This window comes from Pristiophorus japonicus, chromosome 9, assembly GCF_044704955.1.
Source record: "Pristiophorus japonicus isolate sPriJap1 chromosome 9, sPriJap1.hap1, whole genome shotgun sequence".
NCBI lineage: Eukaryota > Metazoa > Chordata > Chondrichthyes > Pristiophoridae > Pristiophorus > Pristiophorus japonicus.
In genome coordinates this window covers 200106296-200178384 of record NC_091985.1, presented here as the reverse complement: position 1 = coordinate 200178384, position 72089 = coordinate 200106296, and positions in this window count along the sequence as shown.

Below are 72089 nucleotides of genomic sequence, written 5' to 3'. Positions count from 1 at the left end.
GGGGACCCGCCTCTAGATGTTTCTCCTTCTTCCGCGCCTTCTTTCCGCTCGGACGCTCTCCCTCCCCCCCGCCGGAGGCCCTGAAAACAAAGGCCTCCGACGATGCCCGCGCACCCATGGCTCCCGGCACGCGGACGCAACTAGGGGGAGGGGTGGCGGCAGCGCCAGCCTTGGCCGCCTTCGGTGGTTTGGCGGCCTTGGAGGCGGGGCAGTTCTTACGAACATGCCCCACCTCCCTGCAGGCATGGCACCGCACGCCGTCCGACGTCCAGAAGACGCGGTAGGCAGTCCCCTCGTGCACCACATTAAAGTGCCCTTCTGTCACGTCCTCCCGCGCCAGCCGGACAAAGAGCTGGCGGCGGAAGGAGAACACGTGGCGCAGGCTGTTCTCCCTGAGGCCGAGCGGTATGGGGTTGATCCCTGACCTTACCTCCCCCAGTTGTTGTAGGTGAGGGAGGAGGAGCTCAGCGGGAACAAAGGGCGGGACGTTCGACACGATGACCCTCTGCGCGGTGGCCTCGAGAGGATCCACCGGCAGGAACGTCCCGCCCACCGTGAGCCCCTTTTCGAGGGCCAGGGACACCGCCCGCTCCGACCCCAGGAAGAAAACAGCCTTCCCAGACATCTTGGAGGCTGCGACAATGGCCGAGGGGCCGACTACCCCAGCCATCGCCCGCACGCACTCCTCAATGCTCATTGTGGGGTGAGTGTAGCTCTTGACCCCGTGTTTTCTAGTAATTAATCTAAATGGTGGCAGGGCAGCGGGTGGCGCAGGAGGTGCTGTGGAAGCGGTTGCCACCTGCGCATACGTCCTTGCTGGCCCTGCCACCGGCGTGGATGGGGTCGCCATCACGGGGTCCCTTTAAGGGCTACACCCACCCCAAAGTCACAGGCCTTAATGGTCTTTAATGGCCTCTTATGTTCACTGAGCAGAGGAGCCCTTAACGAGGCACCTCTCCCCTCGTTGACAATTGGGGAGAGGCCTTGCTCCCTCTGCTCAGTTGTCTTAATTGGTTTTTTTTTTGCAAATTTGGAAGGAAGAGGCCTCAGAGAGAGAGGGGAGAAACAGAGTAGCAGAGAAAGAGAGAGGGGGGTGGGAAGGGGGGGGGGGGACTGCGAGGGCAGGTCTCCCCTCGCAGCTGTGGGTGGGTGCACTCCCCAGATGGCAAAAACACAAAAGTCCTTGGGGTGGTCTTCAGGTGGGGGGAGAAGATGTCTTCACCTGGGGTAGCTGGAGCCACCAGGCACTCCTAACGATCCTCAATAGGGTGATTAATGACTCTTCAGCCTGGTAGCTCCAGCTATCCCAGGCTAGGCAAATGTGGGGGGGGTGGGGGGGGTTCCAATTGTGGGGGGGGCCCAGTTGTAAGCACAGCCCCCACGCACACTACCACACACACACACACACCCCCCGCGATGTTCCGGCCCTCAGTGGTCTTCTTTCCTCCCCCCACCGATACAACAAAGTCTGTTTGGGAAATGCACCCACACCCACCTGTAGAAAGTGTAGAGTCTCCCTCCTTCCACACTGGATGTTGTTGGTTGTTCCCCCTCTCTCCAACTCCTTTCAGAATGGTAAAAAGTTGAAAAGTTTTCTTCTGTTCTCCTCCTCTCCCTCTGGTTAAAGTTGAAGTGAAGCCCCTTCCTTCCTTCTGTTCCTGGGCTGGTCTCAGGGCTCCCCAGGCAGGAGCTCAAGTTGCTAGCTGCTCCTCTCACTGCTCACAGCTCCAACTGAGCAGGACACGCCTCTACTGCTCCACGATTGGTCCTTGTGCATGAAACTCTTTTAGAGTCTACCTGTGAAAACATAAAACAATAACGGTGCCACCCAACCTGGGTGACACTCCAGACATTTACAAGGCCCTTTTTTTCCCCCCCTTTTTTTTTTTTTTGTGTTTTTCTTTTTTTGGTTTTTTTTTTTGGGCACTAAAATCACAATTTTTCCCCAGTGCCCCCTATAAAAGGGAAGGGGACACTAAAAGCACCGGCAATTAAAACAAATTAACTTTAAAACGTAAAATCAAATTAAAATTTGGTTGCCGGGCGTGATGATGCACTCCAGTCCCTCCGGTGCCCACCTCTCGCGGAAGGCCGCGAGCGTACCGGTGGACACCGCGTGCTCCATCTCCAAGGACACCCTGGACCGGATGTAAGAGCGGAAGAGAGGCAGGCAGTCAGGTTGAACGACCCCCTCGACCGCCCGCTGCCTGGACCGGCTGATGGCACCCTTGGCCGTGCCCAGGAGCAGTCCTACGAGGAGGCCTTCGGACCTACCCGCTCCCCTCCGCACAGGGTGCCCAAAGATCAGGAGGGTGGGACTGAAGTGCAGCCAGAATTTCAGGAGCAGCCCCTTCAAATAATGGAACAGGGGCTGCAACCTCGTGCACTCAATAAAAACATGGAACACGGACTCCTCCAGACCGCAGAAATTGCAGGCGGCCTGGGAGTCCGTGAACCGGCTTAAAAATTTGTTGCACGGCACTGCTCCGTGCACCACCCTCCAGGCCAAGTCCCCGATGAATAGTGGGAGGACCCCTGCGTAGAGTGCCCTCCATCGGGGACCCCCGCCTCCTCCGGACGGCAAGATGGTACGCCATGGCGTGTCCGGACGGCCGGCGAGGATGGCAAAGTTGAGGGTGTGCAGGAGCAGCCCGTACAGGAAACCCCTCCGCGCGGAACTGAAAGGCACGGAGGGGATTTCCCCGAGGCGGCTCAAGTTGTGAGGCGCCGGCCCCCGAGGGAGGTTCCGGGGTTTGGCGCCGATGAGGAATTCCGTCCGGACGGGGGTCAGTTCGGACGGGATCTCCCCACGTGCTTGAGCCTCCTCGATACACCTAACGGAGTCAGGGCCCAGAGCTGTTTTTAGCGACTCGATGGCATCGGCCGCGCGGCGGACGTTGGCAGAATTTAGGCGCCGCGCCAGCGTGACTGGCGCCATCCAGCCCGCTCCTCCGCCATCGAGCAGGTCCCTGACCCTGGTCACCTCACCAGCCACAGCCCTCTCTTCCGACCGCCACATGAAGCCTCGGCCGTGGAGGTACGGATTCCCGAGCAGCGGTTCCTGCAGGACGGCCGCCACTCCAGCCGGCGGAGAGCTGCGCTTGGTGGAGACTTTGTTCCAGACCCTGATGAGTTCCCTGTAAAAGACAGGCAGCTCCCGGAGGGCGGTCCTGGCACCCCCCAAGTTCACAAACAGGAGCTGCGTGTCATAATTGAGGTCGAGCTGCTGGCGGAAGAAATACCTCGCCAGAGCACACCACCTAGGAGGGGGCTCGACGTAAAGGTATCTCTGCAGGGTCTGAAGACGGAAAGTCGCGAGCTGGGCGCTGACGCACACCAACGACTGACCGCCCTCCTCAAGCGGGAGACTCAAGACCGCGACAGAGACCCAGTGCTTCCTGTTGTTCCAGAAGAAGTCCACCAGCTTCTTCTGTATCTTGGCGACAAACGCAGGGGGAGGGGTCAAAGTGACCAGCCGGTACCACAGCATTGCGGCCACCAGCTGGTTTATGACTAGCGCTCGACCCCTGTAGGACAGCACTCGGAGCAGTCCTGTCCAGCGCCCTAGGCGAGCGGCGACCTTGGCCTCCAGCTCCTGCCAGTTCGCCGGCCAGGCTTCCTCGTCGGGGCTAAGGTAGACTCCCAGATAGAGGAGATGGGTCGTGCTCCAGGCAAAAGGCCTGAGCTCCTCCGGCAGGGAGTCCACCCGCCACTGACCCACCAGGAGTCCGGAACATTTCTCCCAGTTGATCCTGGCGGAGGACGCGGCCGAGTAAATCTCCTGGCACTCACGCATCCTCCGCAGGTCAGCGGGATCCTCTACCGCGAGGAGCACGTCATCGGCGTAAGCCGAGAGGACGACCTCCACGCCCGGCCCTTGCAGAGCCAGTCCCGTCAACCTCGTCCGCAAGAGGCGCAGGAAAGGCTCCACGCAAACGGCGTATAACTGGCCGGACATGGGGCATCCCTGGCGCACCCCTCTCCTAAAGCGAAGGGGCGCCGTCAAGGACCCGTTAACCTTAATCAGACACTCCGCGGCGGCGTACAAAAGTCGGATCCGGGCGACGAAATGCGTCCCGAACCCGAAAGCGCGCAGAGTTCCGAGCAGATAGTCGTGATCCACCCTGTCGAACGCCTTCTCTTGGTCGAGGGATAGGAAGGCGACCGACAGACCAGCCTCCTGGGAGCAATGGATGAGGTCCCGGACCAGATGGATGTTGTCGTGGATCGTCCGGCCCGGGACCGTGTATGACTGGTCGGGGTGGATCATGTGGTCCAGCACGGCACCAAGGCGAGCAGACATCGCCCTGGCGAAGATTTTGTAGTCCGTGCTGAGGAGGGAGACCGGGCGCCAGTTCTTAAGGAGGCGGAGATCGCCCTTCTTAGGCAGCAGGACGATGACTGCCCTGCGCCAAGAGAGGGGCATCTCCCCGGTCGCCAGACTTTCCCCCAGGACCCGCGCGTAGTCGCCCCCCAGGACGTCCCAGAACGCCCTGTGGAACTCCACGGTCAGCCCGTCCAGCCCTGGGGATTTTCCCCTCGAGAGCCGGGCGAGGGCACCGGTCAGCTCCGCCAGGCTTAGCGGAGCTTCTAGATTTTCAGCGCCCTCCGGGCTGACCTTCGGCAGGTCCTCCCACAAAACTCTACGCGCTTCCTCGCTGGACGGATCCGGAGAGAACAGAGCCCCGTAATATTCACGGACCCTGTTGTTGACGCCCTCCGGATCCGAGACGAGAGAGCCGTCGTCGGCCAGCAGCGTCAAGAGCTGCTTACGGACACTCTGCCTTTTTTCCAGCGAGTAGAAGAAGGGGGAGCCGCGGTCCAGATCCCGCAGGAACCGGATCCGCGACCTCACGAACGCGCCTCGGGACCCGACGAGCTGCAGGTCCTTCAGCGCGGCCTTCTTCGCTTCGTACACCGTCCGCAGGGCCGGGTCCTGGACGACTTGACCGAGACGGGCTTCCAGGTCGAGCACCTCTTTTTCTAGGCGCCCGACTCTGGCCGCCCGCCTCTTGGTCGACCCCCTCGCGTACTCTTGACAGAAGACGCGGACGTGAGCCTTGCCCACGTCCCACCATAGCCTCAAGGAGGGGAAGCCCCCCTGCTTCCTTCTCCAGTCGGACCAGAATCGACGGAACGAGTCCTGGAACCGCACGTCCTCCAGCAGCCGGTTGTTAAAGTGCCAGTACGCGGACCCCGTCCTCGCGCGGAGCGAAGCGAGCTCCGCCCACACCAGGTGGTGGTCCGAACACGGCACCGGCCGCATGGAGGCCGCCGGGACGCAGGAAACGTACGCCCGAGACACGTAAAGGCGGTCGACTCTAGACCATCCAACTCCAGGCCTCACCCAAGTAAAGGCGCTGGAGTCGGGGTGGAGATTTCGCCAGACGTCCACCAAGTCGAAGGACCCGACCAGGTCCCTCAACTTCTCCATCGCCGTCATGCACTGCGGGGCACCGGAGCGGTCCCTCGCCTCGAGGGTGCAGTTAAAATCCCCCCCGAGGACAATGCAGTCGCCGACGTCGACGGAGCCAAGAAGAGCGGACACCTCTTCAAAGAAGCGCGTTTGCTGCGGGCCGGGATGAGGGGCGTACACGTTCACGAGATGGAGCGGCACGTCCCCCAGGCGAACCGTTACGTGCAGCAAGCGGCCTGGCACGGGCTCCTCGACCCCCAAGATCTCCGGCTGAAAATGCGGGCCCAGCAAGATGGCCACCCCACTAGAAATGGCGGTGAGGTGGCTCATGCGGACCTCTCCTTGCCATTCCAGGAGCCACGTGGCTTCGTCTCCCGGAACGGTGTGGGTTTCTTGCAGGAAGCACACCGCATATTTCCCCTCCCGCAGGAGCGAAAAATTGTCAAATCTACGGCGTGCCCCTCTGCCGCCGTTGATGTTGAGGCTGGCTATGGTTATCTTCATGGCAAAAGCATAGTGCAACCTCTACCTTAACCTATTGTGGGGGAGGGAGCGGAGTCTTTTGTTGAACTCCGCTCCCTCCGCAGCCCAGCGAGGAGTCCCTCGAGCTCGCGCAGCTCAAGGTGCTGCTCCTTTGTCAAGGGCCCGCCCGCGGCCAAGGTTTTAACGGCGGCGCGGACGGACCCCTTGATCAGCTCCGGCTCGGACCATTTTTCCAGGGCCAGTCGGGCTTGGTCGCGGCGACCCCGGCTCTGGGCCAAAAAGTCCCGGAGTTCCTTTGCAGGAACGAGGAGGGCCTCAGCGGCGGCCGCGAGCAGATCCACCGCCTCCCTGGCGGTGGTCTCTAGGTCTTCACCCGCGTCCCCCACCGAGTCCCCGTCCTCCTCCGGGAGGTGGCCGCCAGCAGCCGGCCCATCGACCGCACAAGGTACGGCAAATGAACCGGCCGCTCCAACCGGCCCTGGCACTGCCCCGATCCCACCCCCAGGATCGTCGGCAGAGGAGTCCCCACTGGGCTCTTTTAAAAATGGTGCTGGGTCGGGAAATGACAGCGGAAGGGGTTCCCCCTCCGCCCCAGGAACCGGAGAACAAGGAGAGACCCGGCCATAGGAAATCCCCAGGCCCTCCAAGTGCTCCAGCTCCAAAGTAAGGGGCGAGGGTGGGTGTTCCTCCCCCTCCCCGCTGCCACCCCCCGGCCCAGCATCTACAGTATCATTAAAATCAATTGTTTCATTCTCTGCCGGGTCGAGCAAATCCCGGGGGAAGTTGGGTAATAGCTGGGCGGGCTCAGGTTCGGCCTTTTCGGCCTCGCCCGCCTCAGTCCCCGGGACGCCCGGCCCGGCGGCTACGCATTCCTCCGCGGTCCCCACGCCCCCCACGACAGGCAGATCTTCCACTCCATCCCCGGGAGGCAGAGGCTGGGCAGCCTCAACTGTCTCACCCTCCCCGGGGAAAGACTCCTCGCGCCTGCAGCGCAATTTGGGGGCGCTGGTGGGGGACGCGGGACACGCGGCGGGCACCGACTCCTCCGCGGAGGGATGTTGTTCCCCCTCCGCCTCATTGGGGCGGTGCCTCTTTTTGTTCCTGGGGGCGCGCGGAGTCAGGGAGACCTCCATGTCTGCCGAGGCCTCCCGCTCCGCCCCCCCCTTTTCCTTTTCTTGCCCGCGCCTGGGCCCCTCTGTGGTGGTATTCAAGGGCCCGGGCACGGGCTCGGGGCACCCCGCGCTCGCCGGTGACTGGGTTGGGCTGAGCGCGGTGGTCAGACTTTCCGGCGCACCGAGGGGACCCGCCTCTAGATGTTTCTCCTTCTTCCGCGCCTTCTTTCCGCTCGGACGCTCTCCCTCCCCCCCGCCGGAGGCCCTGAAAACAAAGGCCTCCGACGATGCCCGCGCACCCATGGCTCCCGGCACGCGGACGCAACTAGGGGGAGGGGTGGCGGCAGCGCCAGCCTTGGCCGCCTTCGGTGGTTTGGCGGCCTTGGAGGCGGGGCAGTTCTTACGAACATGCCCCACCTCCCTGCAGGCATGGCACCGCACGCCGTCCGACGTCCAGAAGACGCGGTAGGCAGTCCCCTCGTGCACCACATTAAAGTGCCCTTCTGTCACGTCCTCCCGCGCCAGCCGGACAAAGAGCTGGCGGCGGAAGGAGAACACGTGGCGCAGGCTGTTCTCCCTGAGGCCGAGCGGTATGGGGTTGATCCCTGACCTTACCTCCCCCAGTTGTTGTAGGTGAGGGAGGAGGAGCTCAGCGGGAACAAAGGGCGGGACGTTCGACACGATGACCCTCTGCGCGGTGGCCTCGAGAGGATCCACCGGCAGGAACGTCCCGCCCACCGTGAGCCCCTTTTCGAGGGCCAGGGACACCGCCCGCTCCGACCCCAGGAAGAAAACAGCCTTCCCAGACATCTTGGAGGCTGCGACAATGGCCGAGGGGCCGACTACCCCAGCCATCGCCCGCACGCACTCCTCAATGCTCATTGTGGGGTGAGTGTAGCTCTTGACCCCGTGTTTTCTAGTAATTAATCTAAATGGTGGCAGGGCAGCGGGTGGCGCAGGAGGTGCTGTGGAAGCGGTTGCCACCTGCGCATACGTCCTTGCTGGCCCTGCCACCGGCGTGGATGGGGTCGCCATCACGGGGTCCCTTTAAGGGCTACACCCACCCCAAAGTCACAGGCCTTAATGGTCTTTAATGGCCTCTTATGTTCACTGAGCAGAGGAGCCCTTAACGAGGCACCTCTCCCCTCGTTGACAATTGGGGAGAGGCCTTGCTCCCTCTGCTCAGTTGTCTTAATTGGTTTTTTTTTTTTAAATTTGGAAGGAAAGGGTTCTCAGAGAGAGAGGGGAGAAACAGAGTAGCAGAGAAAAGAGAGAGGGGGGTGGGAAGGGGGGGGGCTGCGAGGGCAGGTCTCTCCTCGCAGCTGTGGGTGGGTGCACTCCCCAGATGGCAAAACACAAAAGTCTTTGAGGTGGTCTTCAGGTGGGGGGAGAAGATGTCTTCACCTGGGGTAGCTGGAGCCACCAGGCACTCCTAACGATCTTTAATTGGGTGATTAATAACAATCTTCAGCCTGGTAGCTCCAGCTATCCCAGGCTAGGCAAATGTGGGGGGTGGGGGGGGTTCCAATTGTGGGGGGGGGCCTAGTTGTAAGCACGGCCCCCACGCACACTACCACACACACACACACCCCCCGCGATGTTCCGGCCCTCAGTGGTCTTCTTTCCTCCCCCCACCGATACAACAAAGTCTGTTTGGGGAAATGCACCCACACCCACCTGTAGAATGTAGAGTCTCCCTCCTTCCACACTGGATGGTTGTTGTGGTTTTTCCCCCTCTCTCCAACTCCTTGCAGAAATGATGAAGTTGTTGCAAAGTTTTCTGTTCTCCTCCTCTCCCTCTGGGTAAAGTTGGTGGTGAAACCCCTTCCTTCCTTCTGTTCCTGGGCTGGTCTCAGGGCTCTCCAGGCAGGAGCTCAAGTTGCTTGCTGCTCCTCTCACTGCTCACAGCTCCAACTGAGCAGGACACGCCTCTACTGCTTCACGATTGGTCCCTTGTGCATGAAACTCTTTTGAGTTCACCTGTGAAAACATAAAAACAATAAACGGTGCCACCCGACCTGGGTGACACTCCAGACATTTTCAAGGCCCTTTTTTTTCCCCCCTTTTTTTTTTTTGGTTTTTTTTTGTGTTTTTCTCTTTTTTTTTTGGTTTTTTTTTTGGGCACTAAAATAACAATTTTCCCCAGTGCCCCCTATAAAAGGGAAGGGGGACACTAAAAGCACCGGCAATTAAAACAAATTAAACTTTAAAACGTAAAATCAAATTAAAATTTGGTTGCCGGGCGTGATGATGCACTCCAGTCCCTCCGGTGCCCACCTCTCGCGGAAGGCCGCGAGCGTACCGGTGGACACCGCGTGCTCCATCTCCAAGGACACCCTGGATCGGATGTAAGAGCGGAAGAGAGGCAGGCAGTCAGGTTGAACGACCCCCTCGACCGCCCGCTGCCTGGACCGGCTGATGGCACCCTTGGCCGTGCCCAGGAGCAGTCCTACGAGGAGGCCCTCGGACCTACCCGCTCCCCTCCGCACAGGGTGCCCAAAGATCAGGAGAGTGGGACTGAAGTGCAGCCAGAATTTCAGGAGCAGCCCCTTCAAATAGTGGAACAGGGGCTGCAACCTTGTGCACTCTATAAAAACATGGAACACGGACTCCTCCAGACCGCAGAAATTGCAGGCGGCCTGGGAGTCCGTGAACCGGCTTAAAAATTTGTTGCACGGCACTGCTCCGTGCACCACCCTCCAGGCCAAGTCCCCGATGAATAGTGGGAGGACCCCTGCGTAGAGTGCCCTCCATCGGGGACCCCCGCCTCCTCCGGACGGCAAGATGGTACGCCATGGCGTGTCCGGACGGCCGGCGAGGATGGCAAAGTTGAGGGTGTGCAGGAGCAGCCCGTACAGGAAACCCCTCCGCGCGGAACTGAAAGGCACGGAGGGGATTTCCCCGAGGCGGCTCAAGTTGTGAGGCGCCGGTCCCCGAGGGAGGTTCCGGGGTTTGGCGCCGATGAGGAATTCCGTCCGGACGGGGGTCAGTTCGGACGGGATCTCCCCACGTGCTTGAGCCTCCTCGATACACCTAACGGAGTCAGGGCCCAGAGCTGTTTTTAGCGACTCGATGGCATCGGCCGCGCGGCGGACGTTGGCAGAATTTAGGCGCCGCGCCAGCGTGACTGGCGCCATCCAGCCCGCTCCTCCGCCATCGAGCAGGTCCCTGACCCTGGTCACCTCACCAGCCACAGCCCTCTCTTCCGACCGCCACATGAAGCCTCGGCCGTGGAGGTACGGATTCCCGAGCAGCGGTTCCTGCAGGACGGCCGCCACTCCAGCCGGCGGAGAGCTGCGCTTGGTGGAGACTTTGTTCCAGACCCTGATGAGTTCCCTGTAAAAGACAGGCAGCTCCCGGAGGGCGGTCCTGGCACCCCCCAAGTTTCCCTTGTGCATGAATGACAGAAGGATAGTTTGCAGGTGCAGCAGGTAATCAGCAAGGCTAATGGAATGTTGGCCTTCATTGTGAGAGGGATGGAGTACAAAAGCCGGGAGGTCTTGCTGCAACTGTATAGGATGTTGGTAAGGCCGCACCTGGAGTACTGCGTGCAGTTTTGATCACCTTACTTAAGGAAGGATATACTGGCTTTGGAGGGGTACAGAGACGATTCACTAGGCTGATTCCGGAGATGAGGGGGTTACCTTATGATGATAGATTGAGTAGACTGGGTCTTTACTCGTTGGAGTTCAGAAGGATGAGGGGGGACCTTATAGAAACATTTAAAATCATGAAAGGGATAGACAAGATAGAGGCAGAGAGGTTGTTTCCACTGGTCGGGGAGACTAGAACTAGGGGGCACAGCCTCAAAATACGGGGGAGCCAATTTAAAACCGAGTTGAGAAGGTATTTCATCTCCCAGAGGGTTGTGAATCTGTGGAATTATCTGCCCAAGGAAACAGTTGAGGCTAGCTCATTGAATGTGTTCAAGTCACAGATAGATTTTTAACCAATAAGGGAATTAAGGGTAACGGGGAGCGGGCGGGTAAGTGAAGCTGAATCAACGGCCAGATCAGCCATGATCTTATTGAATGGCGGAGCTGGCTCGAGGGGCTAGATGGCCTACTCCAGTTCCTAATTCTTATGTTCTTATGCAGCGACACCCTGGGTAAAGGCACCACTTACTGCAATAATTCCTGTTCAATTATTTGCAAAACGATCGGAGATGAATACCTTGGTCTGGACCTCTGTTGCTTCCGATCGCTTCATTTTCACTATACTTGGAGTGTTGGACCATTGGGTGTAATCGATATCCATATTCCCTTTGGGGGATTTGTCATGGCTCCAGTTGTGTCAGCACCACCGACTTGTGTTGCTGGTCTGGCGAATCTGAGGCACTCGCTCCTGGTAGCTGCTGCCCATTGCGTGAGGCTCAAACCCAAGCAGGTCAAATATGTAACGAGAAACTAGCGACCTTCCAGTAAGGCTGGGTTTGGGGAGTAGAAGTCGGACTAGAAGTGATTGAGATAACACACCTGGTGCTTTTAAAGATCAGAACCAAATTAGTTGTCGCAGCCTCACTAATGGGTAACATGAGCTCGGCAAGTCTACAGCACTCCGAGCTGGTCTCACTCAATCTGATGGTTTGAGGCTTAACTCGATGCTGGAGGACTTCTTTCCCTCTAACACGGAACGTAAGTGGCCCGATAGGGGATGATAACCCGAGGTGTATTCTATAAAACACCAAATAGTGGCAAATATATGGACGAGCAAAATTAGAGGTGCAGGACGTAGTAGGAATATTGAGTGATTGAAACTATCCTAATATAAATTAGTCCATAGTATTTTATAAAGGGCAGAGAAGGGGATGCATTTTTGAAGTGTGCAGGAGAATGATTGTTTCCGGTCTGATGGAGGCTGATGCTGGATCTCGTTCTGGGGAATGAGCTGGGTCAAGTGGGTGAAGGTTTCGGGAACAGCGATCATCATATAGTTTAGATTACCTATTGAAAAGAACAGGAAGCAATCGAGTGTAAAAATGTTTAACTGGGGGAAGAATTATTTCAGTGGGACGAGAACTGAAATTGGAATCAATAGATTGGCAGACAAAAATAACAATGTGTTGCTGTTAAGGAAATAGTTCAGCTACAGTTGAGACATTCCCACGAGCTGGGGCGGGGGGTGGTGGGGGGGGGGGGGTGAGGCGGGGTGGTAGTAAACGGTAGGGTAAGTCAGCTCTCTGGGATGACCAAACTGAGTGATGAATCAGCACATGACTGATGTCAAGTTATAAATACATCTGAGAAGCAGGTTGTAATCCGATTTGAAAAATAAAATAAGAGGGCATGAGAACATGGCAGCCAACGTAAAAGTTAATCCAAAAGTCGTTAAGCATCCAGTAATATGTTGGGATTGCGGACGATTAGTTACCAAAAAGGAAACGTGCATGAAGGCAGAGGGTATGGCTGAGGTATTGAATTAGTACTTTGCAACCGTCTTCACCAAGGAAGAGGATGCTGCCATAAAGCTAATGAATAGGATAGTGGAGACACTTGATATGAGGTATTAGGAAGGCTGGCAGAGGACTGGAGAATTGCAAATATTAATCCATTGTTCAAAACCCAACAGATACAGGCCAGTCAGTTTAACCTTGGTGGTGATGGTCGGGAAGCTTTTAGCAAGTAATCGAGGACAATTAACAGGGGTGGATTATTTAATGAAAGCCAGCACGGACTTGTTAAAGACATATTGTGTCTAACCAATTTGATCAAGTTTGTGGATGTGGTTAATGTACTGTACGTAGATTTCCAAAAGGCGTTCGACAAACTGCCAAATAATAGGCTTGCCAGCAAAGTTGAAGCCCATTGAATAAAAGGCACAGTGGGAGTATGGAGATGGCAAAGTGGCGGGAAACTGTAGTGGTGAATCGTTGTTTTAATACTATCAGAAGTCAGTAGTATGGTATACCTCAGGGGACGGTCCGAGGCGCAATGCTTTTCTTGATGTACACCAATGACTTGGACGTGGGTGTACAAGTGTACAATTTCAAATTTGCAGGTGACGACAACTTGGAAGTAAAATGAACAGTGTGGAGGATAGTGATCCACTTCAAGACAGTCAGGCTGGTGAAATGGGCCGACACGTGGCTGATGAAATTTAACTCCATTGTGAAATGATATATTTTGGTAGAATGAGTAAAACGCACCTAAAGTAAATTGTACAATCCTAAACGGGGTGCATGCAGAGCCTTGGGGTATGTATGCACCCATAGTTGAAGGGGGCATGTTGAGAAAGCAGTTAAAATGCTTATGGGATACTGGCTTCCTAAATAGAGTACCCAAGTGTGGACATTATGAATCTGTATAAACTGGTTCGATCCCAACTGGAGTATTGTCAAATTCTGGGCACAACACTTGAGGAAGGATGTGAAGGCCTTGGAAGGTGCAGAAGATTTGTGAATGATTCCAGGAATGAGACTTCCGTTACGTGGATAGACTGGAGAAGCTGGCATTGTTCTGAGTAGAGGAGATTTGATAAGTGTTCAAAATCTTGAGGGGTCTGGACAGAGTAGATGGAGAAACTGTTCACATTAGCAGAAGGGGCGAGAACCAAAGGACACAGATGAAAGAGATTGGCAAAAGAACCAAAGGTGACTTAACCACTTTCTGCGTAAAAATGTTTTAAGAGCCGGAAATGCACTGCGTGAAAGGGTGACTAAGACACTCTATTTTCTCTTTCACAAGAGTTAGATAAGTATCTGAAGGCAAAATATTGCAGGGTGATGCGGAAAGGGCTGGGGAGTGGGATTAGCAGAGTTGGCATGGTCTCCACGGAACGAATGGCCGCATTCTGTGCTGTAACCATTAAATAATTCAATGATACGAGCTGGGAACTGAATCCATGATCTGAAGTGATGCAGCCTATAGTTCAAGTCCTGGAACCTGACCGAATTCCTGGGGTTTGGGTGCATCAAGCAAACCAGGTTTTCCTTAATCCACCACTTTTTGTAGCGGGAGGGCGTGGTGGAAAGGGTCCTCTGCGGCTATTTTGAAGAGCAGGGTGTTATCGCCGGTGTCCTGGTAAATATGTATCCCCAATCAACGTGACAGATTATCTGGCCACTATCACATCGTTGTTTGTGGGAGCATGCTGTGTGCAAATTGGCTGCCACACTTCGAACATTGCGACTGTAACTAGGCTCAAATGACTTAATTGATTGTAAAGCACTTTGGGACATCCGGTGGTCATGAGAAGCTATAAACAATCTTGCTTTCTCACGTTGGGAGAGCTTGATTTGTATAGAAGTACTGGCAGTCCAACTTTGTTTTCTGGACTGGATGAACAAACGGCCATCTCTGCTTGCCTTTACTCCCCAGGAGGCGCAGGCGCAATGAATACCAGAGGCCAATGAGCTTCGAGGAACGAGAAATGTCCACAATCGCTTGATTACAAAGGGAGACAGCGGAGCACAGGCAGCTCAACGAAGCAATGATGCATCTCACGATTGCTGGCAAAGGTAAACTGGCTGATTGCACCCGCCCACTCTGGAATAGATTCCACGTGTAACTTTCTGTAGGCAGGTGTCTATATCCAGTGTTGGAGAGGGAATGCAAGGTTCATGCTATTTCGTGAGGATGGCTTCATAGTCCAATGGCTCGTTGTAAAACCTTGAACTATGGGGGAGATGTGGTATTGCCTTATCTAAGTAACTCAATCTGTTACTACGACACTAACTGGCCGTCTCCCTGCTTCGTGCATGTACATCAGCAGCAGATTAGAGCTCAATTTAATTCTCAACTTGTCAATTTCAAGGCTCCTCTTTCATTATCCTTGTTGGCAGTTTTACCGGTGACCTGTTCTACGAGTGTGAATGCCGTACATGAGCCTGATCCATCAGTTTTGTGATCTGAGGATGGTAAACAATATTTAACACGGACAGAAGTTAGCAATTGGTTCAGCTTGGAGATGACTTCCTTTGCTGACCTTGGTGCTACCGAGTATTCTGCATCTGTATTTGTTCCTCGAGGGAAGAATCTGCACAGCATGAAGTCCTGGCACAACATGCTTTCTGAGCATCCTGGGGTTGGATAGCTCTTATCTGTAAGTCCACCTTCTCGATAGTGGTAACCTATTTGCTTTCTGCAGAAGATTTGGGCCATTGGATCACGTGAAATTCATCTACCTATTAGTATAAATTATTTTCCACGATAAAACATGGGGTTGGGGCTCCCACTGCATTAAAAGCCTCTTGGCTTTTGCCTCCAAGTGGTTATATCGGAGACGGCAGTGTGAAAAAGAGGCGACAGCACTGAAGCTGATCACGGCCATATTTCAATATACTGGCGTTGCCATTTGTGTTCCTGGATGTTTCCTAACATCGAGATGGATGTTGGCGAGTGAATTGCTATTGTGCTCTGCCGCATTCCAGCAATTCTGTACCAAGGCATGAGCGTGTCCGTCCCTGCTCCGCACCGCAATAGCACACGCTTTTCTCCATTTTTGGACAACCTGAACATTGACCTTTGCCATTGAGCTGTCCCTGCTGGTAATACTAAAACGATTACCCTTGCTCTGCTGATATATCCAGTTTCCTGTTGCTCGTCTCCATTTGTACTGCAGAAACATTTTCAGCCCCTGTTGTGGACTTGCAGTTAAGATGAATTCAGAAAGTGATGATGTTGCAGCTTAGATTTTGCAGCTGACGGGAGAATTGACGATGTACTCGGATTTCCAATAGGAATTGAAGATTCCACGAACTATTCAGTGACAATCTAAATAATGCGAGGTTGAGTAAAGGATACAGTGGGCACTTGCTGGTTAGTGTGCAGGTCAAAGGTAAGCATTGGGTCTTGTGGGCGGACTGAACGATTCGATGCATTTTCAAACTTCCACTCAGGTCGGCACTTGAAGAGGAATTCAATTCAGTTAACTAGACCCGCCAACGTCCAACTCTCCACAAGCAGGCCGGTCAAAGGTCGATCAGACCTGGAGTACAAAGAGTTCAACTTAATTAAGGATCTCTGCATGTACCCGCCCTCAGTGAGTGATGTACACCCTGGGAACCACGGTAACATTTAACCAGCTATTGAATGCTGTGAGGAATTCTAAGATTCCATCAGCCATTTTTCTGTAAAAGCTGTGACCTACATTAAAACAGTTAGCCCCTCGAGCCTTTCTGCCATGCGAGATCAAGGCTGATCTTGTGACCTAATTCAATAGAATAGCTTTTGCCATATAGCCCTTTATATCATTGGTTAACCAAAATCTATCCAACTCTGAAATGTAATTCATCTAGTAACAATTGCTGTTTGTGGAAGCTCCCAAATCCGACCATAATAGACGTGTTTCCTGACCACTTCTGAAAAGTATGGTTGTTTTTTTCAGGTTATGTTCCTTCGTTCTAGACTCTCCCACAAGCGGGAGTAGTTTATCTCTATCTACCCTTCTTTGCTTCAACATCATAAACTTCGATCAAATCGGACCTTAATCATCTCTCCAGTTAATACAGCCCTAATGTGTGTAATGTCCTCGTAATTTAACCGTTCACATCCAGTTTCATTCTGGTAACCCTGGACTGCACTGGCTCGAAGGCCAGGTTAATGTGTGGTGCCCAGAACTGCTCAGAGTAATCCAGATGTGATAGAACGAGGGATTTGTATAGCTGTAGCATAACTTCTACCCCGTTGTATTCAAGACTTCTAGATGTAAAAGCCAGCATTCTATTAGCCTTTTTGATTTATCTGTCCATGACATTTTAATCTAATATACATAGCCTCTAAATCTCTTTAGACCTCCACTGTTATTGGCTTCTCTCCAGTTTGGAAGCACACTGATCTATACTTGCGTCCAAAGTGGATGACCCCTCATTTGCTTGCAGTTGCCACTTGCCAATTTTGCCCACTCGCTTAATCTATTAATATCTAGTAACGTTATGCTTTCATTTACATTGCTACCTATATTTGTCATCGTCAAACTTCGATATGTGCTTTTCTATCCCCTATCCTAATTCGTTAATAATGAATAGTTGAGGCCCCAACGTAGATTCCTGAGGGACACTAGTCAAATCTTCCCAATTATCTCTACTGTCTCCTGACACTCAGCCAAATTCCTAACTAGGTCAATGATTTGCCTTCAACTGAGGCCAAACATCTTTGCGGGGAATCGGGTAAATTAAATGAAGTATAGGAGGAAATATTAAGAGGAACAGATTCATAAATGAAAATAGCATCAACACAAGTTAACAATAAACCTTGTGCCGTGTTGTCTAGCCTTTTGTGGTCTCAAATATATCGCTGGCACAAAGATAAATGGATTACATGGATAAAATGATAGAATTCTAAAAAAGGAAGCAATTGCGGCCCATGGTGTCCATGCCGGCTGATAAAGCTATCCAGCCTAATCCCACTTTCCAGCTCTTGGTCTGTATCCCTGTAGGTTATGGCACTTCAAGTGCACATCCAAGTAATTGTTAAAAGTGGTGAGGGTTTCTGCCGCCAGCACCCTTTCAGACAATGAGTTCCAGACCCCCACCACCCTCGGGGTGAACACATTCCCTTCGTATCTCTTCTAAATCTCCCACCAATTACTTTAAATCTATGCCTCCTGATTGTTGGCCCCGCTACGGGAAATCGTTCCTTCCTTTGCACTCTATATAGGCCCCATATAATTTTATACATCTGTCTTTGCATAGATGATCCATTACCGGGGTGGTGCACTGAAGCGTCCTGTTGGAAGTCTTTTTAAAAACTTAGGAAGGAAATATGTCGGCTTGTGAGGAATCATAATCGATGGCCAATAATTAAAACCAATAAGGATTGAAGAGAAACTACTTGTTGGATATGACGTGGTAGTTGCGGAAAGTAGGAATTAACACGGGGGCGAAAGGAATATAAAGTTCTACCGGTGGGGTTGGGTGAACTAGGGTGGAAGGTCGCTCTTTTTTGCATAGCATCGAGTGGCCCCTTATGTGGATTCTACATCGCAGAATCATGGGTATTCGATAACTTTTCACGAAATAGGCCCTTGGCCTAAATGTCGATAGTGATAAGAATAATGGTTTGGGGAAGGAGACATTAGGGATACGGGGCATCTACTGCAATTGGTACGATATGACTTGTGATCCCCCTGGGGATCTCTACTGGGGCCTCGGCCTTTTACGTTCAATGACTTGGATGCAGCAATAGAGCCATATATCCAAGTTTGCCGACGCCAGCTTTGGATGGCACATTAAGTAACATGTATATCGGAGCAGCAAGTTTCAAAAGGCCTCGTTAAATTGAGTGAGCAAAACTCTCAAGGTGGCGTTTAATGCGTACAAGTGTGAGGTCCTCTTTAAATCCCAAGAACGTTGGATCACTATTTCTGTTTAAGTGGTTAGAAGCTAGGAACTGAAGCATTAGAGGTGGAGGGTCCCCAAGCAGATATCATTAAACCAGAGGAAGATACAAATTTAAAAGGCTAGTGGAATGTTGGCCATCCTCGGTGAAGGCCATCAGTGGAACTTACTGGTTGGACCTCCTCTGGAGCACTCAGTTCATTTCTGGGCAACGCGCCTCAGATGGATGCATTGACCCTGGAGGAGGTGCTAGGCTTTGTGTGCATTGATATCAATCCAGGGATTGAGAATAGAGTAGGATGGGAGATTGAAATTCTGCACTAATGCTACTGTCATTCCAGACACATGTAATCCGAGAATGCACGGTGCCCAAACCATTCAACCTATGTTCCCCCAGGAAAAGGGAATGCAAGGGCGTGGCTGTCGGGCAGTATATCTCGATGGTCGAGTGCAATGATGCGCTTCGCACAGGACCGAAAGGTCCCAAGCGGGCCAGACACCAGGTACTACAATCGGTGCTTCTCCTGACCCTTGGAGGCCCCATCTCTGCCCCCACACCACGGCCCTTCTCCGGCTCTCTGCCCGTAGTTTTACATTCATAAAAAAATTGAAATGAGCCATTTTAAGCATTCATTTACCCTGTCCCCCCGCCTCTCCCAATTTGTACATACCTTTCCCCAAGCACTGGGCTGATGTCGTATCTCCAGACACGCCCAACTCACTCACTGCACGACCCCCAATAACGCTGGAATCTGAACCTGAGCTCTGGGACCAAGGCCCACGGCGGGGCTCTGCCTACTGAGAATTGGTTTGAGGCCCAAAGCTGTTCAGGTGATTTTGTAGCCGGGTAGCTCTGAGCTGGATTTGAATTTGACCCCCAGAGCAAACGTACAGCGTCTGACCTGTCGGTCTCTTCAAACTAATGGCTCCCGGTTCTGGACACCGAGACCCAGGAAACTTCAGTCTGTTTCTCATCAGGATCCTTTGAATTGTAGTCTTGTTCCTGACGGACTATTGGAGGGGGTCGAGATGAAGGGGCCCGCACTGGTCCTCATTGTCAGAATGCTGATTGGGCTGCATTCACCAATTAATGTAGAAATTATAGTTTATATCCTCACGGGTGGGGTGGAGTACAGGCTGATTAAATTGGACTGATAACTGGAGGGCACGGTTTATGATCAAACCCTGGATTTATGCAACTTCTCCCAGCGGGTGAGATACAACCGTTGGGCCATATGAACGGGAAGATCCCAGGTCCTGTTGACTGATTCACGGCTGTCGTCAGGGGACCGGGTGAGGTGTCCGGGGCACACTATTAGAAGGGGGCGGGAATCTAACTGGACACAAATCACTGCCAGACTGAAATCTGCCTTTGTCTTTCCTTCTGAACTTCACTGGTGAACAAGGTGGGTTCAGGCTGAGTGGCTATTGTGAAAATCGGGATTGGTAAAAAGTGGACATCCGTGTATGTTTGTCGTTGCTCAGTTTTGTCTATTCCAAGGTCCTCTCTGAAATGTTTGTTCCATGGGTCAGTTTTACGTCTGCTGCCAGGGCTGCAGTCGGTGTAACCCTCCAACTTGTGTTATTTGAGTGATTCCAGTCCACTTTATTGCCTCTCCAAAGCCCAACCAGGCAGCCAAACTGTTTCCTCAGGCGGAGTTTTGAAACCAGACCAGCGCCTGAGGTATCAGATTATGCCCGAAGTTTAATTCTCCGATCCGGGGCCAAGCTGGATTTCCACAGGTCAGTGTGTCGCTTCACTCATTCTTCAGACAGCTCCAGCCGATATCTGCAGTCGCTGAGTTTATTGGATCAGAAATGTTTAACGTTGTTTAGTGATGCACAGTCTTTCGAATCCCAAGATTTGATGCTCTTGACTGACAGGGAACCTCCTCAACCCAAAGCTCCTTCTCTCCTTTCCCTGTATCTGGTTTCAGTTCCAGGGTAGCCAGGCAGTAAGTGGCCAAGGATGGTGAAATGTGATCATCGCGTTAATGTTTTTATTTGTAAAACTTATACTTAATAAAGATCTCTAATCTATAAAGTTCTGGTCCTTGTGTTTGGATTCAAGCACAGCTGAGCTTATTCCAGGTGAAGTGAGTAATTCATTGCCAGAGGAATAGCAAATGCGCCTGGGCAGGAGTCGGCTGAACTCGGGTTTGGATCGTGTTGCCAGCGGTGGTGTAGCAACAGATTTTGGCACTGTCCACTCCTGCTATAATGTGAATGTTTGTGCGATTTCTCTCCCCCCACCCCCCATTCCCTCCTGCTTTGGACCAGTTAGACCACTCCTATTCACGAGCTTGCCCCACAGTCCAATGGAAGCACAGACACTTCAGCAGTTTCATGTGCAGACTAAACTCCTCTCGGTGACATCATCCAAAAGACAACTGGCTGTATTTTACCAGTTCTATGACGGCCTACGCACAGTGTACGCTGTCGCATGTGCCCTTTCGGGATTATGGCATATGGATGTGCAAAAAAAAAACAGCACACAAATGTCCAATTTCTCCTTGACTGATCGCACCAATCTGTTGTAAATTCCCTTTCGCTGGTGCAGGATTGGGCTATTTGCCCAACTACTGCCCAGTGAATACCCAGCAAACACTTTTGTCTGGTCAAAACAGTAAGGTCATTTACTAGCATAATGGTTTATATAAATATTTTAATAAGTGCTTGCATTTAAAAATATTTCAGGTCAAGTATGTCCTTTTTAAATATGCATAGATTTATTTAAATTCTGTTTTTCAACTTTGAACCTGTAACTATTTCTATTTGTGTGAATAGTTTTTTTAGGTGATTTCCAATGCTTGATGTAGATTTTTTTTTAAATCCTCCTTTCTCATTGGTTATCCTAGCCCACGTCATCCTAGGGACACTTGCGAACTGCATGCTCTCCTGTGATGCGTGAGGGTTTACGGAGGCATCCGCCTGCAGGCCCAGGAGCGGAAGGAGCTGCAGCCATCAGGTAAATATGTACTTTCCTTGTGGTTCAGAGACTTAAGCATGGAATTCCCATTCCATTGTCAAAAGATTGTAGGTTCGAGTCCTGTCACTGCTGTTTAATTCAATAGCCGTAATTTTATATTCACTGTTCTGAATTGTCACTCAGCTGATGTAAGGGAAGGCCGTTTGCTTAAAGAAACTGCACATTTTCAATATTGTCGATCTGGGTGCAGGGGCAGGACAAATGGTGAAGATGACATTATTGCAGAGTATTTCTGGTTGCAAAAAGCAGGAAATTGAATGGCCGGGGGTCCAGTAGATGGCCTTTTAATTGAACCAGGGTGTAACATTTGCAATTCTCCAATCCCCTGGCATAAGCCCCGTTTCCAAAGAGGATTGGAAGATTATGGCAGGTACTTCTGCAATTTCCACCCTTATCTCCATCAGCATCATAGGATGGATACCTTCCAGTCCAGGTGACTTATCTCCTTTAAGTACAGCCAATCTTTCTAGTACCTCCTCTTTTTAGCAATTTTTATCCCATCCCGAATCTTAACTAACTCCTTTCAGTATGACTTTGGCAGCATCTTGTTTAGTAAAGACAGGTGCAAAGTATTCATGCAGCACCTCCGCCCCAATCCTTCGCTTAATACCCTGCTATAATTGTAGTCCACTAGAAGACTTTTGGATTGAATTTTATGTTATCAGCCAACATATTCTCATATGCTCTCTTTGCCTCTTGTTTCCTTTTGACATCCCATCTGAACTTTCTACATTCAGCCTGGGTCTCATTTGTATTCCCTAACTGCCATCAGTCAGACGCCCCTTTTTCTGCTTCATCTTACACTCTATCTCTTTCGTCATCCAGGGAGCGCTGGTTTTATTTGCACTACATTTCGTCTTGCGGGAAAGTACCTCAACTGTATCCAAACCATATTCAATTTAAAGGTAGCCATTGTTTCATTACAGATTTGCCTGCCAATCTTTGATTCCAATTTACCCAGACCCGATCTGTTCTCAACCCACTGAAACTTGCCTTCCTCCAATTATTTTTTTTTACTCTAAATTGCTCCCTCTCCTTTTTCATAGCTAATCTAAACCTTGTGATACTATGGTCGCTATTTCCCTAAATGTTCCCCAACAGACACTTGCTACAATTGACCAGCCTTATTCCCCAGATCTAGATCCAGCAATGCCTCCTTCCTGTTGGGCCAGAAACATGTTGAACATAAAAGATCTCTTGAACACACTTGAGAAATTCTGCCCTTTGCGCTATAACTATTCCAGTCTGTATTAGGATAATTGAATTTACCTATTTCTCCTCTATTTCTGAACAGTTAGTGTTCCCTTTTCGTCCCCTGTTCTGTTTCCAAATAAGCAGTTACTGTGTTCGCCTAAATTTCTCAGTCCTCTTTTTCTATTTAAACATTTGCTGTTTCATGTAATTTCCCTTATTCTCTGTTTCTAATTAAACATTTACTGTATCCTCCTTAGTTCCACATTTTCCACTATTTCCAGTAATGCAATCTCCGAGCTCTTCTTGTCAACGAGATCCAGCTCCTCTCTCGATCCTCTTCCCACTAAATTGTTGAACATCCAATTCCCTCCCTAGCCCCCATGCTAGCTGATATTGGTAACGATTTCCTCTGATCTGGCAGTGTTCCACAACCTTCAAAATCTACCTCTCCCAGCTCTACAATTCCTATAATGTAGATTTACATCCTTTATAAGGGTAGAGACGGAGTGGGTTTGCTTTTTTAATGTCTGTGAAATCTGTGTTTCTCCTACACAAGCCTCTTTGCATCCTCCACATTCTTCGGCCCCCCATTGGTGGCCGTGCCTTCAATTGTCTAGTACTTAAACTCTGGCATTACCACTTGCCCACATATTTTCTGTGGACATTTGCTATAGAAGTTGTGGTGATTAGAAATCCAAAACAGCGCGGCATCGTTAAAAGGGGATCTGATAACCCAGTGAACAGGGAAAGCAACTGTTCACCACCTCCCCAACCAATCAGATTACAGAATGCTTACTGAGCCACTCAGTGTCTGAGCCGGGAATTGTAAATTAGAAATTAGAACAGTGACAATCATGTAAAGAAAGCAAAATAAAGGGAAGGTCCCAGCGATGATGAAGGAAAAGCGATATTATTCCGAGTCAGGAATGTGTGTGACTTCAAGGGGAATTTGCAGTTTCTGGTGGTCTCATGCGCCTGCTGCCATTTCCCTTCTTGGGGATCGAGGTCGCAGGTATTGGAGCTGCTGTCGAAGAAGCCTTGGCGAGTTGCTGCAGTGCATCTTGTAGTTGATACACACTGCAGCCATGGGGGGCCAGTGGTGGATGGAGTGCCAATCAAGCGGGCTTCTTTGTTGTGGATGGTGTCGAGCTTCTTGAGTGTTGTTGGAGTTGCACACATTCACGCAAATGTAGAGCATCTCATCGCACTCCTGACATGAGCCTTGTAGATAGTGGATTGTCCTTTACTCATTTAGCGTTCAAAAATCTGTCTCCAATTTAAATATATACAATGACTCAGCCTCCACAGCGCTCTTTGGAGGTTTAGCAGGATGTTACCAGGGACAAACGTCTTCAGTTATGAAGCGTGGTTGGAAAAGTTAGGACTGTTCTTCTTGGAATAGAGAAGATTAACAGGTGGCCTAATAGAGGTTTTCAGGATGATATGAGGTTTGATAGATTTGTTGGAGAAAATTATTCCCTCTGGGTCAAGAACGAGAGATAATGGTTAGCTTTACACACCAGTGAATCCACAGTCACAATGCCGCATCAATGACCGAGTCTTGTGCCAGATGCTACACTTCTCCCAATAGCTTGTTGGACTCTCACCTCGCCAAAATCATCAGATTCTCTTTAAGGTTCCTCACATTTCCAATCATTGTTGAAACTTCCTGTTCCAGTCTGCGAAACTGGGGTTTTTGGTCCAACCAGATCTTCTCTATAAAGCGAGCGACCTTCCTCCAGTCCCAATTGGTGCAGTGATGATTCGCCCTCTATCTCTCCATCTTCCTGAGAAACTGTTCAATCAAAGACACGTTTAAGATCAGAATGATTCATTTTAATTATAGAATGTGTTACAGGAAAACAATGGGACTATGTGAGTATAAATATATTTATTTTTAAAATATTTAAAATGTTTGAATTACTTACTTTCATATTAATTTGATCTTTTCTTTCCTTCCCCCTGTTTATAGGAGCTACACTAATTCACATTATATGCTTCCAACGCGACATCCGCTGACAGTGACATCCCACTGATAGTCCACAACCAGGGACAGAAACTCGTCTCCAGGTGACATCTCAAAGAGGACAGGAGCCAATCACACAGCAGCCAGAAGTAATATCACAAAGCAGACGGAGCTCCACACAATCGATGTGTTATAGGGTCACATGACCAGGCTCTGCTCCTGGTGCATTCTCACTGGGCATCAACACAGGTTGTACAATCATTCATGTCTCCAAACCTGCCCCCATTTACTGAGACTCGAGGCGGGGGGCACAGCCTTGCAAAATTATCCCTTCTGCTTTCTCCCTCACATCATTCAAATGCGAGGTCCCACTATGTCCAGTACATGCTTCATAAATTCCAATGTCCCCGTTCTCTCCATATTAAGGAGTGTGTCTCCCTCCTGCTTTGGCAGTGAGAGGCAGTTTGAGATAATAGTGCTGAGATGAGGCTGGGATATTACATCCACCTCTGTGTTCTGAAAAATAATCTATTCGCTCTAACAATGAGTATCAGCAACAATAAGTGAAAGGATCATCCGTGGCATCAAGTGGTTGAAGCACAAGATTTCAAACTGCACGGGTAAGATATTGGGTAAAGTCCCTTCAAAACTGTACCATCAAACACTTCCCAGCGCAGGCACAGCATGGGTTAGATACAGTGCGAATCTCGCTGTATTTTCGTTCATCGAGCAGAGTCAACTCAGATATGGAATATTGTCCATGCAGCCTAAAGCTTATCTGATACTACGCAATGAAGCACATCAACTCAGGTACGTTCACAGTATAGAATTCCGCGTGGATTCGACTTCTCGCTCTCGCTACCTTCCTGAAATAGTGCTGACTCCAAAAATCTTGCAATATAAAAATAATTCATCTTAATTCCATAAACTTTAAATGCAACAATATGGGAATATTTTTGAGCCTACTTTATATTTAATTAGAATATATTTGCAATTAATTACATTTGTTTGAATTACTTCTTTCAGTATTACATTATTATTTTCTTTCTTTGCCTCTTGTTATAGGGGCTATATTCACTTATAATCTTCATAATAGGCACTCCCTCAGGGTCGAGCATGACTTTCTTGCACATTAAAAATGAGTACTCAAGTCACTGAAAAACTCATTTTAAATGGTGAAAGAGGCGTGCATGGATTATTTTAAGGTGGGGCGGCCCTTGGATACCAGCCACCACACGGGCTTGATGGAGCATGGTCTTGGTCCAATGGCAAGTGATCCCAAGACGATTGAAGACCAGGCTCTGCCACATGTGCCAATACATACAGAGAAACTGAAACATACTCCTACTGTCCTCCTTCACACGGGAACTCTTTCTAAGTTGAATTCATACTACGCAATATGAGCCAGATGATCTCACAGCCTCACTATTGGCCCGTGCTGTGCCTTCCGTTGGTCTTGTCCACTCTGCTCCACCTCTGGGCTCCGCCCTCTCTGCTCCTCCATGCCTTGTCCAGCCCCGCCCCCCCCCGCCACTCTGTTTCTGATCTGTGGAGCTCGCTGGTCCCGGCCTCTGGACCTCACTCGTCCTGACCTCCAGACCTCACTATTCCGGACCTCCGGACCACGCCGGTGCCAACCTCCAGACGTCGCTGGTCCCAAGCTCCGGAACTCGCCTCTCCTGACCTCAGCTCCTCGTTGGTCCCGACCTCCGCTCCTCCACAATTTCAACCTCCGCTCCACGTCACTTCCAACCTATGCTCCTTATTGCTTCCGAACTCCGCTCGTCCCTGATTCCAAACCTCCGCTTCATGCTAATTCCAACCTCCACTCCTCGCCTCTTCCGATCTCCTCTCCTCACCTGTTCTGACCTCCGCTCCACTCTGATTCTGCCTTCCGCTCCTCGCCACTTCCGAGCTCCGCATTGTTGATTCTGCTACTGTGGTGGCTAGCTGTTTTTGATTGCCCACAGCTCCAGCCTCGCACCCCAAACTCCAATTTGCTCCTCTGACTGAATATGAAGTCGGGACAACACTTACAATATCTGTTGCCAACTCCAGCTCCGCCCACAGTACCACACCACTGATGGTACGTAACCAGGGTCAGAAAACTGCCTCCAGACGGCATCACAAACGAGCCAGGAGCCAATCATTCAGCAGCCAGTAACAAAGTCACAAAGCAGAGGAAGCGCCGCCCCGTCGACGTATCATGGGGTCATATGACCATGCTCTGTTTCCAGCGTGCAGTCTCATTGGGGATGTACACATGCTGTACGTTAAGTCCCGCCTTCATTCCGTTCCAATGTACTAAGATCACAGGTAGCGAGCAGAACCATGCAAAAATTACCCCTTACAAATTATCTGTTCCGTCCTCCAAATATGCAGTCCCACGATTCCATGGCTCAAAGCCTAGCTTTTTTTTACAAAACCCTAAGCCTACCTCAAATAATAGCAAGCAATGCATCCTCTTCCTGCCTCGGCGCTGAAAGACAGTTTGAGGCAATGCTACTTGGATGAAAATATAACAACACCTTCATTTCTAAAATAAGACTATTCACTGTGATAGAAAGGGGCGCCAAATGCACATTGCAGGGCTAATTTGGGCTATCAATGGGTGGGACCATTGGAGCAATAATTGGAGGGGAAATAATGGACAATAATGGTTCATTCTCCATCTACACAATCCCACTAAACACTCGCAGTTCAGGTACAGCTCGAGATACATGCAGAGTAAACCTACCTCTACAACGACCGACCAAACACTCCCAAGTCAGTTACAGCACAGCTTCGATCGAGAGTACGTCTCTATGTGCACTGCCCCATCAAAAACTCCCATGTTAGGTACAGTACGGGTTAAATGCAGAATAAACATCACTCTACACATCCCACCATAGACTCCCAGGACATGGGCTAGATAGAAAGTAAAACTCAACTATACTGTTGCATAACCACTCCCAAGTGTGGAACAGCAGAATGGCAGGCAGTGACTAGTGTAGTGCCGCAGGGTTCAGTGCGAGGACCACAGCTCTTTACAATATACATCAATGATTTGGGTGAAGGAATTGAGTGTAATATCTCCAGGTTTGGCAGATGACACTAAACTGGGTGGCGGTTTGAACTGTGACGGGCAAGCTACGAGGCTGTAGGGTGACTTGGACAGGTTAGGTGAGTGGACAAATGCATGGCAGATGTAGTATAATGTGGATAAATGTGAGCTTATCCTCTTTGGGGGCAAAAACGTGAAGGCAGAATATTATCTGAATGGTAGCAGATTCGGAAAAAGGGAGGTGCAATGAGACCTGCGTGTCATGGTTCATCAGTCATTGAAAGTTGACATACAGGTACAGCAGCCAGTGAAGAAGGCAAATGGTATGTTGGCCTTCATAGCTAGGGGATGTGTGTATAGGAGCAGGGAGGTCTTACTGCAGTTGTACAGGGCCTTGGTGAGGAATATTGTGTTCAGTTTTGTTCGCCTAATCTGAGGAAGGACGTTCTTGTTATTGAGCGAGTGCAGCGAAGGTTCACCAGACTGATTCCTGGGATGGCAGGACTGACATATGAGGAGAGATTGGATCAACTATGCCTTTATGCATTAGAGTTTAGAAGGATGAGGGGATCCCATAGAAACATATAAGATTCTAACGGGATGGGACAGGTTAGATGTGGGTAGAATGTTCCCGATGTTGGGGAAGTCCAGAACCAGGCGACACACTTAGGATAAGGGGTAGACCATTTAGGACTGAGATGAGGAGAAACTTCTTCACTCAGAGAGCTGTTAACCTGTGGAATTCCCTGCCACAGAGAGTTGTTGATGCCAGTTCATTGGATATATTCAAGAGGGAGTTAGTTATGGCCCTTACGGCTAAGGGGATCAAGGTGTATGGAGAGAAAGCAGGAAAGGGGTACTGAGGGAATGATCAGCAATGATCGTATTGAATGGTGGTGCAGGCTCGAAGGGCCAAATGGCCTACTCCTGCACCTATTTTCTATGTTTCTATGTCTATGTTTCTACGTCGGAGGAAGAGTGAAGTTTCATCAGCATCACAGGGCAGGTAAAGTGTGGGTTAGAAACAGGGTAAAGCTCCCTCAACACTGACATATAAGCTAGCTTTACATACAAGTGAATCCGCAGTCAAATTGCCCCATTAATGCTAAGTCTATTTCCAGAAGTTAAACGGCACTCACTAAGTTGTTAGACACTTACCTTGAAAAAATCCTTTACTGAGGGGATACTCAGTGGCACTCATCACCTTTCCAGTCAATGAAGAAGCTTCCTGTTTTATCCCATTTTCTTCAATGGGAGTGTTGATCCCACCATATCTGCTCTGTGAACCAGCAACCTTTGTCTAGACCCAGTTAAGGAGGTTATAATTCAATTTTGCTCTCTCCACGATCCTGTGATAATGTTCATTCCATGAATTTTCTAATATCATAAACGATTCATATTAATACTAAAATATATTACTCGAAAATAATGGGGATAATTTTACGACTATCAATATATATAATTTGAATATAATTACAAAAATGACAGTTTGTTGAATGAATTACTTTAATATTTAATTATCATTTTCTGTCCTTGCCCCTATTTATAGACACCTATCTATCAGCATCTCGCACTGCCGGCCCCCTAACACTGTGCTAACAAGCATTCTTGGGTCCTCTCTTTGTGGTCCCACATCTTCACCGGGTGGCAGTAACACATATTGAGTGGCTGCCAACCGTAGCATACTTATGATGCCCTCATTAGATAGTGCCTCTTGCGGCAGGATGGCCACGGAGTCTGCTGAACTTCTCGAAGGAGCGCTATCACTGTTCCCATGGTCTGGTGTAGTTCTCCTCCTGGCGTTCCTCTAATCTGTCCGGGTGCTGGTCCTTCCACCCCCTCCTGTCTTAGCCTAGCATTTTCTCGCTGTATGGCCTTGTTTATCACAGTTCTGCCACTTCTTCCTTGATTGTCCACCTCTCCCTTGAGCTCCTTTTTCTGCTGGCACTCTCCACTAAGTGGCCTTCTTTACGACAATTAAAACAAGTCAAGAGGGCTGCACGTAGTTTTCCTTGCTCAACTCGTTCCTTCCGCAGCTGATGCCACTGTAGCCACGTGCGCTTCTCCCATGGCTACTGTCCTTTTCTGAGTAGCATCCAGTCAGACGCCCATCTGGACAAGTCATTATAGTTTTCCATTGTGACTGGCCCTGTTTTTAATATGTCGTAGTGTGTGTTATGTATGTAAACCTGTAAATAACATGGTTAACCACCAGAGTGCTCATCCCCTTAAGTCCCACGGGATCCCACAATCCCTTGGGAGCACCTGTACATAAGGACGCCTTAAAGGCTGGAGAGGCACTCTGAGACCTGTAACAAAGGACTACGGTCACACCTTACTTTGAGCTTGCAGTGTCTGCTCTGACTCTTTATTCAAATCATAACAACTGGCGACGAGATTCAGATGACGAAGCCCACCGCAACAATGCCGAGAACTGTGGGCATTCTGGAGAAATTTACGGGGGGAGATGATTGGGAAACCTTCGTGGAGCGAATCGACCAATACTTTGTGACCAACAAGCTGGAAGGAGAAGTGAATGCTGCCAAATGAAGGGCGATCCTCCTCATCGTTTGCGGGGCATTAACGTACGGCCTCATGAAAAATCTGCTCGCTCCAGCAAAACCCACAGACAAGTCATACGATGATTTCTGCGCACTGGTCTGGGAGCATCTAAACCCGAAGGAAATCATTCTGATGGCGAGGTAACGGTTCTACATGTACAAGAGGTCTGAAGGCCAGGAAATGACGAGCTATGTCGCCAAGCTAAGACGCCTTGCAGGACATTGCGAATTTGAAGGACATGTGGAGCACATGCTCAGGGACTTCTTTGTACTTGGCATTGGCCATAAAGTAATGCTTCACAAACTTTTGACTGTTGAAACCCCAACCTTGAGTAAAGCCACAGTGATAGCCCAGGCGTTTATCGCCACCAGCGCCAAACAAATCTCTCAGCACACGAGTGCTGCTGCAAGTACTGTGAACAAAGTAAAATTGTTTTTGAATCGTAATGTACAGGGCAGGACTTACATGCCTGCAGCTGTACGTCTGCAGATGACTCAGAGTCCACCATCAAGGATGGTGAATGCAATTCCATTAACACTTTGATGCCGCTGCGGGGGTGATCATCGTTTCCATTCATGTCGCTTCAAAGGATACCTTTGCAGAGGCTGTGGAACAATGGGACACCTCCAACGTATGTGCAGGCGAGATGCAAACCCTGCTAATCCTGCAAACCACTATGTTGCAGAGGAGGACAGATACACATTGGATCACGACGAACCAGAGCCTCAGTCTGAGGAGGCAGAGGTATATGATTGCACACATTTAGCACAAAGTTTCCCCCGATAATGCTGAAGGTTGAATTAAATGGACTCCCGGTGTCAATGGAGCGGGAAACGTGCACGAGCCAATCCATATTGACCAAAAAGACTTTAGAGAAATTGTAGTGCAGCAAGGCCTCAAGGGCAGTCCTGACCCCCATACGTACTAAACTGAGAACGTATGCAAAGTACCTGATTCCCGTAATCGGCAGTGCTACCATAAAGGTCTCCTACCATGGAGCTGTGCACAATTTACCACTCTGGGTGGTACCGGGCGATGGCCCCGTGCTGTTCAGCAGGAGCTGGCTGGAAAAGATACGCTGGATATAGGACGATATCCAAACGCTCTCGTCCATTGACAACACTTCATGTGCCCAGGTCCTAAGTTCCCCTCACTGTTTGAACCAGGCATCGCGACGATCCAAGGAGTAAAAGTGCAGATCCACTTGATTCCAGGGGCGCGACCCATCCATTACAAGGCGAGAGCAGTACCGTACATGATGAGAGAGAGGATGGAGATCGAGCTGGACAGGCTGCAGCGAGAGGGCATCATTTCGCCGATCGAATTCAATGAGTGGGCGAGTCCAATTTATCCAGTCCTCAAGGGAGACAGCGCCGTCACAATCTGTTGTGATTACAAAGTAACTATCAATTGTTTCTCCCTGTAAGATCAATACCCGCTACCAATTGCGATGCTGGCCGGAGGAAAAACATTCTTGCGTTAGCTGGTCTGTCTCTTTATTCAAGATAAACAGTGTGCAGTACTCAACCCGTCTTTTTATATTTTTGGGAATGCTTGATTATCCCTGCTGCGGTTCAATATTCCCGAATACACTTGGAAGCTGAACCTTTCCCCTCTGCTTAGTTTTGTGTGGATTCCCCCTTGATTTGAGAGACTCCCATGAATATTCCAAGTTTATGGGTATTGCTCCTGCTATCCGTGTTACATCTGCCTTGAACGCCTGATATTCTGCCTCCAACTGTGCAGCAGTGTGCGCTATCATCGCACACCAAATGCCGTCTCTGCATCGTTGTCCCAACTGTTGTCACATTTCTTCAGTCAATTTTGCTCTTACTGACGCTTCCAATCTCAGTTGTGAAGGCTGTGGCATATTCTTATTTCCCGTATTTTATAGCAAAAACTCTTCAGTTCTTCATATCCTCTCTAACTTGGATTACTTTGTAATAACTTCAATGTGTCCCTGGGTGTCAGTGACACATTGGTGGTTTTTATCTGAGGTGCCAGGTGGGTATTGCGGGCGCGCCTGGGCTGCCTCTGGCAGACGGTACCACTGGGTCAGCTGGGATGCCGGGTACAGATTCTACCTTGATCAGGGCTGTCTTTACCTTCTAGTACGGGAGGGGTCCCCCTTCTCTTCCCCAATCGTCATAGTCTGGATTATATATGCAAGCTTCATCGGGCAACTCATGCTACTCTGGTCCCCCACTATTCTCTATTTCTTCACTTAAAAGTTCCAGTGAGGAATATATTGGTACCGCTGCAGGCAGTAGGGTAGGTGGCGCTGTCGGTCGTCCAGTTACTGCTGCATATGTTGTATCATTCCTACTGCTTACTTCCGCTTGTTTCATCTTTTTTATTTCATCTTTTGGTTCCTGTATTATCTTATCCTTTCTTTCCATCTCTTTATTTTGTTCCTGATAGCAGGCTAAAACTATCATATGAGCCCGTTCCCCTAAGTTCAAGGCTGGCCCTCCCATCACTTTACCCTGCCTCTCTGGTGGGTCGTCTGGTTGCCACCCCTTTTTCTTCATTCCCTCAATTAGTTTTATATTTGTGTCTGCTAGCATATTCCCTATAGATCCCTCGGGTCCCCAGTCATATTTGCCGGCCATTTCTAAGATTGCTAAGGGGATACTCTTGTAACTCCGTCCCTGACCAGTACTTGTTCATTCGTACTGCGCCCCGATTGGCCATGTTAGAGCCTACTCATACCCCAAATCGACCTTATTCCTTGGTCTCCGTCCTCTCCGCGGCTCGTTTATTTGTTCTTTCTACAGATCTCTTCCTTTCCCGGAAACAGTATTTCAGTTGTAACTTGTAGGTGTTATTTAAAAAGTACTCACGACTACAGCTGCCACATCATATCGGATCTGTGAGTCTGTATCCTGCCTATTACGCCAGTTGATTTTGACAATCGCCCTTCTCCTCTCTTAACAAGCCATGATTCAAGAGATAAGTTTCAACGATCTTTTATTCCAGCACGTGCAGCGGGAGCATCTCACATCTCAGCCGCCTGAGAGAGGATCTCCACCGAGCTGTTCAGATTACAACTTAATTATGCAGGTTTTAGCACATGCGTGCCCTCGTGGACAGACCTTAACAGTGACCTAATTGGTTCTACCAATCCATGATCGAATATCCATTTCTTCCCTTCTTCCAGATGTCACTCGCCTTACATGGTTAGTTCCTCATTAGATTTTCTTTACTGTTCCCTTGAGCCCGAAGTCAATGAGTGGTCATTGTGGCTCTATTGTGTTTTATGCGTACATGTGGTTTTAGCCAGCTCAGTGCCTTCACAGTAGCCAGAAAACATCTTTGATAATCAATGTTACCCTTACACATTGTAAGGGGTGTCACAGTTGTGTGGGGCGGACTGGTTGGGCTGGGTGCTCTTTACGTTTCCACCATTGTTCATTGTTCATAAGTTTATATTTAACCTTCCGCGCTGCTGACCGAGAGCCATGCGACTCTTTGTCGGCTGGCGTGGACATGTTGAGCCTAAATGGCCTCCTTCTGCGCTGTAGATTTCTATGTTTCTATGTCACTGCGACACCTTCACACCTTGTCGGTGATTCTGGATGTCATTCTTCAGATGCCACGCTCCAAATTCTACACACCAGACATCGCACTCCAGTTGTCGCACACCAGACATCAAGCTTCAGATGTTGCACTCCTGATATCGCTCTCCTGATGTCAAACATCTTTCAATATTAATATCTGAATTGACCTTCTCCCACACGGAGCTGATATTCTGATCAGTAGTGGATAATTATATAGCGTTCCCTTAAATGCATCTATGCTGTTAGATTCAACTAATCCATGTGGGTGCGTGTTCCATGTTCTAACCACACTCTGAGTAAAGAAGTTAATTCTGAATTCTTATTGGATTTATTAGTGATTATCTATAATTTAACACTCCACATTTTGTATGCCTGCACAATTTTATCTACATGTGTCCGTTCTCGTATCTTCCTTGTAAATCTTAACTCTACCTTCTCCAGTGCCTCTATGTCCTTTTTCTAATATGGGGACCAGAATTGCTCTCCAATTGGGGATTATCCAAGATTCGAGACCCGTGCCACATAACTTCTCTGTCGAAGTAGGTTGGCCTCCTTATTCCTCCTACAAAAATACAGCACCTCACACTTATTGGTATTGGAATTAATTGTCCTTTTACATTCCCATTCTACCAGATTGTTAACGTCTTATTGCACGTTGACGCTGTCTTCCTCAGCATACCTCACTATTTGGTGTTAAAACAAATTTTGATATTGTACTTCAGATTCCTGACTCCAAACAATTTGTTTAAGTGGTGAAGAACAGGCGTCCCAGCACCAATCCTTATGGGACACACCTTTCCAACTTCCTGAGTCTCAGTAACTACCTTTAACCCCCAATCTCTTTTTTCTGTTTTTAACTCAGCTTTCTATCCATTCTGCTAATTGTGCCTTTTGAAAGCACAGTGGATTGGGACAGGTTAATGGATTGGGAAAGTCAAAGTACTGGGTCACATCAATGCATTTGTGAAGTCAATGGACTAGGATTTATCGAGTTCTGACGAAGGGTCATCGACCTGAAACGTTAAGTCTGTTTTTCACTCCACAGATGCTGCCCGACCACTGAGATTTCCAATATTTTCTGTTTTTTTTTTCAGATTTCAGCGTCCGCAGTATTTTGCTTGTGGACTAGGATTTATCAATGGATTAGGAAAGTCAATGGACTGGGATAAATAAATGATGAGGACATTCATGGATTGTAAACATCGATGCTTTCAGAAGCAGCAACAGATAGAAATTTTATTTGATCGAGATATTTAAAAGGATGGAATTATGTCAATGATTTGGCATGGCAACGGTTTGTGAATTATAAACAGTTTGGTAAACCAATCGCTGTCTTATATCTGACTCTACCTCTGCCATTGTCGGGTTCTCTGTCACTATCATTGCAGTCATTATCTCCAACTCACTCAGTCTCTTTGTCTCACGTAAAATCTGGTTTAATTTATACCCTTTTAATGAGAGTCTGATGCAAGAGGTGAGGCTACGTCACACGGGGATTCTATGTGAGGATAACTGCCTCTAATGCTAACAGCTTTGAGAATCACAGGATCAAAGAAGTAAACAGATACGAACAGATTTATGCTTCAAAACCAAAAGAGTATGGAAAAACTACACCTGGGAAAATGGCTCCAACAGAATTATTAAATGTTCAAAGTTTACAAAGGAAGTTTAACATTCCATGTGCAATGGAGCGAGAGAAAAGGACATTACAGGCGGGCATGGGGCTATCAATTATCTTCCACAAAATCATTTCATTATAATTTGGAGCCTTAATAAGGACGGTAACGCATCTGATGTAGTCTACATCAAAGTTTATGACAAGGTCCTACATGGCAGACTGGTCAGAAATGTAATAGCCATTGGATCCAATGGAAAGTGGCAAATTGAATCCAAAATTGTCTGAGTGGCAGGAAGCAAAGTGTAATGATGGACGGATGTTTTAGTGCCTGGTAAGCTGTTTCCAGTGGGGCTCCAAGGGTTCGCTACTAGGTTCCTTGATATTTGTGGTTTAAAACAATGATTTAGACTTCAATGTAGGGAACACGATTAAGAATTTTGCAGATGATACAAACAATGGCCATGTAGTTGGTAGTGAGGAAGAAACCTACGAACAGCAGAAATATATCAATGGACTGGTCAGTTGCACAGAAACGTGGCAACCGGAGAAATGTGAGAGGATAGCTAAGCAGGGATGGGAATACACAATAAATGGTAAGCTATTCAGAAGTTCAGAGCAACAAAGGTTCAGAGTGCATGTCCACAGAAACATAAGGTAGTAGGAAACGTAGATAAGGTGATTAAGGAGGGTATTTTCCTTTATTAGAATAGAATATCACAGCAGGGAAGTTATGTATTAAGAGTATAAACAACTAGTTGGACCATAGGTAGAGTACTCCGTGCAGTTCCAGGTAACCACATTACAGGAAGGATATGATTGCACTGGAGAGGATACAGATTAGATGTATGAGAATGTTGACAAGAATGGCGAATTTTAGCTAGGACGAAAGATTGGATAGGCTGGGGTTGTTTGGAACAGAGGAGGTTGATAGAGACTTGATTGAGGCCTATTGTAAGGGATAAATTGTAAAGGTTGCGAAGAGATGGTCAGAATTATGCTGAAGGTAGTGAACTTATCAATATTAGGAGGGTATGCATAATTGCCTATGTATGTAACATTTGCTTATATTGGTATTGCACACTTATACACATTAAACTATAGCTTAACCTTAGTAACACCTAAACAGCCGAAGTCAGCAGTTTTGTTTAGACTGGGGTAGAGGGCAAAATGGAACAAAACAATGATGAGAGATGTTAATTGCATGCACCACTCAGAGCCCGTCTGATAAGAGTCGACAAATCAATGTAACTTCGCTGATAGCAATCCACCTATCGATGATTTTGGAGGAGGATAGCTCCTCTCCAAAACCTGCATAAATTGTACTTGAAACCTCTTGTATTTCGGAGGTTCCACGACTGAACCTTCCCGTGCATTGCTCGAAATAAAACCGGTAAACCTGAGGTTTCGTTTGTTTACTTCCGTGGTCTTTATACAGTGGGAAGCTGGATGCAGTGTCGATTAACTATATCACTTGAGGGAGAGAAGCCTCCTTTTTACCCTTACATTTGGCATCACGAACAGGATGCAGACCCTCTTACCTGGATGATGTGACAGTTGAATGGGAGTGAGTATGTTTTGTACCACCTGCAGCTGTAGCATTGACGGGGAAGGAGGTAATCTGTATAAAGAATTGGAAGAGGTAATCTATAAAACAAGTTATAGCGAACCACGGAAGGACAAAACCAACGGTGGGATAAGTATATTGCCTGAAAAAGAAGGAATACAACCTAAGGGAGAAGAGGACCCCAGTGATCGTTAGAAGTAAAATAGCCAGTGAAGTAAAATGGTAACGGGGCAAGGATCCCTGCAAGGCTAGCTGAGAAAAATAGAACATTACAAAAAAGAATGAAAAATTGAACGTCTAATTGGGGAAAAAGTGTTTTCGATGGTCTTATGTAGTTTAAATTAACAAATTCACGGAGACACAAGCCCTCTGTGTAAAATGCGATCTTGAAAGCTGCAGCTGCTAGAAAGTGAAACAAAGATGTTTAGGAAAATGGACTGGAGGAAGGTCATCAAAAAATAATTAAGTTCGGATTCAAAAGGGGGAAAAGATCTAAGCTATGTGAACTCAGCACAGCAAGAAAAAACTGGGAATTAGAAAATTCGTTAACAAGATGGAACCGGCACGGAAGTTTAGATTTTGTGCCGAGAGAAGTAAAACACAAGATTTGCTCAGTGAACGGGACCATAAAAAAACGAAATAGCTTGTGTGAAAATTTGATTTCAGTAAACAAAATTTCTATTAAGAATGTGTGGTCTCGTTTGAAATCAATTTTTAAAAATCTTTGGCAAGTATTTGAATTGGAAGTTTAGAGAAATTGGAGTTTAATCTAAATTGTTGTCTTTCCTGATGAGAAGTTTTTATTATGACAACGTTACGAATGATTTCTGCTGTTTTAACGGATTCCTAATTTCTAAGCAAGTTTTGAAGGCACAAAGACTTGGGAAATAAATTTTCGGATGATTACGCGAAGTCACGTAATGATGTCAGGCCTTCTTACAAACCTGTAAAGGAGCTAACCCTTTCCGTTGACAGTGTTTTATACTGGATTACTAATTTGGATGTCTTAATAAAAGAAAGAAGCCTCACCTGACAGACAGAGGAAATTGTGGAATAGTCAGAATAAAAATAAAACGAAGAAAGTCTATGTAATAATACTCGATTGCTGCAGAGGACAGATAGATACTCAAACAAAACAAATTCAAGAGTTAGAAGCTAAGATAAAGAAGCTGGAAGAGTAAAAACAGGACCAGATGGATAGTGCAGTGCATAGCCATACGGCAATAGAGCCAATGTACCCCACGGTGGGTAAGTGTAATCCACAAACCCAACCTAACAATAAACCAGACTGGGATAACAAGTGCGGAGCAGAGTGGCCCCCGGCACATGATAATGGCTATCTATCAGCGGCGCCAATATGCACTATCAGTATCCTCACCAATGGAAGTAGAGCAGACGACATTACCATACAGGAGGTACCGCTCAGCCCAAAGGAGAGACAAATTCTAGTTAATAAGTTACCAACCCCTAATGCAAAATAGTAGAAATACAGAATTCTGACTAAAGATTGGAGTAGAATAATCTGACTCAAAAGGCAGGCGAAAGGGTAGGGGAGTATGGGGAAAGAAAGTGGATTGAATACAAAGACTACACTGGGGCGGATGACCCTGATAAAAATGATGTTCTTGAAAATGTTTAAAGAAGGACTAGGAGAGGCACATCAAAAGATAATTAATTAGGATTTAAGGTAAGAGATGATTACGATGAAACTTTGGAATGGGCAGAACTTGTAAAAGAGTTAAAGTCAAACCAAAGGCAGAAAATAGCAAAAGTAGCAGCAGAGACGAAGGGGGAGGAGACATGCCCCTGTGCAGCTCGCCTGATGTTTTAGCTGCAATAAAGGAGGAAGCGCAGGAAGGCGAGGCCCACAACAGGCAAAGAAGTGAGCAACCTTTTGCAGTATGTGGATGATATCCTTATTGCCTCCAGCAGAGAATAACAACTATCTTCAAATACAATGCTAGGAGCTATACAGAGTGCAGTATTAAAAATAAATCCGAGGAAGGTGCAGATGGGAAGGAGCAGAGTAACATCTAGGATACATGACAGATGCCTAAGGAAAGAAAGGAAGCAATTCAATCAATGCCCAGGCCAGGAACTGTGAAAGAGGTCAGGCAGATACTGGGGTTATTGAACTACTGCAGAAAGATCAGGAAATTGTGGTTGTAAGGTTAAATCTAGCTCTCACAAGTGCTTTAGCCGTAGGTTCACCCGACCAGAATAGGCCCTTTCACATCTATACCCACCACAGTAAAGATCATTACATGGGGACATGCATAGGCCAGTGGCATAGTAATGTCGGGATACATACCAGCATAGCTTAATAGAATGGGAATGTGGTGGTCACGGAAAGCATCCAGGAGAGTCTATTAACTTTATACCACAGGTATGTCCATACAGGTTGAACCAACATGATTGAAATGCTGCATTAGAGGGAGCAGCGTGTGGTGGCCCAGCCCGGTAATCGGCGCGGTCCTGGCCTGCAAAGCCATCAGCAGGCCGGGGCCATCAGAGGGAGCAGCGTGCAGCAACATACCCCTGCAGGAGGGTGACGGCTGCGAAGTCAGGTCACTGATTGATTGCAGTGCGGGCAGGCACAGCAGGAGGGGAGAAGACGCGGCAAGAGTTTCTAGAAGGAAGTGAGCAGGGCCCAGGAGAGGCGAGGGCCCAAATGCAGCACTGGACAGCCCACACTTTGCTATATGTGCGCGCGGTCGGTCTGTGCAGCAGAGTTGGTCTCCAGTCGTCTTGGTTAATCCTTGCCACTGGACCAAGATCTCGCTCTGTTAATCCCATGTGGTGGCTGGTGTGCAACGGTCACCACCGTTAAAAAAATCCGCGCACAGGCATCTTTCACCTTCCAATATGTAGTTCGGGATCTGGAATATTAGGTCCTTCATTGAAACACTCATTCCTTTTGGATGTGGAAACAAGTCATCCTCACTTCGAGGGACTGCCTATGATTATGATGATGAGAACCATAATGATAAGCTCGATGTCCAGATGCTTGTGGTGGAAGGGAATAGGTAGAGATATAGAGGACCACTGTCGAAGGTGCGTGATATGAACAAAATACAACCCAGGGGGGAAAGTAAATGTCAGAATAGGACATCAGCCCCAACCGAAAGGACCCTGGGAAAACTTGCAGATAGATTTTAGTGGACCGTTACCCAGACACTAGAAATTGTTCAGCGGAAACCGTGGCCCGGATCCTAGCAGAAGAAATAATGACACTACAGTAGACTTAAATCAAGTTACACACCTCACAGGGAAGATAATGAAACAGGCCTGCGCTTTACTAGGGATCAGGCAAAAATATCCCATATCAAAGAGACTGGAAAGTGATGGGGAAGCAGGATACCCTTAGTTCTAATGAAGCTCAAGGCAACCCCTAGTTGGACCACAGGACTGACACCCTTTGAACTAAAAAAAAACAGGATACGGAAATTTGTAATGGAACTCTGTAAGCAGTTATATGATTTAAAGACACGGGCTAGAGATCAAATCATCGATTAGAGAACGACACTAAGGAACAGAAGGCCTAAGCACCCCAAATAGGCAGTGATGTGATTACCCCAGGGAGGACCAGGCTGGCACCCAAATGGACCGGACCCTATCAGGTAATAATTTTAAGTTATGGTATTTATAACGGCTATCGGCAAGTGGAAACACTGGACCCAGTTAAAAAAGCATGGTCACTAACTAACCGGTGACGACAGGGAAATATTTCTCCATTCACCACCTGTTCTTGAGGTCCCGGGTTTTTTATTGGACCTGAGCCTTGAGCCGTCTATAATGTTGTTTTGCATCTCCCGAGTTGGGTTGTTGCTTGAGGCTCAGAAATGTTTTGTACTTGTGATCTATTAGTTTTTCAATCTCCTGATCATTTTCATCAAACCAGTTCTGATGTTTTCTGATTGAGTGAACAAGTGTCTCATCACAGGCATTAGTTACAGAAGCCTGGAGGGCAGACCAAGCGCTGTGGACATTCAGATCTCAGGGTCATCAAGGCACGACGGATTGGCTGTGAGGAGCTGGCTGTATAGGCCTCTCTTAGCTGCGTCTCTCAGTGCCCCGGCATTAACATTTTGCAGAACTGCTTCTGCTGTCCCTTCTGCTTTGGGGCTATGTTAATGTTGATTATGGATCGGATTTGATGGTGGTCCGTCCAGCAGTCGTCAGCTCCTGTCATGGCACGGGTGATGCGCACATCCTTGAAATCCCTGGCACGGACGATGACATAGTCAAGTAAATGCCAGTGGTTGGAGCGAGGGTATTGCCACGATGCCTTGTATTTGTCCCTCTGGCAGAACAGGCTGTTAGTGATGAGGAGTTCATGTTCTAGACATTTTGTCGGGAGTAGGGTACCACTGGAGTTGGCTTTCCCTACCCCCTCTCTGCCAATCTCGCCTCCCCAGAGGGCTGTGTATTTGCTGACCCTGGCAATAAAGTCACCCAGGAGGATCAATATGTCGTCCATGGGGACGCGGGACAAGGATGTCTCGATGTTGGAATAAAAGTCCTCTTTAGCCTCATCCGTTGCATCGAGTCGAGTGCATAAGCACTGGTAGCTGTGGTGCATTGGTTCTGGGATAGGGTGAAAGGAAGCGTCATGATGCGTTCGTTAACCCCACAGGGGGAGTCTTTGAGGCAGTCGACCAGCTCATTCTTGACGGCAAAGCCGACTCCATGAAGGCGGCGTTCTTCCTCTGGTTTTCCTTTCCAGAAAAAGGTACAACCTCCACCATGTTCCTTCAACTGGTTTTCCCTGCCCGCCGATTCTCGCATGGACTGCGATGTCAATGTCAAAACGTCTGAGTTCCCGGGCAACAATGGCTGTGTGGCATTCCAGCCTGTTGCTGTTGGAATTGTCCATGACGGTCCTGACGTTCCAGGTGCCGAACTTCATACTGACGAAGTGGAAGATGCCTATGCGTGAGTTCTTTTACCGTGGGATGGCCGCTGCACACCGGCAACCACACGGGCTTAGCTGAACAAGGTCTTGGTCCAGTGGAAAAGGGGTCCAACACAACTGGAGACCAGGCACAGCTGTATAAGCCTACTTGCCTTCGGAGAACTGTTGGACGCAAGCTCGGCGCCGAGTGGTAGATGGCCCGAGGGTTGTTTGGGGGTCAGGCATTAGGAAGGTCACTTCCAAAGTTGTTCTACGAGTTAAAAGTTGATAAAAATTCCCAATTTGTTTAAAACGTTTCTAAGAGTTGTTAAAAAGTCTAAGATGTATTTTAGAACTTTAAAAGTATTTCCAAATTGTTTAAAAAGTTTCAGAGTTGACTAAAATTTGATTTAAAAAATATTATAAAATGTTTCTAATGGTTGTTAAAAAGTCAAAAATGTAGCATGGGAATAGAAATACACTATTCACCCCTCCAGCATTCAACCACGCGGGCCTATTATATGTTAACAGTGTTAGGCCATTCATCCATTCGAGTCTACTACATACTAACAGGAGTAAGCCATGTAGTCCTTCCTGTCTACTACATACAAACAGGATTAGGCAGTTCTGCCCCTGGAGCATCTTACTTGGGAACAGGGTTGGAAATTGATCCACTGGAGTCTGTCACACGTGCACTTGAGTAGGCCATTCAGCACCTTTAGTTTGCTTTATAGGAACAGGAGTAAGCCATGCAGACCCTCGTGTCTGTTACAAAGCAACTAAACAAGGCTAGTCAGCCATTCAAATCTGTTGAATGAGAACAGTTTCAGGCCAGTTCACCCCTCGAGCTTGTTAAATAGGGACAGATGTATCTCATTCAACTACTGGAGTTTTTTAAGCAAAAAGGCAAAGCAATTTAGGTGCTCGGGTCTGTTATTCAGGAACAGGTTAGCCCATTCCAATTCTCTAGCCTGTTACATAGGAAAAGGAGAATGCTATTTAGTCGCTAGACTCTGCTGCATAGGAACAAGAGGATGACAATCAGCCCATCCACCCCTGGCTGCTGCATAGGAACTAGAGAAGGCTATTTAGACCTTCGAGACTGCTACCTGGAATCACGAATATGCCATTCAGCCTCTCGAGCCTGTTGTATAGGAACATTGGTAGGCCAGTGATCTCGTCTAATCTGATACCTAGGATCATGACGAAGACATTCTGGTGCTCGAGTTTGTTTCACCGGAATAGGTCAAGGCACTTCAGCCCCTCGTGTTTGTTAGGCATTGGTCTGCTCGAGTCTGCTACAATGTAACAGGACAAGACCAGTCAACCATTCCAGCCTGTTATATAGGAAAGCTATTATGCCATTGATCCCATCGATTATGTTATTAAGGTGTAGGAGAAGGCCATTCACTACAAGCCCACCCCGCCCCCTGTGGTCTGGCTGCATAGGAACAGGAGTAGATCATCCTGTCCTCAAGTCTGTTACATAGAGTTAGGTGCAGGTCTTTCAGTCCCTCCAGTCTACTACATAAGGACACGAGTTGGCATTTGACCACAGCAAACCATTTGCTTAAGAACATGACCAAACTATCCAGCCACTTGAGTCTGTTACATGCGAACAGAGTTAAGCCATTCAGCCCCTCGAGCCTGTTTCAACAGCGACAACAACAATGTGTACTTATATAGTGCCTTTAAAGTTGCATAACGTTTCAACGCACTTCACAGGACTATTTTAAGACAAAAAAATGACACTGAGCCACACAAGGAGAAGTTACGTCAGGTGACCACAAATTTCGTCAAATAAGTAGTTTTACGGAGCGACTCAAAGGAGGAAAGAGATGCAGAGATGCGGAGAGGTTTCGGGAGTAAATTATACAGCTTTGGGCCTCGGCAGCAGAAGGCACGGCCGCCAATGTTTGAGCGATAAAAACAGGATGCATAAGAGGGCGGAAGTAAATGAGCAATGATATCTCACAAAATAATCAAAAAGGCAAATGAAATGATGGCCTTTATATCGCTAGGACAAGAATATATCGGGGTAAAAGTTATGCTAAAGCTATACAAAATCCTGGTTAGACCACACCTGCAGTACTGTGAGCAGTTCTGGGCGGGACACGTTAGGAAAGTTATATTGGCATTCGAGCGAGTGTAGCGTAGGTTTATCCAAATTACACTAGAACTTTAAGGGTTAAGTTACAAGAAAAGATTACACAATTAGATTTGTATTTCTAGAATACATAAGGTTAAGGGTTGTTCTGATCGAGAAGAGGAATAAAAAAAAAACACATTGGAAAAACAGTATTATAAATGGTACAGAGGGTGCAGAATTCCGAAAACGGATTCTGAAGAAATTCTTTAGCCAGAATGTGATAAGCCCATCAAGGGAGTGGGTGGTTCTGGACGTGATTTTAGGGAATGAAGAGGGGCAGGTGGAAGGAGTAGCAGTGGGAGAGTATTTTGTTGATAATGACAATAATTCAGTAAGATTTTGGGTAGTTATGGAAAAGGACCAGGCAAAAAATTTTCTCAATTGGGGCAAGGCGATTTGTGCTGAGCAGAGATGGGATTTGGCCAAAGTGAACTGGAAATGACTGTGTTGTATGGGCTTAATCACATAGGGTTAATTATGATATTTAGTCATTTACAGTGTGTCTCTGCTCCATGCTTCGTGGATAGAAAGAGAGAGAAAGCGACCTTGGACGCACACCAGCTTATTATGAGATGGTCCGCGGCTCGCGGTCTCATGCTTTGTGGACAAGTACTTGGGGCCTTACAGATTGGAGTTGGCCATAAGCCACATACACCCATGCTTTGTTCAATAATATGTTGATTTGATAGTATAAAGGTACAGCACTGTCCCGTAGCTCTTTGAAATTCACCTTGGACCGTGATTCGCGAGCGGTGCCGGGACAATCAATGCTCCGGACGAGCCGTCGCTTGTGGAGTTCCCAATGAGCAGAAGGCCGTGAGCGTTGTTGCATCTTATCATACTTCTCCTTTCTTCGTAAACTGTATTATTAATGTTTCTTTTCTCGCAGTAAATGGTATCTTATTCTTTACTTCGTTTGTCTTGTCTCTTATTTAACATTCATCAAGATCCCGAACCTGGGTCTATTATTATTGATCCAAAACATTTTGGCGTCACGAACATTATCTGATAAAATATTTAAGTGAAAAGACAAGAAGCAGTCTCCTCCTGCGGTAGAGAAGTATAGAATACCATGGTGGAGCACGAGGGATGAGGGTTTTGGCTCTCTTGCCAAGGTGCTAGCCCGGTATGGACCCCCACAACATGGGGATACGCTGTTATTGGAACAGAACAAAGATAGAGCCTTACCCGATGCGGTACTGTCTCTCCTGGAGGAAGCGGGCTTCCCACAGGAGAACAATAGTCCCCCACAAATGGGATAGATTTTGTTGATAGCCTTAAGAGCGATGTGTAAACAACTTAAGGAAAGTGAGGCAGAAAACCTACAGTTAAAAACAGCTGCTAAGGTTTTGGAAAGTCAAAACTCGACCCTGACTGAAGCGGTCCGCACTGCACAAGAGCGGGTGGATAAAGTCAATGAACAATCAGAAATTTTAATATGCCATCTGCCGACACTACAAAATAAAAAGAAAGCTGGACGACGGAAATTACAGCTGGATTTGAAAATTATCTTTTGTATTTGCTGCTGCATGTGGTATGGGCTTGCTCAATTAGATCCCAGTGAGTGTTTAAAAGCCCATGCAAAATCATTTGGAAATGTATACAAGCTGGAAAAAATGGAGAGGGGAGAACAGGAGGAAACTGAAGACCCTCCCCCATACGCTCCGAGCATGGAAGCTCGACCCCTTATGACAAGTAAGACGAAACAGCAAGATAGAGAACAGCCGGTGACCACTAGAGGGTTGCGTGACTTCACCACTAGTGAGCTACAAGAAATACTTAACCCCGAAGAGTTAACAAAAATGGGGACTATGACTACGGACCATCATATCGCAACAGTGCTATGGAATGTCCAGGGCACAGGTTCACTATGGGATATGGTTACTCTCAGGGTCCGGCAAAAATATCCCTCTGTCATTGATTAGGAATGGGACGTAAAACCTTGGAATACTGTGGTGGAGCGTGCTATACAGTTGTGCAACATGGCAACACAGGGAAGAATATATCACCAACAATCTGAGGGGCCAGATCAGGAGCTCTTTACGGCAGGAATGCGGAGCAGCCTGATGAAGAGTGTCCCTCCTATGATGAGGGGTGCGCTACTCGCATTATTGGGACCAGCCCAAGGGCAGCGGGTGGGGCACGCCTGCCTATTGTTAGGACAGTTAGAGGATGTAGAAGATCCTCTCGACTAGGGGTGTGGCCGGGATCCGGGAGCACTCCCTGTTAGAACCACATCAACCCAAGCTCCCAGGGATCTGAGGCCACACATTCCGATTACTTACCTGGCAGGGGAATAACCATAAGCAGCTTTGTTGAATGAAAAAAGACTTTGTGAATGTCTGTCTGTGAATGAAAGCGCTTTTGTGATTTTTTGACTGCGGAATGAATTTTTCATGTGTCTGAAAGCCTGTTTGGAAAAATAGTGGAGCTGCCTGTTTGTTTTAGCTCCACCCACTTTTTCAAACCGAGTGAAGGTTTTTTTAACCCTTCGTAGTGTTGTTCTGTATGTGGGAAGTCTTCAGAAAGTGTGAATCTTACAGGGGAATCCATACAAGGGCTCTTGGGGGCGGGTATCATTATACATGCGGTGTCTGCCTACAATAGTCCTGGTTGGCCTGTGCAGAAACCGGACAAAAGTTGGAGGATGACTGTGGACTACCGACAACTAAACAAATTTGCCCCTGCCCTGGCAACCGCTGTCCCAGATTTAGTAACTATAACAGAACGGCTGTCTGAAGAAGGTGCCGAGTGGTATGCTGTAATCGACCTGGCCAATGAGAAACACAAGGTCGGGCGAGTGCAGCAAAGCTCCATAGTGCGCTGGAGATGGAATATCGCAGACAGAGCAAGTAAAGGAAAAGAAGGAATCACGCGATTACATGAGCATCTGGCTGAATAACCACAAACAGCTGAGAGTGAACTTACGCAGTCGTCACCGAGCTCCTGGGGCATGTCTTTTGAACAGTTAACACCTGAAGAGCGTAGCCATGCCTGGTTCACAGATGGCTCAGCGGTCTGGCGAAATGGCCTTCGGCGATGGCGAGCCACTGCCTTCAATCCAAAAACCCAGACAATTGTGCATGATGGGGGCATGGGAGGCTCCAGCCAGCTAGCAGAACTAGCAGCTGTAGTCCTTGCGTTAGAAGAGGAAAAGCAACGAGTACACATATATACTGACTCATGGGCAGTAGCCAATGGCATAGCAAGCTGGATGCGAAGCTGGTATGAACATAACTGGCAAATAACTGGGAAAGACTTGTGGGCAAAGCACCTATGGGAACAAATATGTTCCAAAGCCCAGAAGATGAAAATAACTGTATATCATGTGGACACTCACATGAGAAACACTTCAAAGGCCTTTGAATATAAGAGCACCGTTGATAATATAGCCCAGGCACCGACTGTCAAAGAGGCGGAAGAGGAAGAAAATGGCATAGGCAAGTGTGCCCATCACAAATTTGGACATTTGGGCATTCAGGGCACGATATAATGGGTATGAAATAGGGGGTTACATTTGACTACGGACAGTGTTAAACAGATCATAAACACCTGTGAAACTTATCAAAAGGCGAATCATTTTCCCCTACAATGACAAATCGGTGCCCATATTAAGACAGGGACTCAACCAGCACAAATATGGCAAGTTGATTATGTTGGACCTTTACCATTGCAACAACGGTTCCAATATTTGCTCACTGCTGTTGATACCTATTCTGGACTTTTGGTAGCTTATCCAGTGACGAAAGCGAATCAACAAAGTATGGTTAAATGACTGGAGAATTTAATCACATACTACGGTGAGCCAGCAGAAGTATAGTCCGATAATGGGTCGCACTTCACAGGGCAAACAGTGCAACAGTGGGCGGTAGACAACGGGATCTATTGGATGTTTCTCATATCTTACTATCCGCAAGCTGCAGGGTTAATAGAACGCATGAATGGACTACTTAAGCAACAGATTAAAATATTAACTCCCACTAACACATGGCAAGGGTGCTTAAAGGTCTTACCACAAGCAGTGCACAATCTGAATCATCGACCATTGCGGGGGGAACTCCCATAAGCCACATGTTAGGCAAAGTTAGTGTCCCCACGATTGAAAAAGAAAATCAGACTCAGGACACAGTTTGTGAAGGAGGAAAGGTGTGGATGCAGTACCCTCAGATACCCTTACAAGAAGGAGAAATCTTAGCGAAAGGAGAAGGAAACACTTATTGGGTGCTCCTGACTGGTCAAGATATTCCTCTCTGTGTTGACAAGGGTAAATTGACTAAACGGGGCTTCCTCCCACAGGAATTCTGCCAAAAATGACGACTTACCAACTCGTGCTGGCCAGTCTCTGTGTCTCGTTATCTGTGACTGTGCTACTTCCATTCTCAAACACAGTATGGGATGGCCGTATAGGATGGCGGTTAGCTAACACTGATCGTACGCAAGACAATTACTAACCTTCCTCTCACTGTAGACCTAACTAGTTTAGCTCAATTTCTAAAAGCTAACACTGATCGTTGTTTTACTAATCATGTTATTACTGCTTGTATGTATTCTTAGGTGTAGATTGCGGATGTTGCTTGCGCATACTCAACGTGTAACTGATGCATTACGCCTTCAACTTGATTATATTACTTAGAACGTCTAAATATCAAGAGTGGATTTTATTGTATGGGGTTAATCACTTAGGGTTAATTATGATATTTTGTCATTCACAGTGTGTCTCTGCTCCATGCTTCGTGGATGGAAAGAGAGAGAAAGCGACCTTGGACGCAGACCAGCTTGTTATGAGGTGGACCGCAGCTCAAAGTCTCATGCTTTGTGGACAAGCACCTGAAGCCTTACAGATTAGGAGTTGGCCATAAGCCACATACACCCATGTTTTGTTCAATAGTATGTTTATTTGATAGCATAAAGGTACAGCACTGTCCCATAGCTCTTTGAACTTCACCTTGGAACGTGATTCGCGAGCGGTGCCGGGAGCCCCAATACGCCAGACCAGCCGTCAATTATGGAGTTCCCGATGGGCAGAAGGCCGTAAGCGTTGTTGCATCTTATCATACTTCTCTTTTCTTTGTAAACTGTATTATTAATGTTTCTTTTCTCTCAGTAAACGGTATCTTATTCTTTACTTCATTTTTCTTGTCTCTTAATTAACATTCATCCAGCTCCCGAACCTGGGTCTATCATTATTGATCCAAAACAATGGCTACCTGATCGTAAATCAGTATCAGAGCATTCAACGAGGAGATCCTGCGGGTACAGAGCAATTATGTTCCCGTAAAGTAAAGTAAAAGGGTGGTGCTAACAAATCTAGAGACCCCTGCATGTCAAGGAACACACAGGGTGAGATAAATAAAAAAGGGAAGCTTATGACAGAGACCGGGAACTCAATACTGTGGAAACTCTAGAATAGTATGGGGAGTGCAGGGATGTAATTAAAAAATATATAAGAAAAGCAAAGATACAGACTGAAAGGATGTTGGCAAGTAAAATTATGGAAACGCCAAACATGGTTTCTAAATACATTAAGAGCAAGAGGATAACTGGAGAAATTATGGGGCCTATTAGAGACCATAGAGGAAATGTGTGCAGAAGACGTTAATTTTAATGAATACTTTGCATCACTTTTTCTCGAAAGGGAGCGGCGATGCAGACTTTTTAATGAGGGAGGAGGAGTGTGAAATATTAAACGAGATAAACATAGTGAAAAAGGAAGGATTAAAGGGATTAGCAGCTTTGAAACTGGAACATTTTCTATGCACAGATCAAATGTATTCCAGGCTGTTAAAATGGGAACATGTGAGGTTATCCACTTTGGCACAAGTATATGCTTCCTTAATTTCGGAGTCGAAAATTGTACGCAGTTCTATAGGTGTGGCCTCACCAATACCCTGTACAGTTGTCTGCTTTTATACACCATCGCTCTTGCAATAAAGACCAAATTCCATTTGCCTCTCTGATTACTTGCTGTAACTGCATACTAATTGTTTGTGTTTCATACACATCCAGACCCCTCTGCACTGCAGCACTTTACATTTTTTCTCTATTTAAATTATAATTTTCTTTAGTATTTTGTGTGCCAATGTGGATAACCTCACATTTTCCCACATTATAATACACCTGCCAATTTCTTTCCCACTCACTTCGCCTGTCTATATCCCATTGCAGATTTATTTTATACTCCTCAAAATTTGCTTTCCCACCCACCTTTGTATCATCAGCAAACTTGGCTACTTTACACTCGGTCCCTTCATCCAAGTCATTAACATAGATTGTAAATAGTTGAGGCCCCAGCACCGATCCCTGCGGCACCCCACTAGTTACTCCTTACCAACTGTAAAGTTACCCATTTTTCTGACTCTCTGTTTTCTGTTAGTTAGCCGATCCTCTATCCATGCTAATATATTAGGACTAACTATTTCTATTGCACTTTTTTTGATAGACAGTCGTGGCGGCCGCCGGCGGTGGGAGGGAGCCGATGGTGGATGGCAGCGGGAGGTGGCCGCTGGCGGTGGAAGGGGACCGATGACGGCTGATGGCGGAGGGATGGGGTCGATTGCGGCCGATGGCGGCGGGTAGTAGCTGATGGCGGCGTGCCTGGGCACAATGGCAAGAGAAAGGCTGAGGGAGTGAGAGAATTGGGATCTAGAACCGGAACTGGGACCTGTGAGCGGCTCGTCACAAGCGGCGGGGGCGGAAGGATGAGAGAGAGAGTCTGGGAGAGGCAGAGAGAGAGAGAGAGAGAGCCTGCGGGAGAAGGAGAGCGAGAGCCTGGGGGAGGAATAGAGAGAGATCTCATGGGGGAGAGAGTGCTTCGGGGTTGGGGAGAAAGCTCGCGGGTGGAGAGCGAGTGGCTGGGGGGAGATAGTGACTGGGGGAGACAGAGAGGCTGTGGGGCGAGAAAGATTGAGGGAGAGAGAGAGACTGGGGGTGAGAGAGAGAGAGGCTTGCGGGAGAAGGTCACGGGGGTTCGGAGGGGAGAGAAGGAATTCAGGGAAGACGGATCACGTTCCTTCAACTCCCTCAAGGAACATCGTTGGAGTGGATGATATCCAGAATTCGCAGAAATCACGACACTGTCACGATTCACTTCATACCCAATAAACCTTTTAACAATCATTACACAATGCCTTATCTATAGTGGGGGGTTGGGGAAGAAACACTTGGACTGGGGGAAGGGACTTTGACTGGGGGAGACATGTACTTGGACTGGTTAATGGCACTTTGGATGCGGGAGGGATGCACTTGGACTGGAATAATGGTCTTTGGCTGGGGGACGCATGCACTTGGACTGGGGTAAGGCACTTCGGCTGGGGGAGGCATGCACTTTGACTGGTGTAAGACACTTCGGCTAGGGCGGTATACACTTGTAGTGGTTGGGGTAAGGCACTCTGGCTGGGGGAGGGATTTACATGGAGTGGGCTAAGGCACTTTGGCTTGGGGTGAAATTCGCATGGACTGGGGTACGACACTTCGGTTGGTGGAGGCATGCACTTGGACTGGGTAAGGCACTTCGGCTGGTGGAGAAATGCACTTGGACTGGGTGGGGTAAGGCACATTGGCTGGGGAAGGGATGTACGTGTACTGGGGAAAGACACTTCGGCTGGGGAAGGGATGTACTTGTACTGGGGTATGGGACTTTGGCTGGCCTTTGCTCTCTTCAGGGGAGCCGTGTCCTCTGTCACTTCAGAAAGCCAAAGTGGATTGAGTTAAAATTTACAAACTCACTGAGATCTTGGCATAGGCGGATCCAATGACACATACCGGTGAAACTTCAGGGTGTGGCTTATCCTCCAAGGGGACCAATCAGAAATAAGTGGTGGAGCCTGTTGGCCATTTTTGCAGTGCAAATATGGTGTCCAATATGTTATTCCAACCCCGTGAAGTTTAATCTTGTGCAGTAGCCTTTTATGTGGCAACTTATCGAATGCTTTCTGGAAATCCAAATACATCACATCCACTGGTTCCCACTTATCCACCGTGCTCGTTACATCCTCAAAGAACTCCGGAAAATGTGACAAACATGATTTCCCTTTCATAAAATCATTCTGATTCTGCTTGATTGAATTATGCTTTTCCAAATGTCACGCTATTACTTCCTTAATAATGGAGTCCAACATTTTCCCAAATGACAGATGTTAGAGTAACTCGTCTATCGTTTCTTGCATCTGTCTGCCTCATGTTTTGAATAGGGGCGTTACATTTTCGGTTTTGTCCTGACCAGGAACAGCACCTCAACTTTCGGTTAGGCTCTTCTGGACTCAACATCGATTTCAGCATTTTCAGATAACCTCTGCCCATTTTTGCCCCCACCCCCGCGCCACCCCCGGCCCCGATGTTCTGTTTCATTCTGTTTGTCCCCAATGGCAGTTGGTTAATTCCACCATTCACACCCTATCTATTCTTACCTTTTTCCAACTTCTCCCATTATCATTTCTATTCGGCCCATCAGCCATTTTGACTCTCTAATCTCTCCTGCCTTCCACCCTATCACACATCTTCCCTTTTGTTTTTCTGTCCCTCCCCTTTCAGTGCACCTTAAGAATCTGTTATTTTTGAACATTTGCCAGGTGTGACGAAGGCTCGTCGACCTGAAACGTGAACACTGTTTTTCACTCCCTATATGCTACCTGACCTTTTGAGTTTTCCCACATTTTCGGTTTATATTTTAGTTGCCAGCATCGGAGTATTTTGCTTTTCTATAAGTGACTACTCATTAATTGGTACGGCACTGAAAAGTGTAGAGGAACAAAGGGACCTTGGCGAGCATGTCCACACATTCCTGAAGGTAGGAGGTAAGGCAGATAAAGTGGTTAAGAGGCACATGGAATACTTGCTTTTATTAGTCAAGGCATGGAATGCAAGAGCAAGGAAGTTATGCTTGATCTGTATCAAACTCTGGTTAGTCTGCAGCTGGAGTACTGTGTGCAGTTCTGGTGACCACATTACAGCAAAGATGTAATTGCACTGGAAAGGGTAACGAGGAGATTTACAAGAATGTTAGCTAGGCTGGAGAATTTTGGCTATAAGGAAAGATTGAAGATGCTGGGTCTGTTTTCTTTGGAACATAGGAGGCTGAGGGGAGACCTGATTGAAGTGTATAAAATTATGAGGCGTCCGGATAGATTGGATAGATAGGAGATGTTTCGTTGGCAGAGGGATCAACAACCAGGGGGCATAGATTTAATGTAATTGGTGGGGCTGGTGGTATAGAGGAGATATGAGGGGGAAAATCTTTACCCAGAGTGTGCTGGGTGTCTGGCACTCAGTGCCTGAAAGGGTGGTCAAGGCAGAAAGCATTACCATGTTTAAAAAATGCAGGATGTGCACTTAAATTGCCGCAACCTACAGGGCTACGGACCAAAAGCTGGAAAGTGGGATTTGGCTGGATAGTTCTTGGTTGGCCGACGTGAACACGATTGGCTGAAATGGCCTCCTTCCGTGCTGTACATTTATATGATTCTATGATTCTATGAAAGTGCATCACGCAGAAAAACAGCTAAATAATCAAACAGATGGAATCACTATATTCACACAGCTGCAGATAATAACAATGAAAAAGATCCAAACAATCAGTTTTATTATTACAAGCGATTCAATAAATTAACATGGTGCTTACTTACAGAGGTATTAAACTGCTTTGAATGTGGCAAACATTCGGACATAATATATATCAGTAGCGGTGTGGAGGAGTACAAATAATGCACTGTACGCTCGCTAGCCCATATTAACACATATACACAACAATCAGAAGGAATAATGCATCATATATAATAGCAGCAAAAGGCTCAGATCTACTAAATCACAATATTCACACGCCCGCGGGTGACCGCCATCACAACAATGCGACCAATACAATTGTTTTTTTTTACTAAAGGTTGAGCGATTAGGGTCCGTGCGAGTGTTTCCCTCAAGACAGTAATAAGGTTTTTGTTTCTTTACAGTGTGCACAGGCATATTTCCCCTCTCGCCCCACTCAGGAGATAAGGCTTCGGGCAACACAAATAGTTATATTGAAGTTGTTGTGAAATGCAGAATATACTTACCGTTACATTACACACAAGGCAAAATGTAAGTAGCTCCGCTCGTCTCTACAGTGTCAATTGCTGGTGAGACAGGCTGTGAAGTGTCCGGGAGCAGCTTGTTGGACAGCTGCTAAATGTGACCGGCGGCAGTAACAAACGGAGCAGCTTTCGAATAAGGAATTAATTCACCGTCGGATGAGCATTCTGTGAAAGGTTGCACCGAACCTGCTTCCTGCATTCACACTTTTATCTGGTGCTGCTACTGGAATGCGGTTTTACAGCCTACCCAGTTACAATGCTATAGGGACTGACAGTCCGCTTATGTGCACTCTACAAATCGCACAGCTTCAACAATAGAAATATCATTAACATAGCTGAGGGAACATAAGGTTTGTTCTCTGAAATATGTTGTTACATTTCTCTTTTTTTTTGCTGTATAATGAACCTGGTTAAAATTTCTTCTTAATAATTGAACATTTTTGCTTGCTAGTTCTGCTTCTCGTTCCTCGATTTACTGTTGTTTGCTTCCATCAATCAATCGTTGTTCCCTTGACCAATTTATAAAAACCAGTCTCCTTCCTTTACATCTCACCATATTCGAACTGATACAGAATGGTTCCCTTCGAACTTTAGCTGCCATAGTAGCAAGATTCAGCGGGTGGAACAGCAACACAGCCATACAGATCACTAACTGAGCTCCGATAGTTTCTTAGAATATCCCGATATTGGCAGAGTATCTCGGAGTTAGAACAGAATAAGCGGCAACTGGTCATTGCCCGAAGTATTTCCTAAATTGACGATCTAATTAAACAGTCACAATTGTCGAAGTGGAGATTGCTCTGCCCGGTGGAGAATAACTTCGGTAATAATGTTACATCACTTAACGCCTCCGTTCTGCTTCAGAGCCTGCTGCGTTTTGAGTTTCACATCCTGCTGTGTTTTGAGGTTCAGGTCCTGCTGCGTATTGAGGTTCAGGTCCTGCTGCGTTTTGCGGTTCTCAGATAAGACCTGGCACAGAGTGTTTCCCAGGACGGTTCTGTTTCCTTGTGACCTCAGTTGCCATAAGATCCATATTCGGCGGGGGAGAACGCACACGCAGGTCACGGACTTGGCTCCGGGATTTTTTCGGATTGCCTCTTATGGGGAGTGTGGAGCAAGAGGGTGTAGCCTTACCATTGGAGCAAGGACATTCAGGGGTGAAATCAAGACGCACTTTGTCACACAAATGATAGTGCAAATCTGAATCCCCCCACACACACAGACACACACACTCACACAGTAACTGTTGAGGTTGGGTGAACTGAAAAAATCATGATGGAGATTGACAGATTTTTGTTAGGTTAGGATATTAAGTGATAGGAATCAAAGGAGAGTAAATGTACATAAAAGTTCGAGGGACTGAATGGCTTGCAACTGTTATTGTTTAACTGGCTCGAGGGGCTTATCTACTCCTCTTGTTCATCTGTATCAAGCTGGGTAGGGGTGCGCACATGCCCCGTCCTGCTCCCATCCTGCAGGCTATAGGTTATGTATGGTTTATGCCTGTTATTATGTTACAGACACGAGGGGCTGAATAGACATGTTCTGATCATATGCAATTAGCTCGTGGTGGTGAATGGCTAACTCGTGTCCTAGTGTCGCAGCCTGGAGGGACTGAAAAACGGCACCTATTCCTGCCTAACAGACTCGCAGACAGAATGGTAGATGCAGAGAGGATGTTTCCAATCGTGGGGGAATGTAGAACTAGGGGTCAATGTTTAAGAATTAGGGGTCGCCCATTTCGAACTGAGATGAGGAGCAATTTCTTCTCTGAGAAGGTAGTAAATTTGTGGAATTCTCTGCCCTAGTGAGCTGTGGAGGCTGGCTTATTGAATATAAACAGATTTTTGAATGGTAAAGGAGTGAAGGGTTATGAGGAGCGGTTAGGAAAGTGGAGCTGAGCCCAAGATAAGATCAGCCATGAACTTATTAAATGGTAGGGCAGACTCGAGGGGCCAAATGGTTGACTCTTGCTTCTATTTATTACGTTCTCATTTTCCTCTTGTTCCTTTGCAGCAGAATGCAGTGGATGAATTTCGTATCCCTCTTCCTATGTAACAGGCTAAATGGGTTGAATTTCCTAACTTTATTCCTTTGTAAAAGGTTCAAAGAGTTAAATTGCCTTGTTATTTTGATTTATAACATTCTCGAGGTACTGAAGGAAATAGACCTGTTCATACGTAACAGGTTCAAGGGGCTGAATGGCCTAGTCGTGTTCGTATGTAGCCGGCTCAGGTCCAGAATATCTTTCTCCAATACCTTTTGTAACTGGTCAAACGGTCTGAATGGCCTAACTCAATTCCTATGTATCAAGCTCGATGGGATGACTGGCCTTGTCCTACCATTGTATAAAAGATTCGAGGATCTGAAATGCTTACTCTTGTTCCTATACAGTCGACCTGAGGGAATGAGTGACTTACTTCTGTTCCTTTGTATCAGGTTTTAGTGGATCAATTTCCAACAACTTTGCACAAGTAACAGGCTCGAGGTGCTGAACTGCCTACTCTTGTCACTATCCGATAAACCCGAGAGGCTGAATGGCCCTCCCTTTTTCAAAAGGACATAAAAATGGGAGCTTGAAAAGACCATTCGGCCCCACGAGCCTGCTCTGCCATTCAATAAGATCATGGCTGATCTTTTGCCTCAACACAACCCTCCCGCCCGATCCCCATATCCCTCGATTCCCGTTAAATTAAGAATCTATCTAACTCTGTCTCGAATATGCTCAACGACTGAGCCTTCACAGCCCTCTGGCATAGAGAATTCCAAAGATTCACCATCCTTTGAGTGAAGAGGTTTCTCCTCATCTCAGTCCTAAATGGCCGACTCCTTGTTCTGAGACTGTGAACCCTGATTCTAGACTCCTCAGGCAGAGGAAACACTTTCCCTGCATTTCTCTGTCACGTGCCATAAAATGCTGAATGTTTCAATGAGTTCACCACTCATTCTTCTAAACTCTAGATAAGATAGGCCTAGTCTACTCAATCTTTCCTCATAGGACAATCCCCCCATCCCAGGAACCAGTCTGGTGCACCTTCGTTTCACTCTCTCGAAGGCAAATAAATCCTTCATTCGGTAAGGACACCAAAACTGTACACAATACACAAGGTACGGCCTCACCAGAGCCCTACATAATTGCAGTACGATGTCTTTAACTTTGCACTCAAATCCTCTTCTACTCAAATCCTCGTACAAATAGTCAACATACCATTTGCTTTCTTAATTGCTTGCTGTACCTGCATGTTACCTTTCAATGATTCCTGTACAAGGACACACAGATCCCTCTGAGCACAACAATTTTGCAATCTCTAACCATTTAAAAAATACTTTGCTTCTATTTTTCCAAATCAAGTGGATAACTTCACGTTTTTCCACATCATATTCCATTTGCCATGTTCTTGCCCATTCACTTAGCCTGTCTATATCCCCTTGAAGCCTCTTGACATCCTCCTCACAAATTACATTCACACCTAGCATTGTATCATCAGCAAACTTGGATATAAGAACATACCATCACTAACTCTCTCTCTTTCATTATATATCTGTTGCACTGTACTCAGGTTCACATCAATCTTTGTTGGTATCTCCCTGTATCACTGTAGTCAGTTACATCTCTCTGTGGCCCACACGATTGGTGTCCTGTATTACTCTGCTCAGTTACACCTCTTTCTCTTTCCCTCTGCTGATGTCGCTCTGTTTTTTTATTCGTTACTGAGATGTGGGCGTCGCAGATGTGGCAATGCCAGCAACATTTTCCACCCCAATTGCCCTTGATAAGGTGGTGGTAAGCCGCCTTCTTAACCCCCTGCAGTCCGTGTGAGTTCCAGGATTTTGACCCAGCGACGATGAAACAACGGCAATATATTTCCAAGTCAGGATTGTGTGTGACTTGGATGTGAACATGAACAACATGGTGTGTCTATGTGCCTACTGTCCTTATCCTTCTAGATAGCAGAGGTCACGGGATTGAAAGTGCTGCCGAAGAAGCGATGCCGATTGCTGCAGTGCATCTTGTGGACAGTACACATGCAACCACGTGACTCCGGTAGTGGAGGGAATGGATGATTAAGGTGGTATGTGGGCTGCCAATCAAACGGGCTGCGTTGCCCTGGATGGTGTTGAGCTTCCTGCGTGTTTTGGAGCTGCACTTATCCAGACAAGTGGAGAGTATTCCATCAAGTTTCTGGTCAATGGTGGCCCCAGAATGTTGCTGTTGTGGGATTCGGTGATGCTAATGCCACTAAAAGTCAGTGGTTAGACTCTCCCTAGTGTGACGTGAATGTTACTTGCTGCTTTTCAACACAAGCCTGAATATGGTCTAGCAATTATTGCATACAGCCATCGACTGTTTCATTAACTGGTGAGCTGTGAATGGAACTGAACACCGTGCATTCAACAGCGAACAAACCCACCAGTGACCTTACGATGGAAGTTACGTCTTGATGAAACTGCTGACGATAGTTCGGCTGAGGACATTGCCCTGAGAATCTCCAGCAGAATACCCAGCCTCTGACAGGCTCTTGTCGCCACAGTATTCATGCGGCTGGTCCAGTTAAGAATATGCTCAATGGTAACCCCAAGGTTGTTGATCGTAGGGGATTCGACAATGGTAACACCAGTGAATGTTAAGGGGCGGTGGTTCGACTCTCACTTGTTGGACATAGTCATTGCCTTGAACTTGTGTGGCACGAATATTACTTGCCACTTGATAGCCCAAGCCTGAACGTTGTCCAAGTCTTGCCGTATGCGGGCATGGACTGCTCCATTATCTGAGGAGTTGTAAATGGAACTGATCATTGTGCAGTCGTCAGTGAACAAACACACTTATGATGGAAGGAAGTTCATTGATGAAGCAACTGAAGATGTTTCGGCCTAGGGTACTGCCCTGAGGAACTCCTGCAGCAATGTCCTGGGATTGTGATTATTGACCTCCAACCACCACAACCATCTTCTTTTGTGCTAGATATGACTCCAGCTAGCGGAGAGTTTTCCCCCTGATTTCCATTGACTTCAATTTTACTAGGGCTCCGTGATGGCACACTCGGTCAAATGCTGCCTTGATGCCAAGGGAAGTCTCTCACATCTTGCCTTTGGCAATCAGCTCTTTTGTCCATGTTTGGACGAAGATTGTAATAAGGTCTGGAGCCGAGTGGTCCTGGCAGAACCCGCACTGTGCATCAGTGAGCAGGTTACAGATGAGTAACTGCCGATTGATTACACTGTTGACGACACCTGCCATCATTTTGCAGATGATTGAGAGTGGACTGATGAGGCAGATAGGCCGAGTAGAATTGTAATAGTTTTTGTAGACAGCATATACCTGGGCAGTTTTCTACATTATTGAGTAGATGCCAGTGTTGTAGCTTTAATGGAACAGCTTTGCGAGATGCGCAGCTAGTTCTGGAACACAAGTCTTCAACATGAGAGCTGGTATTTCGTCGGGGCTTAAAGCGCTCAGCAGTGTTTTGATATAACATAGAGTGAATCGAAATGGCTAAAGTCAGGCTTCTGCGATGGTGGAGACATCAGGAGGAGGTCGGAATGATTATTCACTCGGCACTTCTGGCTGATGATGGTTTTAAACGCTATATTCTTATCTTTTTCACTCTTCTGCTGCGCTCCATCGTCATTCAGGATGGGGCTGTTCACGGTACTCAGTTACACCTCTATTTCTCGACTCAGTTTGGTGTCTCTCTGTATTACTCAATGTATTCAGTAACACATCTTTCTATCTACCTCCTTTGGTGTCGCTCTGTTTCTCTCGCTGTACTGAGTTCAGTGTGTCTCTGTATCTCCCTCCATTGATGAATGTCTGCCTCACAGCCGGTTGGAACATGAACCGTTTCAGAGTGTACAAATTACCGTGTGTTGGGATCACAGACCCCGAGGATATTGTATCGGTCCGAACATGAAACAAGTTTGAGTTTTGATGCGGGAAATACTTCAACTCTTCTCATTGTTTAATGAATGCAACAATTAGATTAAATGAGTATTCCCACACATTCTTCAACTGCTCTCTGAATTTAGTCTGAGTCATGGCATAAATGCAAGTATTTGTGCAGCAACTCAGGAGCTGGAGCATGAATCCCATTTCTTGTACAAAAGGTGGTAGATCCATACTATAATACAACATATACCACATTCGACACCATATAGAATACATCATTATAATTGAACATAACACTACGAAATTCCCTGATATAAGAAACAGTAAAATTATGGATTTCCTTCTGTTCACCATCTCTGGGTCTCTGGGAATTGCTCCCCTGCTGGGACCCCGGAGTCTCCTGCGGGCTCTGCTGGCCGGTACAATATTTCTGATGATGAGAGAATTCAGCAGCAGAATCAGAACAAATAGGACACACGGGGTTAGAACATGATGAAGAAACTCGATTGCACCACACATGTTTGAAACCTTGACATGGGCACTCACATAACAGAACCAGGGAATATTTCTCAATGATTAATTAGGTGCATACATAAAGTACCAGAAAATGTTCTTTAAACCGCTCAGCACAGTCACTCTTCCCAGAACTATAGCCGCCATTTTCTCGCTGCAATATTTAGTTTTCAGTTTCTGGAAACAAATGGCCACAAATCGATCAAAGGTGAAAATGACGGTGAACCAGACAGAACAGTCTGTGACTGCATAAAGCAGGACAGCATGGATATTACACACTTGGAAGTGCAGGACAAATTGAAAATCATAAGCAATCGGAATCTGCCTCAATATTAGCTCGAAGATAACGACCAGTACATCCGCCTCTGCCATGGCCACCAGGTAGCGAGTGACACAATTGGAGAGACCGCACTTTTCCCGAGACAAGATCACAATCGTCACTAAATTAACTGTAAGGGAAATAAAAAGGGTAATTATAAATCAGACCCCAAGCGAAATCAGTAGTTAGATGAAAGTCAGCTGAAATTTAAACGCATGGCATATTGTCTGCTATCTTTATTGTGAAACAAATTCTGGTGCAGACAGCAATTATATCGAAAGCTTCTAATTAACAAATTAGCAAAGACTTTTGAAATAAATACTGTAATTGTGTTTCATAATCAACATCATCATGGGCACTCCCTCGAAATCGACAATACAAGAGCAACCTGTGGTCTAAAATTATATTCTATTATGTTATAATGAAGTAGGATATAACCTCATGAACCAATTTGTAAATCAAGGGCCCATAATGCAGAAACCCAGAATTATTAAAATTCTGGCTATATTTCCCAGCCTGCACTCGCCCAGGATTAGTTTTCCACAACCGGACAGTGCTAAACATTTCCGCGTGGGTTAATCCCGGAAATTCACCGATTTTCTGCCAAATCAACACAGATGATGGAGAGATTTTCGGTCGTAATTATTGATGCATGTATCAGCGAAAGCATCTATCTGTCAAGAGGGTGAACAGTAACTCGGGGGAGGGACTCTGCGACAAGGGAGTCTTGGAAATTGAATGTTGAGTGTGAAACAGTGTCCGGGGAGATTGATTCAGTGAGCGGGGAGAGTGAGTCAGTGACGGGGGAGACTGAGTCAGTGACCGGGGGGGGGGGAGGGAGGGGGGTGGAGTGAGTCAGTGAGAGGGAAGAGCGAGTCAGTGAGCGGAAAGAGTGAGTTAGTGACCGGGGAGAGTGAGTCAGTGAGCGGGAAAAGTGAGTTAGTAACCGGGGAGAGTGAGTCAGTGAGCGGGGAGAGTGAGTCAGTGAGCGGGGAGAGTGAGTTAGTAATTGGGGAGAGTGAGTCAGTGAGCGGGGAGACTGAGTCAGTGAGGGGGGAGAGTGAGTCAGTGAGCGGGAAAAGTGAATTAGTAACCGGGGAGAGTGAGTCAGTGAGTGGGGATATTGAGTCAGTGAGCGGGGAGAGTTAGTCAGTGAGCGGGGATATTGAGTCAGTGAACGGGGAGAGTGAGTCGGTGAGATGGGAGAATGAATCACTGAGCGGGGAGAGTGAATCAGTGAGTGGGGAGAGTTAGTCAGTTAGCCGGGAGAGTCAGTCAATGAGCCGGGAGAGTTAGTCAGTGAGCGGGAAGAGTGAGTCAGTGAGTGGGGAGAGTTAGTCAGTGAGCGGGAAGAGTGAGTTCGTGAGCGGGGAGAGTGAGTCAGTGAGTGGGGAGAGTGAGTCAGTGAGCAGGAAGAGTGAGTCAGTGAGCGGAAAGAGTGAGTTAGTGACCGGGGAGAGTGAGTCAGTGAGCGGGGAAAGTGAGTTAGTAACCGGGGAGAGTGAGTCAGTGAGCGGGGAGAGTGAGTCAGTGAGCGGGGAGAGAGAGTCAGTGAGCGGGGAGAGTGAGTTAGTGACCGGGGAGAGTGAGTCAGTGAGCGGGGAGACTGAGTCAGTGAGCGGGGAGAGTGAGTCAGTGAGCGGGAAAAGTGAGTTAGTAACCGGGGAGAGTGAGTCAGTGAGTGGGGATATTGAGTCAATGAGCGGGGAGAGTTAGTCAGTGAGCGGGGATATTAAGTCAGTGAACGGGGAGAGTGAGTCGGTGAGATGGGAGAATGAATCACTGAGCGGGGAGAGTGAATCAGTGAGCGGGGAGATTTAGTCAGTTAGCCGGGAGAGTCAGTCAATGAGCCGGGAGAGTTAGTCAGTGAGCGGGGAGAGTGAGTCAGTGAGTGGGGAGAGTGAGTCAGTGAGCGGGGAAAGTGGGTCAGTGAGCGGGGAAAGTGATTCAGTGAGCGGGGAGAGTAAGTCAGTGAGTGGGGAGAGTGAGTCAGTGAGCTAGGAGAGTGAGTCAGTGAGCGGGGAGAGTTAGTAAGTGAGCGGGGAGAGTTAGTAAGTGAGCGGGAAGAGTGAGTCAGTGTGCGAGGAGAGTGAGTCAGTGACCGGGGAGAGTGAGTCAGTGGGCGGCGAGAGTGAGTTCGTGAGCGGGGAGAGTGAGTCAGTGAGTGGGGAGAGTGAGTCAGTGAGCGGGGAGAGCGAATTAGTGAGCGGGGAGAGTGAGTCAGTGAGTGGTGAGAGTTAGTAAGTGAGCGGGAAGAGTGACTCAGTGAGCGGGGAGAGTGAGTCAGTGGGTGGCGAGAGTGAGTTCGTGAGCGGGGAGAGTGAGTCAGTGACCGGGGAGAGTGAGTCAGTGAGCGGGGAGAGTGGGTCACTGAGAAGGGATAGTGAGTCAGTCAGAGGGGAATGTGAATCAGTGTGCGCGGAGAGTGAGTCAGTGAGTGGGGAGAGTGAGTCAGTGAGCGGGGAGAGTGTCATTGACTGTGAGAGTGAGCCATTGAGTGGCGAGAGTGAGTCAGTGACGGGTAGAGTCAATCATTGATCGGAGATTGATTCAGCGTGCGGGGAGAGTGAGTTAGTGACCGAGGAGAGTTTATCAGTGACCGCGGATTGTGATTCAGTTCGTGGGCAGTGAGTCACTGAACGGGGAGTGTGAGGAAGTGAGCGTGGAGAGTCAGTCAGTGAGCGGGATGTGTGAGTCAGTGACTGGGGAGAGGGAATCAGTGAGCGGGGAGAGTGAGCCAGTGAGTGAGGAGAGTGAGCCAATGAGTGTGAGGATGAGTCAGTGAGTGTGGAGAGTGAGTCAGTGAGCGGGCAAAGTGTGTCAGTGAGCGGGGCGAGTGAGTCAGTGAGCGGGAAGGTTTTGTCAGCGACGGGGAAGAATAAGGCAGTGACCCGCAGTGGGCGAGTCATGAACCGGGAAGGGTGTTTCAGTGAGCGGGGCGAGTGAGGCAGAGACTGGGGAGAGTATGCGAGTGATAAATGAACATAAGAACATAAGAATATGGAGCAGGGGTAGGCATTTTGGTCCTCGAGCCTGTTCCACAATTTAATAAGATCATGTCTGATTTGAGATTAGGCTCAGCTCCCCTTCCCTGCCCGCCCCCCAAAAGCCTTTATTCGCTTATCTGTCAAAATTCTGACTATCTCTGCTGTAAATATATTCAATGATCCAGCTGCCACTGTTCTCTGGGGCATAGATTTCCATAGATTTACGATTCTCTGAGGGAAGACATTCCTCCTCATCTCTGCTAAATGGGCGGCCGCTTACTCGGAAATTAAGCCCCCTAGTTCTAGATTTCCCCACGAGTGGAAAGATCCTTTCTGCATCGAGCTAGTCAAGCCCACTCAGTGTTGTTTATGATTCAATAAGATTACCTCATTCTTCTAAACGCCAATGAGTATAGGTCCAAGTTGCTAACCCTTTCTTCTTAACTCAAACCCTTCATCTCTGATATCAACCGAGTGAAACTTCTCTGAACTGCCTCGAATGCATATAGATCCTTCCTTAAATACAGAGACCAAAACTGTATTCAGTACTCTAAATGTGTCCTCACCAATACCCTGTACGGCTGTAGCAGGACACTCCTATTGTTATAGTCCATCCCCCTTGCAATAAAGGCTACATTCTATTTGCCTTCTTGATTACTTGGTATACCTGCATACTAACTTTTTGTGTTTCATGCTCGAGGACACCCAGATCCTGCATAACTGCAGCATTTTGTAGTTCCCTGCCATTTAAATTAAAAGTTGCTTTTTTATTTCTCCTGCGAAACTGGATAACCTCACACTTTGCAGCAATATATGCCAAATACTTGTCCATCACTTATATTCATTTGTAGATTGTTTGTGTCTTCCTCACATACTATCGGTATGTTTGGTTATGTTGCACATGGTCCCTTCAACCGAGTCATTAATATAGATTGTAAATAGTTAGGACACCAGCACCGATACCCATGGCAGAATCCTAGTTATCATTTGCCAACCAGAAAATTACCCATTTATCCCACTCTCTGTTTTCTGCTATTTAGCCAATCCACTATCCATGCTAATAGCCCTGAAATTCCGTTCGAGCTCTTCCTGCGGGAAAAAAACAGAAAAAGAGAAAAGAAAATGCGCATTAAACTGTTGCTGCTGTGCCCATTGGAACTTCCGAGCCTGAGGCCTCCCGGGACTGCACGCAGCAGCGCATGCACGTGGGGCCGTGCGCAGGCCAGGACCTGGAGACAACAGCCAATAAGGGGAAGTATAGATTCTCATTCTTAGTAATAGGAGTTCCGTAAGTCCGGATCTCCTATTACTATGAATGAAAAACCATCCACAAACACCCAGAACACAATAAAAAAATGGAAAATAAGATACATATTGAACATTCATTTAAATTAAAGTTTTTATAAAATAAATATTTTCCTGAGTTTAAAACATTTTTTTTTAATGAAGCCTTAAAATAAATTTACCGTAGTGAGGAGGGGTTTTAACAATAAAATGTGTCTTTATAACGTTATTTTAAAATGATTTTGTGTATTTTTAGACACTTGTGCCTGTAAAAGTACGCTATATGCCTGCTTTTGCAGCTGCAAGATTTTAAAGGACATTTGCAGGGCAAGATATTCATAAATATCAGAAATCTTGACCTGCAAATGTCCTCGCTCCCAATATGCATTGGATCTGTCAAGACGGATGCATGCACATTGCACTCTGATGCCCTCCCGGGTCCGTAGAAAATTCGTACGGACCCGGGAATCGGAATTTCAGTGCCAATATATTACCCCCAAAGCCGTGAACCCTTATCTTATGCAGCAACCTTTTAAGGAGTACCTTATTGAACGCGTTCTGGAAATCCAATTAAACCACATCCACCGGTTCCCCATTATCCACCCTGCTCATTACTTCATCAAAGAACTCTAGCAAATTTGTCAAACAGGTTATCCCTTGATTGGCGAGAGTAAGTTAGTGATTCAGGAGAGTAAGTCTCTGACCCGCGAGCATGTGTCAGTGACTGGGATAGTGTGTCAGTGACTGGCAGAGTGAGCCACTGATCGGGGAGAGTGAGGCAGTAACTGTGCAAATGAGTCATTGAGTGGCGAGAGTGACCGGTAGTCAGTCATTGACCGGAGATTGAGTGAGTGTGCAGGAAACTGAGTCAATGACCAGGGAGAGTTAGTCAGTGAGCGGGGAGAGTGAGTCAGTGACTGGGGAGAGTGAATCAGTGAATGAGGAGAGTGAGTCAGTGAGCGGGCAGGGTGAATCAATGACTGGGGTGAGTGAGTCAGTGAGTGGGGAGTGTGAGTCTTTGAGCGGGGAGAGTGACTCAGTGACCCGGGAGAGTGAGTCAGTGAGGGCGGAGAGTGCGTCAGCAGGGGAGAGTAAGTCAGTGAGCAGGGAGAATGAGTTAGTGAGCGGGGAGAGTGAGCGGGGATGTGAGTCAGCGATGGGCGAGGGTACGTCAATGACTTGGGTGAGTAAGTCAGTGAGCGAGGAGAGTGAGTCAGTGAGCGGGTTGAGTGAGTCAGTGAGCGGGGAGATTGCGACAGTGATCGGGGAGAGTGAGTCAGTGAGCGGGGCGATTGCGTCAGTGAGCGGGGAGATTGCGTCAGTGATCGGGGAGAGTGAGCTAATTAGGGGGCTGAGTGAGTCTTTGAGCGGGGAGAGTAATTCAGTGACCGATGCGAGTGAATCAGTGAGTGGGGAGAGTGAGTCATTGAGTGGGGAGAGTGAGTCCGTGGCCGGGGATAATCAGGCACTCGGCGGGGAAAGTAAATCAGTTCGAGGGGAAGGGTGAATCAGTGTCCGGGCAGAGTAAGGCAGTGACCTGCAGAGGGCGAGGCATTGACCGGGGAGAGTGATTCAGTGATTGGGGAGAGTGATTCAGTGAGCAGGGCGACTGATTCAGAGCCTGGGGAGAGTGGGCGAGTGGCAAATGAACATAAGAACAAAACAATATGGCGCAGGAGTAGGCCATTTGGTCCCTCGAGCCATCTCCACCTTTTAATAAGTTCATGCCTGATCTGGGATCGGGCTCAGCTCCAATTCCCTGTCCGCCCCCCATAACCCTTTATTCCCTTATTTCTCATGCTTCCGACGATCTCCGCACAATGTTTTCAATAATCCAGCCTCCACTGCTCACTGGGGCAGATAATTCCACAGATTTATGATTCTCTGAAAGAAGACATGTCTCCTCATCCGTGCTAAATGGGCGACCACTTACTCATAAATTTTGCCCCCTAGTTCTAGATTTCTCCAGGAGTGGAAACATTCTCTCTGCATCGAACTTGTGAAGCACATTCGGTGTCATCTATGATTCAATAAGATTACCTCATTCTTCTAAACTCCAATGAGTATAGGTCCAATTTACTCAACCTTTCCTCATAAGCCAATCACCTGATCTCCAGAATCAACCGAGTGAACCTTCTCTGAACTGCCTCGAAAGCAAGTATGTCCTTTCGTAAATATGGAAAACAAAACTGCACGCAGTATTTCAGTTGTGGCCTCACCAATACCGTGTGTACCTGTAGCAAGACTTCCCTGCTTTTATACTCTATCCCCTTTCCAATAAAGGCCAAGGTTCCATTGGCCTTCCTGAACACGTGCTGTACCTGCATATTATCCTTTCATGGACAAGTACCCCCAGGTCCCATTGTACTACAGCACTTTGCAAAATTTCTCCATTTAAATAATAACTTGTTCTTAGATTATTTCTGCCAAAGTGCATTATCTCAAACTTTCCAACATTATACTCTATCTGCCAAATATTCTCCCACTCACTTAGCCTATCTATGTCTTTTTGCAGATTTTTTGTGTCCTCACACATTGCTTTTCCTCTCATCTTGTATCGTCAGCAAATTTGGCTACGTTACACTCAGTCCCTTCTTCCAAGTCGTTAATATAGATTGTAAATAGTTGGGTTCCCAGCACGGATCCCTGAGGCACCCCACTACTTACTGTTTGCCAACCACAGAATGAAACATTTATCTCAACTCTCTGTTTTCCGTTAGTTCGTCAATCCTTTATCCATGCTAGAGGATCCTTGTCAAATGCCTTCTGGAAGTCCAACTACACAACATCCACTGGTTTCTCTTTATCCACCCTGTTCGTTACATCCTCAAAGAATTCCAGCAAATTTGTAAAACATGACTTCCCCTCCATAATTCCATGCTGAATCTGCCTGACCGAATTTTGCTTTTACAAATGTTCTGCTACTGCTTCTTTAATAATGGACTCCAACATTTTCCCAACCACAGATGTTCGGGTAACTGGTCTATAGTTTCCTGCTTTTTGTCTGCCTCGATTTTAAATAGGGTCGTTACATGTGCAGTTTTCCAATCTGCTGCGAACTTCCCAGAATCCAAGGAATTTTGGTAAATTACAACCTATGCATCCACAATCCCTGCTGCTACTTCACTTTAGACCCCAGGATGCAAGGCATCAGGTCCAGGGGATTTATCTGCCTTTAGTCCCATTATCTTACTGAGTACCACCTTCTTAGTGATTGTGATTGTGTTAAGTTCCCCCCCCCCCCTATAGACCCTTGACTATCCCTGGTTGGAATATTGTTAGTGTCCTCTATCATAAAGACTGATATATGTTCAGAGTTCCTGCCAACTCCATGTTCCCCATAACTAATTCCTCTAACGGACCAACATTTACTTTAGCCACTCTTTTCCTATTTATATACCTATAGAAACTCTTGCTATCTGTTTTTATATTTTGTGCTAGTTTACTTTCATAGTCTATGTTTCCTTTCATAACCATTTTTTAGTCATTCTTTGCTGACTTTTAAAAGCTTCCCAGTCTTCTATGCTCCCACTAGCTTTGGCCACATTGTATGCCCTTGTCTTTAATTGGATACCGTCCTTTCTTTCTTTAGTTAACCATGGATGGTTATCTTTTCTCTTACACCCTTTCCTCCTCACTGGAATATATTGTTCATGTGAGTTGTGAAATATCTCCTTAAATGTACACCAGTGTTCATCTACGGTCCTACATTTTAATCTATTTTCCCAGTCCACTTTAGCCAACTCTGCCCTCATAGTTTCCTCTATTTAAGCTTAGTACGCTGGTTAGAGATCCAACTTTCTCACCCTCCATCTGAATGTGAAATTCAATCAAGCTATGATCACTAATTCCAAGGGGATCCTTTACTAGGAGATTGTTTATCAATCCTGTCTCATTATATAGGACCAGTTTTATGAGAGCCTGTCCCCTGTTTGTTTCCGTTACATCCTGCTCAAGGAACCCGTCCCTTATGTACTTTATGAACTCCTCCTCAAGGCTACCCTGACCAATTTGATTTGTCCAATCAATATGGAGATTAAAAATCACACATGATTATTGCTGTTGCATTTTTACAAGCCCCCACTATTTCCTGGTTTTTACTCCAACCAAATAAGTTGCTACTGTTAAGGGCTTATAGACTACGCCTAACAATGTTTTGCATTGGGCTTCATGGTAGGAGAGACTAAAAACTTCCCAATAGTGGATAATCAAGGGGCTAAAGAGAGGTAAGAACTATATACAATCTCTATCACTAAAATAGTAGTACTAGGTAAAATAATGGGACTAAAGTCGGGCAAGTTACCTGCACCTGATGGCTTGCATCCTAGGGTATTATAATAAGTAGTTGCAGAGATAATGAAATCTTTGGGTTGTAATCTACCAACATTTCCTGGGTTCAAGGGAGGTCCCAGTGGATTGGATAACCACAAATGAAACGCACCTTTTCAAAAAAGGAGGCTCACAGAAAGCAGGAAACTAGTGACCAGTTAGCCTAGCATCTGCCTTTGGGAAATTGCTGAACTCCATTATTAAGGAAGCAGTAGCAGGACAATTACAAAAGCATGGTTCAATCAAACAGAGTCAGCACGGTCTTATGAAATGGAAATCATCTTTGACAAATTTGTTGGAGTAATTTGAGGATGTAAGGAGCAGGGTGGATAAGCGGGAACCAGTGGATGTGGTGTATTTGGATTTAGAGAAGGTATTCGGTAAGGTGCCACATAAAAGGTTAATGCACAACATAAATGTTAACGGGGTTGGGGTAATATAGTTCATGGATTGAGGATTGGCTAACTAACAGAAAACAGAAGGTCGGGATAAAAGGATCATTTTTCGGTTGGCAAACAGCAACTCGTGGGGTACTGGGTCCTCAACTATTTACAATCTATAGTAATGATTTGGATGAAGGGACCGATGTAATGTTGCCAAGTTTGCTGATGTTACAATGATGGGTGGGACAGCAAATTGTTAGGAGGACACAATAAATCTACAAAGGGATATAGACAGACTAAGTAAGTGGCAAAATGTTTGGCAGATGGAGTATAATAAGGGAAACTATGAGGTTATCCACTTCGGCAGAAAAAAAATAAAAAAGCAAATTTCAGTGCAGAAAAATTGCAAACTACTGCATTACAGAGGGACCTGGGGGTCTTTGTGCAATACAAAAAGTTAGTTTGCAGGTAAAGCAATAATGAGGAAGGCAAATGTTGGTCTTTATTGCAAGGGGGATGGAGTATAAAAGCAGAAAAGTCCTGCTACAACTTTATAGGGTATTGGTGAGGCCACACCTAGTGTACTGTGTACAGCTTTGGTCACCGTATTTAAGAAAGGATATACTTGCATTGGAGACTGTTCAGAGAAGGTTCACTAGGTTGATTCCGGAGATGAGGGGGTTGATATATGAATATAGGTTGAGTAGGGTAGGCCTCTACTCATTGGAGTTCAGAAGAATGAGAGTTGATCTTATCGAAACATATAAGATAAAGAGGGGGCTCGACAAGGTGGATGCATGGACGATATTTCCACTCATAGGGGAAATTAAAACTAGTCTGCATTATCTCAGAATAAGTGTCCGCACATTTAAAACTGAGATGAGTAATTTCTTCTCTCAGAGGGTTGTAAATTTGTGGAATTCTCTGCCCCAGAGAACTGTTAAGGCAGGGTTATTGAATATCTTGAAGGTGGAGATAGACAGATTTTTGAGCGATAAGGGAATATAGGGTTATGGGGAGTGAGCGAGAAAGTGGAGCTGAGTCCATGATCAGATCAGCCATGATCTTATTAAATGTGTGTGCAGGCTCGAGGGGCCAAATGGCTTCCTCCTGCTCCTATTTCTCTTGTTCTTATGAAAAAGGCAAACTATACCGCCTCGTTCATCTTGGCCTGTTTACAACCTTTGACACTTTGGACCACTCTGTCCTTCTCCAAAGCCGCTCGATCGTCGCATAGCTGGATGGGACTGAACTCGCCTGGTTCCACTCATATCGATCTAATCGTAACTAGAAAATTACCTGCAATTACTTCTCTTCCCGCTGCTGCATCGTTACATTCTGGCGTCCCCCAAGAATCTATCCTTCCCGCCCTCATATTTCTCATTTATTTGTTACCCTTTGGAGACATCATCCGGAAGCAGAGCTTCTGTTTCCAAGTGTACCATGCTGACACTCAGCTCTAACTCACTGCACTTCTCTCGACCCCTCCATGGTATCCAAATTGTGAGACTGTTTGTCCAAAATCCAGTTGTGGATGAGCAGAAATTTTATCCAATCAGTTATTGCGAAGACAAAAGCCATTATTTAGGTTCCCGCCACAATCTCCCTTCCCAAGCCTCTGAATCCATCCAGATCCCCAACTACTGTCTGAGGCTGAACCACACTGTTTGTAAGCTTGATGTCTTATTTGACCTTGAAATTAGCTTTCAACCACATATCCGTAGCATAACTAAAACTGCATATTTCCAGCTCCACGGCCTCGCCCCTCCATATATCTATAATCTGCTTCAGCCTCCCGAACCCCTCGAGATGCCTGCGCTCCTCTAATTCTGAGAATCCCTGATTATAACCGCTCAAACATTTGTGGCCGTGCCTTCAGCAGCCTAGACCCTAATCTCTGGAATTCAATACCTAAACCTCTCAGCCTCTCTACCATTCATTCCTCTTTAAGACACTCCTTAAATCCTACCTCTTTGATCAAGCTTATGGTCAACTGCCCTAATTTTTTCTTATGCGGCTCGGTGTCAAATGTTTTTGTCTTATAATACTCCTGTGAAGCGCCTTGGGACATTCTGCTATGTTAAGGTCGCTATATAACTACAAGTTGTTGTTGTTGATTAATTTTCATTTTTGTTCTCTTTTGTCTTGCTCTTATAACCCACTTCATCTGCTTAGCAACGATTTGCTACCTCTAGTAAGCAGGTTGGAACAATCTTTGTGACATCCGAAATTAGTGACAGGTGCCCTATAAATACAAGTATTTTAAGTCTTGCTTTTTTTACAACAAGTTGTAATCTGTTTCAGAAGTCAGGTAACGCCATGCGTTACAAACTTTAAAGTGAGATAAGCTGAAAGTCTTTTTGGACTTGCTATTCCTGAGCCATTGTTTTTCACTGTGCCCAAACCAGCTTTAACGTAACAACATGATGCAATTCGCATTCGGTTCTGACTTCCTTGTAACATTGACGAGCAAGTGAGTGATCAGCAGTAGAGGTGAACGT